The sequence below is a fragment of the Erythrolamprus reginae genome, chromosome 3 (assembly GCF_031021105.1).
Source record: "Erythrolamprus reginae isolate rEryReg1 chromosome 3, rEryReg1.hap1, whole genome shotgun sequence".
In the NCBI taxonomy this organism is placed as follows: domain Eukaryota; kingdom Metazoa; phylum Chordata; class Lepidosauria; order Squamata; family Dipsadidae; genus Erythrolamprus; species Erythrolamprus reginae.
In genome coordinates this window covers 170,422,651-170,494,739 of record NC_091952.1, presented here as the reverse complement: position 1 = coordinate 170,494,739, position 72,089 = coordinate 170,422,651, and the positions used below count along the sequence as shown (strand labels likewise).

At 39.1% G+C, this 72,089-nt stretch overlaps 2 protein-coding genes and 1 long non-coding RNA gene across 3 annotated transcripts; all 3 read right to left on the bottom strand.

Moving 5' to 3' along the window:
- Nucleotides 1-23,294: 23,294 nt before the first annotated feature.
- LOC139164701 (uncharacterized) lies at nucleotides 23,295-28,629 on the bottom strand. The gene is made up of 2 exons (XR_011558683.1): nucleotides 28,512-28,629; nucleotides 23,295-24,528 (listed from the first exon to the last, which is right to left on the bottom strand). It is a non-coding gene; the product is annotated as an uncharacterized lncRNA (long non-coding RNA).
- An 11,524-nt stretch (nucleotides 28,630-40,153) lies between these two features.
- On the bottom strand, nucleotides 40,154-51,548 carry LOC139164694 (leukocyte elastase inhibitor-like). Its single transcript, XM_070747138.1, has 7 exons — nucleotides 51,273-51,548; nucleotides 48,990-49,167; nucleotides 46,520-46,657; nucleotides 45,864-45,981; nucleotides 45,231-45,373; nucleotides 43,762-43,929; nucleotides 40,154-41,220 (listed from the first exon to the last, which is right to left on the bottom strand). The coding sequence occupies exons 1-7, from the start codon at nucleotides 51,377-51,379 to the stop codon at nucleotides 40,816-40,818; spliced, it is 1,257 nt and encodes a 418-aa protein (XP_070603239.1). The 5' UTR covers nucleotides 51,380-51,548; the 3' UTR covers nucleotides 40,154-40,815.
- Nucleotides 51,549-58,178: 6,630 nt separating this feature from the next.
- LOC139164695 (leukocyte elastase inhibitor-like) lies at nucleotides 58,179-67,154 on the bottom strand. Its single transcript, XM_070747139.1, has 7 exons — nucleotides 66,945-67,154; nucleotides 65,049-65,162; nucleotides 64,152-64,286; nucleotides 63,928-64,045; nucleotides 63,196-63,338; nucleotides 61,594-61,761; nucleotides 58,179-58,876 (listed from the first exon to the last, which is right to left on the bottom strand). The coding sequence occupies exons 1-7, from the start codon at nucleotides 67,116-67,118 to the stop codon at nucleotides 58,472-58,474; spliced, it is 1,257 nt and encodes a 418-aa protein (XP_070603240.1). The 5' UTR covers nucleotides 67,119-67,154; the 3' UTR covers nucleotides 58,179-58,471.
- Nucleotides 67,155-72,089: the final 4,935 nt, after the last annotated feature.

Here is a 72,089-nt window from a genome sequence, read left to right as displayed (position 1 = left end):
TGACTCATGTCATTTTGACTCCACAGATTTTTTTACTATCTGGGAGACATTATGCCCATTTCGAAATGGCAATTGGGTCACCCAAGAACAATAATTCATTCAAAAGGATGTTGCTTTTCTTTGAGGATATTACTCTCTTTTCCAACTTTATTTTAAAAAGTGGCCATAGATTATTTTTAAGCACTTTGGCAGTATTGGCATAATATTAAATAGTCTCCTATTTCATGGTTTCTGACATAGCACCTTGACCAATAATTGCATTAAGTGCTCAAGGATGGATAAAACAAAATAAAATTAGGAACTGGTTTATACAGAACTTTGTGCTGTATTCAGTGCTGAGCACCCCCCATTTGTGTGCAAGAGTACCAGGGATGAAATTCAACAGGTTCTAATAGGTTCTGGGGAACCGGTAGTGGAAATTTGAGTAGTTTAGAGAACCAGCAAACACTACCTCTGGCTGACCCCAGAGTGCGGTGGGAATGGAAATTTTGCAGTATCCTTCCCCCAGGAGTGGGGAAAGAATGGGGATTTTGTAATACCCTTCCTCTGGAATGTGGAGGGAATGGGAATTTTGCAATATCCTTCCCCTGCCATGTTCACCAAGCCATGCCCTATCAAACACTGAACCTGTCAACAGTGGTGTCCCTCAAGGCAACATACTAAGACCAACACTATTCATTATTTACATCAAGAACCTTTGTGATCATATTAGAAGCAACTGTGTTCTCTTTGTTGACAATGTTAAACTATTCAACACCACCGACAATACTTCCACCTTTCAAAAAGACCTAGAACCTATATCAGGTATCACAATGGTCTGATAACTGGCAACTTCAAATCTCAACCAGCAAATGCTCTATCTTACACATTGGCAAAAAAAAATCAGAACATAAAATGAAAGCTTGGAGGACTTGACGTTGAGATGACACTTACTCTGTCAAAGACCTTGGAATACTCATATTTAATGACCTAAGTGCCAGAGCCCATTGTAACAACATTGCCAAAAAGGCACTAAAAATTGTTAATCTAATCTTGCATAGCTTCTTCTCTGGCAATATTATATTGCTAACCAGAGCATACAAAACATTTGCTAGACCAATTCTCGAATACAGCTCACCTGGATATCGGATATTAATACAATTGTGAGAGTCCAGAAATATTTTACAAAAAGAGTCCTTCACTCCTCTATTCACAACAGAATACCTTATTCCACCAGACTTAAAATTTTGGGCTTAGATAACTTAGAGCTCCATCGTCTTCGATCTGACCTAAATGTAGTTCATAACTGCAACAATACACGAGCACACAGTCTGCATTGGTTGCCGATCAGTTTCCGGTCACAATTCAAAGTGTTGGTTATGACCTATAAAGCCCTTCATGGCACTGGACCAGATTATCTCAGGGACCGCCTTCTGCTGCACGAATCCCAGCGACCAGCTAGGTCCCACAGAGTGGTCCTTCTCCGGGTCCCGTCAACTAAACAATGTTGTCTGGCGGGACCCAGGGGAAGAGCCTTCTCTGTGGCGGCCCCGGCCCTTTGGAACCAACTCCCCCCAGAGATTAGAATTGCCCCCACCCTCCTTGCCTTTCGTAAGCTTCTTAAAACCCACCTCTGCCATCAGGCATGGAGGAACTGAGATATTCTTTCCCCCTAGGCCTTACAATTTACGCATGGTATGTTTGTATGTATGTTTGGTTTTATAATAAGGGTTTTTTTAGTTGTTTAGTATTGGATTGTTACATGCTGTTTTTTGTCACTGTTGTTAGCCGCCCCGCGTCTGCGGAGAGGGGCGGCATACAAATCCAATAAATAGATAGATAGATAGATAGATAGATAGATAGATAGATAGATAGATAGATAGATAGATAGATAGATAGATTCAAACTCAATGTAAACCGCTCGAAACTCGACTGCAGAAAAATACAACTTCAGCAACAGAGTCATCAGTGCCTCAAATGCACTACCTGACTCTGTGGTTTCTTCCCCAAACCCCAAAAACATTAACCTTAGATTGTCTACAATCAACCTCACCCCATTCCTAAGAGGTCTGTAAGAAGCGTGCATAAGCGCACCATTTTGCCTACTGTCCCTGTCTTACTGTCCTATTCTCCAAATTTATCTGTAACTACTTTGCTTTTGTTTATGTTCATACCAATACCTGCTATCTTGTACATGTTTTGACAAATAAATAAATAAATAAATAAATAAATAAATAAATAAATAAAATTAAAGTGGTAGGGAAAATTTTTGAATTTTACTCCTTAAAATTACTACCTTTCTGCCTTTTCCCACAAGAAAGATATCAAGGGCGTAGTACATTTAAAGAGCCTTCTCTGTGGCAGCCCCGGCTCTCTGGAATCAACTATCCTATCAGGTATTCATCTGGCCAGTCTCCTTAGTCTGTTCAGCTTCAGCACATTATTTTTTCCCCTGGTTAGGGCTGAAAAAGCCTTTTTCAGAGGGAGTAGGAATGAAAGCAAGCCTGCAAAGACTTGGGGCAGGAAAAACTGCTTTGGAGGGAGTAGGAATTTTTTAAAAATGCAGCAAGCCAGGAAGATTATTAGCACCGTGTTAGGGCTGAAAAGCACCACTTTTTCAGAGGGAGGAATAATAATAATAATAATAATAATAATAATAATAATAATAATAATAATAATAACTATTATTATTATTATTATTATTTATTAGATTTGTATGCCGCCCCTCTCTGAAGATTGGGGGGGCTCACAACAATAATAAAAAACAATGTTATAGTGAAACAAATCTAATATTTAAAAAGAAGCATATAAAACCCTATCATATTTAAAACCAAACAACACATACATACCAAACATAAAATATAAAGAGCCTGGGGGAAGGTGTCTCAACTCCCCCATGCCTGGCGATATAGGTGGGTCTTGAGTAGTTTACGAAAGACAAGGAGGGTGGGGGCAGTTGATGCCAGAGGACCGGGGCCGCCACAGAGAAGGCTCTTCCCCTTGGGCCCGCCAAATGACATTGTTTAGTCGATGGGACCTGGAGAAGGCCAACTCTGCGGGACCTTATCAGTCGCTGGGATTTGTGTGGTAGCAGGTGGTTCCGGAGGTACTCTGTTCCAATGCCATGTAGGGACTAGAATAGGGGTGAAAACAGGCTTGCAAAGACTTGGGACTAGAAAAAAACTTTGGAGGGGCTAGGAAGCCAGCAAGATCATTAGTACCTCATTAGGACTGGGGGAAAACGCTGGTGAGAAAGCTACATTCCAAATATAAGATGCACCCAAATTTTCAGCCGCCTTCAGGGAGAAAAAAGGTGGTTCTTATACTCTGAAAAGTACGGTAGGTGCTAACTCCTGGTGATGACATAGATTCCTCTTGATCTTTTCTGCTTTTACCTGTCCTGGAGACAATCTACAGCAGTTCAAGAGGCAATTCAGTGAAATCCTTGATCCCCTTCACCTGCCTTTTTCCATTTCTTTTCCTTCCGTATTTCCTCAACCTTGCCAACTAGAAGGTTCTTCTACTGGATCATCCACTGGCAGGTCAAATCCAAAATATGTGAGTTTCTACTTGCTAATCATTCCTCCAAGGAACTCTCTGTCAGTGTTTATTGTCTCCAAGACTGGTTACTTGGTACAGCACATTGTATTCTGAATAACCCCCTTAAATCATAATTTAAAGTCATCTGTCTTCTTTCTCGACTCCAGTTTTCCATAGTCACAGTTGAAAGAAAATGTTATACAGCAGCTACAGTGGAAACACTTCCTCACTTCTAGGAACTGACAGTTTCTAACATAATAACAGACAGACAGCAGCTAAGAATAGCAACCAGATCAGAGATTTACTTACAAATAATGATTTAATCTCTGATTCTCAACTTGCATGACAGAATATTTTGTATCTATTTCATGTTAGCCCATGTTTTGACTGGAGACATCCCAGTTCAAGAAATTTAGTGATTTAGATGAAGGCAAAATAGCAAGGAATATGCTCTCCTCAACTTTTGGATTAAATATTTTAGGAAAGAAAATGGGTTGATTAGGATAAATATTGCTGCAAGTCATTCTAATTTTTTTTATATTGGCCAAGCTTGGCTAAATGCTATAACCTTCATTGTGTATTATTGTGCATTGGACAAAACAAACAAACAAACAAACAAATAAATAAATAAATAAATGTTGTTAGATTAAGTTTAACACCTCAAAAGACTTTCTGTTTGTAGACCTGTTGTAAACCTGTTGCATTCAAGAGAGGAAGTATCTGGAACTGAGGATCTCAGTTCCATCTCAGACATTAACACCCTTGAAAATGTCCAAAGATACTTTACCAGAAGAGCCCTTCACTCCTCCACTCGAAATAGAATACCCTACGAGACTAGACTTTCAATCCTGGGCCTAGAAAACGTAGAACTAAGACACCTTAAACAAGATATAAGTATTGCCCACAAGATTATAAGCTGCAACGTCCTGCCTGTTGGCGACTACTTCAGCTTCAACCACAACAACACAAGAGCACACAACAGATTTAAACTTAATATTAACCGCTCCAAACCTGACTGTAAAAAATATGACTTCAGTAACTGAGTTGTCGAAGTGTGGAACTCTTTCTCTCTCTCCATCCCTCTTTCTTTCTTCCTCTCTTTTTTGCTCTCTTTCTCTCTCCCTCCTTCCCTCCCTCTATGTCTTTCTCTCTCCCTTGCTCTCTCTCTGCCTCTCTTGCTATCTCTGTTTCATTCTCTCTCTTTCTCTCTCTTTCTGTCTCTCTTGCTATCTCTTTGTCTCTCTCTCTCTCTTGCTATCTCTTTCTCTCTCTCTTGCTATCTCTTTCTTTTTTTCTCTCTCTCTTTCTATGTCTCTCCTCTCTCTCTCTGTCTCCCTCCCTCTTTCCTTTCTATCTCTCCCTCCCTCTTTCCTTTCTATCTCTCCCTCCCTCTTTCCTCCCTCCCTCTTTCCTTTCTATCTTTCTCTCCGTCCCTCAGCGGCGGCAAAGAAGAAGGAAGGCAGGCTGCAGAGGGCACCGAGGACAAGAGCGCTCGCTCGCTCCCTCCCTCGCCCTCTGACTTCCCTCCCTCGCTGCTGAAGGAACGAGCGCGGGCACACTGCAAGAAGTTTTTTTTTGCTTTTTTTTCCTTCCCCCGCCTCACGGGAGAGAGTGAGAGAGAGAAAGAGCAGCGCCCTGTCGGTTCCGAGCGTAGCCAGGGAAAGCGGCCTCGAGCCGAGTGCGAACTGCGGGATGCGGCAAAGGACTCCTTGTCAACCAAAAAAGGGTGGGGGTGGCAAAGGCAAAGCCTGGGAGGCGGGGAAGGGAAGAGTGGGAGACCCCCAGACAGAACGGCTGAGGGGAAGGAAAGACGGAAGGAGGGAGGGATTGAGAAGCGAAGCCAGGGAGGGCTGAGAGAAAAGGGGAGTGGCGCGTGAGAGAGAGGGGCGGGGCGGGCATTCCCGAAACGGATGGAGAAAGCCCTCTCTCGCAGCGAAAGCGCTCCCAGCCAGGGGGCTGGGAGCGCTTTCGTCCCGAGGAGCTGAAGCTGCAGCCGCAGCCGCCGCAAGAGAAGTTGCGCCCCAAGGCAGGGGGCGGAGGCGGAGGAGAGGGGGCAAATCGGGCGGGGAGCTTCGCGGCACACCTGCCTGTGTCTCGCAGCACACTAGTGTGCCGCGGCACAACGGTTGGGAAACGCTGCTATAGAGGGATATAGCATTGCTTCCAGCTGTACGGATTCAGCTCCAGTGATCTTAGAAGCCGATGTCTTAGAAGAACTTGAACGATTAAAGATAAATAAGGCAATGGGTCCAGATGGCATCCACCCCAGAGTTCTTAAAGAACTCAGATCTGTCATTGCTACCCCCCTGACTGATTTGTTTAACCAATCCCTGTTGACAGGAGATGTTCCTGAGGATTGGAGAATGGCCAGAGTTGTGCCTATCCACAAGAAGGGCAGTAGAGAAGAAGCTGCTAACTACAGGCCAGTTAGCTTGACATCAGTTGTAGTTAAAATGATGGAGACTCTACTCAAAAAGAGGATAAATCAGCACCTAAAAAACAATAACTTATTGGACCCAAATCAGCATGGCTTTACTGAAGGCAAATCATGTCAGACTAATCTCATTGATTTCTTTGACTATGTCACAAAGGTGTTGGATCAAGGTGGTGCCGTGGATATTGCCTATCTGGACTTCAGCAAAGCCTTTGATACAGTTCCACATAAAGAGCTGATAGATAAATTAGTGAAGATTGGACTTAATCCCTGGATAGTTCAGTGGTTTTCAAGCTGGCTGAAGTATAGACATCAGAGAGTTATTGTTAATGGCGAGTATTCTGAGCAGAGACAGGTTACAAGCGATGTGTCACAAGGGTCTGTTCTGAGTCCTATTCTTTTTAATATGTTTGTGAGTGACATAGGGGAAGATCTGGTAGGGAAGGTTTGCCTATTTGCCGATGACTCTAAAGTGTGCAATAGGGTTGATATTCCTGGAGGGGTCTGTAATATGGTAAATGATTTAGCTTTACTAGATAAATGGTCAAAGCAATGGAAACTGCAGTTTAATGTTTCCAAATGTAAAATAATGCACTTGGGGAAAAGGAATCCTCAATCTGAGTATTGCATTGGCAGTTCTGTGTTAGCAAAAACTTCAGAAGAGAAGGATTTAGGGGTAGTGATTTCCGACAGTCTCAAAATGGGTGAGCAGTGTGGTCGGGCGGTAGGAAAAGCAAGTAGGATGCTTGGCTGCATAGCTAGAGGTATAACAAGCAGGAAGAGGGAGATTGTGATTCCCTTATATAGAGCGCTGGTGAGACCACATTTGGAGTACTGTGTTCAGTTCTGGAGACCTCACCTACAAAAAGATATTGACAAAATTGAACGGGTCCAAAGACGGGCTACAAGAATGGTGGAAGGTCTTAAGTATAAAATGTATCAGGAAAGACTTAATGAACTCAATCTATATAGTCTGGAAGACAGAAGGAAAAGGGGGGACATGATCGAAACATTTAAATATGTTAAAGGGTTAAATAGGGTTCAGGAGGGAAGTGTTTTTAATAGGAAAGTGAACACAAGAACAAGGGGACACAATCTGAAGTTAGTTGGGGGAAAGATCAAAGGCAACATGAGAAAATATTATTTTACTGAAAGAGTAGTAGATCCTTGGAACAAACTTCCAGCAGACGTGGTTGGTAAATCCACAGTAACTGAATTTAAACATGCCTGGGATAAACATATATCCACCCTAAGATAAAATACAGAAAATAGTATAAGGGCAGACTAGATGGACCATGAGGTCTTTTTCTGCCGTCAGACTTCTATGTTTCTATGTTTCTATATGGTAAATTGCCCTATTGGCCCTCAGAGATAAATAGGTAGGTTTGGGGTTGTGGTTAGGGTACTCGGACTCACAAATATTCACCGTCACTGGCATTGAACACCAGAGAAAAGTAGACACAAGGACATCCAACTGAACCAGATGTGATGTTGCCAACGGTTCGCTACTGATTTGGACAGTCCAAACTGGGAGGAACCCACCGCTGACTCAGCACCATCTTAGAATTGCTTGGGATGTAGAAAAAGGTACCTGCACCTAAGCAGATAGAAGAGAGGGAAAGACTACTTCAGCTTCAACCAAAACAACACAAGCGCACACAACAGATTCAAGTTTAATATTAACTGCTCCAAACTTGACGGTAAAAAATATGACTTTAGTAATCGGGTTGTCGAAGCGTGGAACTCTATAGTATCATCCCCGAACCCACAACATTTTACCCTTAGACTATCCACGGTTGACCTCTCCAGATTCCTAAGAGGTCAGTAAGGGGCATACTTAAGCGCACTAGAGTGCCTTCCGTCCCCTGTCCTATAGTCTCTCCTCTAGCTCATATTTCTTCTCTACTATATCCTCTATAACCTTCATTGTGTATTATTGTGTATTGGACAAAATAAATAAATAAATAAATAAAATTCTAGACCCAGCAGTTGATACAAACACATACATACACACAGACAGAGGGGGAGGAGGGAGAGAGAGAGAGCTTGCAACATAACTGATTTTGACTGGAAGTTGACCTAAAGCTGCACTGGTGAGCCTTGCTTAGCCAGTGAGCTTAACCCCCGTGTTCTGTTCGATAAAACTCCCTAATGTTATGTTCCCGGGTCTATTTGACCCGGACTGCAAATTGATCATTTTAGGTACTTATATTTGGTCTTTTTGAAAGCTTTTTTCACTTGGAAACAACTTTGAACATTTCTGCACACATTGAAATGAAAATTGAAATGAAAAAAAGTAATGCTTATAGGTTTATTTTGCTGATAAAGTGCGCCGCCCCATTTTTGTGATTTTTTTTTCAATTTATGGATAGTTGTGCTTACAAAATGCGTTCTATTTTACTAAACCTGGTGTGGGATTGGTAGCTTGAACATTTCTGAACATGATGATATGAAAATTGAACTGGAAAAATTGATGCATATTTGTTTATTTTGCACATAAAAGGCTCCCCCTCCCACTTTTAATTTTTTCAGCATCAATTTTTTCAGTTCAATTTTGATATCCTTATGTTCAGAAATGTTCAAACTTGTTTCCCAGTGAGAAAAGTTTCAAAAAGACCAAATTCAAGTACCTAAAATAATTTTTTTTTGTTTCGGGTCCAATAGACCCGAACACTACAAGTGTTATGAAAAACAAATGTTATGTTCCTGGGTCTATGTGACCTGGACCGCAAATTGTTCATTTTAGGTGCTTATATTTGGTCTGTTTGAAAGCCTTTTTCCCTTGGAAACATGTTTGAACATTTCTGCACACAATGATATGCAAATTGAACTGAAAAATATTATGCATATTGGTTTAGTTTGCTGATAAAATGCGCTCCCCCCATTTTTGTGAATTTTTTTTCAATTTATGGATAGCTTTGCTTGCAAAATGCGTTCTATTTTACCAAACCTGGTGTGGGATTGGTAGCTTGAACATTTTTGAACAGAATGATATGAAAATTGAACTGGAAAAAATGATGCATATTTGTTTATTTTGCACATAAATGTCTCCCCCCGTGTTCAATTATTTCCATTTTTATAAAATGTATGCTGTTAATTTCAAATTTACATACTTGTTTTTAGTAAAATGGATTTCATTCATAAAAGTAGTTGTCTGACTATCATGTGCTTGCTTTTCAAAAGGATATTCCAAATATTTCTATCCAAATATATATAAAAAGTGAAAATAATGGCACACAGCAAGGGCAAGGGTGTGTGTGGCCCTTTTGTGGCCAAAATAAACAAATAAGAATCATTTTTTCCAGTTCATTTCTATTTTTCTTATGATCAGGAATGTTCAGTTTAGTATATCAAAACTTTTGGGGGAAAATTCCTTAGAGATTTGTAGCCTAAAAAAATATAAATTGACACGAAATTCAGAAAAAATGAGGGGAGGGGCTTTTTGATCAAAATAAAAATATAAGCCTCAATTTTTTCAGATCAATTTTCATATCATTACGTTCAGAAATGTTCAAACATGTTTCCCAGTGAAAAAGGTTTTCAAAAAGACCAAATTTAAGTGCCTAAAAAAATTCTTTTTGGTCTGGGTCGTATACGACCCAAAACAGACTCAACGTGATTTCTTTCTTTGCCCAGAAAAGAATTAGCCCCCACCTCCCACAAATATTTTTATGATGATCAGCAATGTTAAATTGAGTAAATGAATACCTAAGATATTAAAAATATTTTGGATTTGGAGCCTAAACAAAATTTAAAGTGAAAATGGTTGCAAGCAGCCGGAGTGTGTGTGTGTGGAGGCCTTATTTCTGATTTTTAAAAACCAATAAGCATCATTTCTTTCAGTTCATTTATATTTTTCTTATGTTCAGAAATGTTCAAACTACCAATCCCACACCAACTTTAGTAAAAGTGAACACATTTTGCAAGCTAAACTATCTATAAATTGAAAAAAAGTTCACAAATAAAAGGGGGGTCTGTCTTTTATAATCAACATAAACCAATATGCATAGTTTTTTTCAGTTCAATTTTCATATCATTGTGTGCAGAAATGTTCAGACTACTTTCCAAGTGAAAAAAGTTTTCAAATTGACCAAACATAAGCACTTCAAATGAAGAATGTTCGGTCCGGGTCAGGGTGACCCAGGAACAGTACAAGTGTGACTATTTTTTTTCTGCAAGAAAGAAACCCCCCACCCCAAAAAAAATTCTCATAGAGAGAACCCCTGAAATGATGAAAAGTCATGAAATTTCAAGTTTCAGATATGCAGGGAAAATGTTTTACAGGGTCTCAAACTTTGATTTTGGGTCTCACAGGTCCGAATAGAACAGCAGGGTTAAACCAACTTTTCTGGAAAGAGGCCGAAAGGAGACGTCCTTCCACGGCCAGCGCTCTACAAGCAGTTTGCAACTTGGAGGCCGGAGCAGAATTGCTCCCAGCCGTTTCCCTACAAGCTTCCTCCCTTCCGCTTCCTCGGCAATATCCTCCCAGGCCGGGTCGGGGAAGGGAGAAAGTCCGCGACGGGGCGAGGCGCAAATGTGCTGCTTAAGCCCATGTTTGAGGGAACAGCGGTCGGGTTTCGCCATCCCTTTAAAAGGAAACCTCTAGGGCAGAGGCCTTCAAACTTGTCAACTTTAAGATTTATGGACTTCAACTCCCAGAATTCTCCAGCCAGCTATGCTGGCTGGAGAATTCTGGGAGTTGAAGTCCACAAGTCTTAAAGTTGACAGGTTTGAGGACCCCTGCAACAGGGTGTGGCGTGGCCTCACAGGCGATAGTTCTCAAAAGGTTCTCAAAAGATTCTCAAAAGTGTTCTGTCTGGGGTGTGTCCCTTTTATTGATCACAGTAGCAATAAAGGCTCTCTTGGCAGGCTTTGGTTCAACTAAGATGAACTAAACTAAGAGGAATCCTGGATGGAGACCAAATTGCAAGGCTAGACTGAAATGAGAGAAAAGCTTCCTGGAAGAAGGTGGGGTTGAAGTATTTGTATACTAAGCCAAATACTTTCCATCCAGATCTTAGACTTTACTGAGTTATATTTTTTATTACATATTTGTTTATCAATAATTCATCACTGTCCTAGTGCTATCAGTCACCTCAGCAAATATCCTTTTTTGTGGTATTTTTGTGATATTTCTCTATCACCATTCATTATATTAAAGGATCTCCTTCCACTGCACTCTTTCCTCCAGTTTCAAAAAAGAGAAAAAAACGTTCTCTGTGTTCTTTACTGATTTCCAAAATTCTGAAATAGAAAGGTTGATGTTTTTTCCCATTTGCTAAATTCTGTCGGGGAAGGAAATATTTAAAAGCGATTCAGCCAGTAGAAGAGGATAACAAAGTAGGGGTCCTGTTGACTTTGCTTCCTTGAAGTTCCCCAATCACACTATCCTGAAACAGTTCAGCGAGGAGAATTGTAAGTTCAACTACACCAGGGATGGGTAATTATGGCCCTTTTATGACCTATGGGCTTCAAATCCCAGACTTCCTGAGCTTCATGACCTGAGTTGTAATCTGTAAGTCATAAAGAGGCCATAGTTGCCCACTCCTGAACTACACCATCAAGCCACATTGCTGTGACATAGTCAAATTCTGCATCAATAAATTGGCTGGGTAAACCTCTAAAGCAGTGTTTCCCAACCTTTTTTGAGCCACGGCACATTATTCACATTTTCAAAATCCTGGGGAACATTGGGGGGGGGGGGCGCAAAAAAGTTTGGACAAAAAAAATCTCTCTTTCTCCCTTTCGCTCTATTTCTCTCTCCCTCCCTCTTTCTCTCCCTCCCTCTTTCTCTCTCTCTCCATCCCTTTCTTTCTCCCTTCCTTCCTCTCTCTTTTGCTCTTTCTCTCTCCCTCCTTCCCCCCTCTTGCTGTCTTTCTTTCTTTCTTTCTTTCCTTTCTTTCTCTCATTCTGTCTCTCTTGCTATCTCTTTCTTTCTCTCTTCCTTCCTCTCTCTTTTGCTCTTTCTCTCTCCCTCCTTCCCCCCTCTTGCTGTCTCTTTCTTTCTTTCTTTCTCTCTCTCTCTCATTCTGTCTCTCTTGCTATCTCTTTCTTTCTCTCTTCCTTCCTTCCTCTCTCTTTGGCTCTCTTTCTCTCTCCCTCCTTCCCCCCTCTTGCTGTCTCTTTCTTTCTTTCTCTTTCTCTCTCTCTCTCATTCTGTCTCTCTTGCTATCTCTTTCTCTCTCTTCCTTTCTTTCTCTCTCTTGTTCTCTCTCTTCCTTCTCTGCGGAGGCCAGCAAAGCTTTTCCAGGTAGACTGGGTGGGGGATAGGGCGCGCGTGCGCACGCACCCCCGACATTCCAAAGAACCTTCTCCGACCTCCGCTGTGAGAAGGTTTTCTCCGAGCGCTCGCCAGAGGAGCTGAAGAAAGGGGCAGATCGAGCGGGAGGGCAGGCGGGCGGGCGTCAGCGGCGAGAAGCCTGGGGCACGAGGGGAATGGAGGCACTGGGGGGTGGGGGCAGCCGCGGCGCCGGCCTCCGCACTTTCATCGCTCCCCACCCCAAACTCCAACGCCCAGCTCCTTGCGCGGCACTGGAAAAGGGTGCTGCATTGCCGGCTTCTACCTGGTGCTGCCAGGGAATCTCCAGTTGGGCAGGGCTCTCCTTAAGCTCTCCTTTTTCCCTAGGAGCTTGGCGGCACACCTGGCTGTGTCTCGCGGCACACTAGTGTGCCGCGGCACACCGGTTGGGAAACGCTGATCTAGGATACTATTGTTAGATTATGATAATCATGTAACTCTTCCTTGACTCTTTTAACAATTGCTATTCTTGAAAGCATGGCCCGTTCTCATGATTTTCATAGTCTACAGAGGCCATGTGAGAATCAGGTGTGCTCTTGTGCAACTTCTGACCTCTCCCGTAGTTGCGAGAGAGGCATGCCATCCTGTGTATCTGGCAATTACATAAGAATGGGAACTGCTTTTGTGAGGTTTTTCAGAGGCTGCAGTGACCGCAGAAAAGCATTCTATGAAACTGCTTCAAGAAACGAAGGCCTCGTGATTCAGAGCAGCCTTGGGAGTCAAGTGCCAAAGCCCACTGCAACAATATAGCCAAGAAGGCTTCAAGAGTTGTAAACCTAATCCTATGTAGCTTCTGCTCTGGCAATCTCACACTACTTACCAGAGCTTACAAAACTTTTGCCAGACCCATCCTGGAATACAGCTCATCTGTTTGGAACCCATATCGCATCTCAGACATTAACACCCTTGAAAATGTCCAAAGATACTTCACCAGAAGAGCCCTTCACTCCTCCACTCAAAATAGAATACCCTACGAGACTAGACTTTCAATCCTGGGCCTAGAAAGTTTAGAACTAAGACGCCTTAAACAAGATCTAAGTATTGCCCACAAGATCATATGCTGCAACGTCCTTCCTTTCGGCGACTACTTCAGCTTCAACCACAACAACACAAGAGCACACAACAGATTTAAACTTAATATTAGCCTCTCCAAACTTGACTGTGAAAAATATGACTTCAGTAACCGAGTTGTCGAAGCGTGGAACTCCGGACTCCATAGTGTCATCCCCAAACCCCCAACACTTTACCCTTAGATTATCTACGGTTGACCTATCCAGATTCCCAAGAGGTCAGTAAGGGGTGAGTACAAGTGCACTAGAGTGCCTTCCGTCCCCTGTCCTATTGCTCTCCTATATCTCCTATACCTTTCTTCTATTCCTATATCTCTTCTTCTATTCTTTCATTGATATGTTCTATCACTATACCTTCTTTTCTATTATTTCTTAGATATATTTTATTATGAGTATCTCCTCTATAACCTTCATCATGTATTTTACTATGTGTTTAATAGATATATACCCACTAAAACCCTCATTGTGCATTGGACAAAATAAATAAATAAATAAATAAATAAATAAATAAAATAAAGTGTTAATAGAAAGAAAAAATGCTTGACGTTAAATAGCATGTAGCAAATCCTCTGGAGCAGTGGGCCATGAGACAATTGAGCCTTTCCCCAAAGTTTGTAAGCCTTGAAAAATGGCCCAAGCCGGTGTTTTTCAAAGGCGCTGGTGGTGTTAGAACTAAAATCAAGGCCTGAACTTATACTTCAGGACCAGCCTTTGCACTGTAACCAAATGTCAGTCTTCAAGGTGTTGCAGGTGGTGGGAAGACAGAAAATAGTTTCACTTTTGTTTAGGGAGAAGAGTCAAAGTTAAATATTTTCCAAATTTTTGAACATGCCAAGTTTTGCCACCACTGCCCTAACCCTACTGAATGCAGCAATGCTAATTTCTCCTACCCTCAAAATATCGCTACAGAGCACTGCACATCAAGACAACTACACACAAGAACAGTTCCCCCCAACCAATGCGATCACTCTGCTAAAGAAATAATTCCCTCAATACTGTCAAACTATTTACTAAGTCTGCACTACTATTACTACTGTTTTCCCCCCTCATTCTATCACCCATTTCCTCCCACTCATGACTATATGGCTGTAATTTGTTGCTTGTATCCTTAAGATTTTTATTAATATTGATTGTTTTCTCATTGCTTATTTGACCCCAATGACAATCATTGTGTTGTACTTCATGATTCTTGACAAATGTATATTTTTCTTTTATGTTCACTGAGGGGATATGCACCAAAGACAAATTCCTTGTGTGTCCAACCACACTTAGAAACATAGAAACATAGAAGACTGATGGCAGAAAAAGACCTCATGGTCCATCTAGTCTGCCCTTATACTATTTCCTGTATTTTATCTTACAATGGATATATGTTTATCGCAGCCATGTTTAAATTCAGTTACTGTGGATTTACCAACCTTCCCTACCAAACCTTCCCCAATGTCACTCACAAACATATTAAAAATAATAGGACCCAGAACAGACCCTTGTGGCACACCGCTTGTAACCTGTCTCTGCTCAGAATACTCGCCATTAACAATAACTCTCTGATGTCTATGCTTCAGCCAGCTTGAAATCCACTGAAGTATCCAGGGATTAAGTCCAATCTTCACTAATTTATCTATCAGCTCTTTATGTGGAACTGTATCAAAGGCTTTGCTGAAGTCCAGATAGGTAATATCCACTACACCACCTTGATCCAACACCTTTGTGACATAGTCAAAGAAATCAATGAGATTAGTCTGACATGATTTGCCTTCAGTAAAGCCATGCTGATTTGGGTCCAATAAGTTATTGTTTTTTAGGTGCTGATTTATCCTCTTTTTGAGGATAACTTGGCCAAGAAAGAATTCTCTTCTCTTTTCTTTTCTTTTCTTTTCTTTTCTTTTCTTTTCTTCCCTTCCCTTCCCTTCCATTCCATTCCATTCTGTGTAAATAGTTACAGACTACAACATTAACCACAAATCCTTCATTTCTCCCCCACCATTAAAAAAAACCTCTTCAGAAAACAATTGTGTCAGCACAAAATTGAATAAAGGTGAAAGAAAATTATTGTTTTGGGGAAAGAAATAAGTATTTCAAAGTGTTAAGTAACAATGTAAATAAAAGCAAATAAAGCCTATAATATAAGCTATTAATATATGTAAACACTAAGAGGCAGTGTGGTGCAATTGTTCAGACACTGAAATAGAGTCAGGAAAACCCAGTTCCTGTGTATTGTATTGTCATCTCACTGTGTGATTGCTTGCCAGTCATTCTCTCTGGGGCCACTCTACATCAGAAAGTTATTTGTATGTTTATTTGTTCATTTAGTTAATTTATTGGCCACTCAGGGCAGCTGACTATATTGTGGAGAACTTTGACCTTGTCCTCTGCAGGGATGGTTCATTTCTGAGGATTCACTTTCTGTTTATTCATTCTGCCAGCAACTTTCCACTGGCTTTACTGGTAGAAATTTAGAGTAAGCTAGGTCAGTGTTTCCCAACCTTGGCATCTTGAAGAGATCTGGACTTCAACTCCCAGAATTCCCCAGCCAGCATTTGCTGGCTGGGGAATTCTAGGACTTGAAGTCCAGATCTCTTCAAGTTGCCAAGGTTGGGAAACACTGAGCTAGGTGATAACCCAGCACTGCCCAGGTATTTATAGATGTCAAAGCTTTTGTCTGACAGGGGCGGATTCCCAATTCCACTGCTAACAGTGCGCTGCACACACAGCTTTACTTCTGCTGCGGGCACACGCACATGTCCCATTCTGCACATTCACAAGAAGTAAAATCTTTGAGAAAAATTATGGATTGTGCAGAGATGAGTAGATTGACTTTGAAACTTAAAGATAAACAAGACTCTGATTATTATAAAATTTGGGGGAAGTTCTATGATTGGATAGAAAATTAAGAGTTACATTATGTATGTATTAGTAATTGCTTAATTTTGGAAAAATAGAAACAGTGAATTTGATTCAAGCTTTGCAAGCCAGATGGCAAAGATGAGAAATGATGGTAGCACTATATAATGATATAACACAAAATTTACTTATTGTTTAGATTTAAACATATAGAACTTTATTTTACGATGTAGGTTACATATTATGAATAGTTTCTATTACTAAAGATACATATATATAGAGAGAATTTTTAATCAATTATATGATATAAGATTAAATTTAGATAAAAGAGATTTATGCATCTAATTATTTCCAAGTGCTTAAACTTTAATGTGATAAAAGACTTATCTTACTTCTTTGTAATAGTGTGCAATAAAATATAACAGATTAAAAACTGAGTGAGGGAGAAAAAAATAAAAGAAAGATGCCTAGAATTTGAATGTTTTAATTTTGTATTATTTTTGGATACTGGAAAACATCACTATTAGTCTTTTAAATGTGTCAGTATTATTTGGCTAGAGTTGTGTAAAATAAAAATATAATTGAAATACACCCCCCCCCCAAAAAAAGAGATTTATTATTCTTTACATTGTTGTAACCTTTAGTAGTAAGATGGTGAGGGGAAAATTTTAACGTAGAATTTTAAGAACTGCTAATAATGGGTTTTTTTAAAATAAATTTTTATTGATTTTTAAAAGTTTACATAAAACAAACATATAACAGTGCACAGTGCATGTGCCCATCACCTAACAACAACACACACCCCATCACCCCCACCACCCATACAAGAGGATTCAAAAAAATTTAATTGTTTATCTATTATTCCTTGGCTCTATCTTGATCAAGTATTATTAAAAGAGTGATTGCAATTTATTTTTCATATTTACATCACAGATTCTACTTAACATATAATCTTTTACCTTGTTTCATCGCACCATCAGCTTCTCCAATTTATTCTTATCAAAATTATTTAATCTTATTTCCATAATTTCAAAATGTATGTGATCCACCATATACCAGTACCAATTTTGTAGTGTCCATTTTGTAGAATCTTTCCAACCTAATACCATCACGGCTTGAGCACTTTCCAATGCTGCGGTTTTAATTTCCTTAAATTCTCCTAGTTCTCTATATTTGATTAAAATTGCTATTTCTTTTGTAATAATCCAATTAATGTTTAACATTTTATTAATTTCATTCTGGACTACATTCCAGAATTTCTGCACACTCCCAAATCATATGCATAAAAATCCCTTTTTTCTGGCATCCGTGCCAACATATGCCCTTCTCTTTCCCCTGGAAGTGTGCAATTTGTACAGGTGTATAGTACCATTTATGTAAGATTTTTCTTCTCATCTCTCTAACTCTCGTATTTTTAATCTTGTATATATTTTCTATTATTTCTTTCATTTCTCTTTCATCTATTTGTAAATCATCCTGCCAACATCTTGTTAAACTTTTTGTTACTTCTTCTTCCATTTGTAATAGCATTCTATATATACTACCGGCTTGTGCTTTACTTTCATTTGTCTTTTCACTTATTATTTTTTCTACACTATTTTCTTCCCGTAAGAAGGCTTCTTTATTCTCACTTTTGTTTAAGTATGTACATATTGCATTGATCTGCAACCATTTCTGTTTGCCAATCCACCATTCCAATCTAGTTCTACTAACTCTTCCATCTTTCTCATATAATTGCTCAATTCTCGTTATTCCTTTACTATTTAATATTTTAATAATTCTACTTAGATTAACGTCATCCCCTATATTCAATACATGTAACGTTGATAGCCTGGATACCTTTATTCCACTTGTCCTCTGCCATTTAAGCCATATTTCTAAACATGCTTTAAAAGGATCACTTAAGGTACTGGTTTCAATTCTACTCCAATTTTTAAATAATAGTTCTTTATTATTTATATTATTAATTTCTTTTTCTATTCGTACCCATTTCTTTTCCCCCCATAACTGTAGCTCCATTAACCTTTCCATTTGAAATGCATTTCTATATAATACTAGACATGGGCTGCCCCCCCCCCTCTTTCTCTTGTGCATTCTGCCAATGTTTCCTTATTCTGGGTTTTTTATCTCCTTCAATCCAAAAATTTAGTCTGTTATCCCATTCTCTTAATTTTGCCTCAGGAAAACTACCAGGTAGAACCTGAAACAAATACATTATTTTTGGTATTATCATCATCTTAAGGGCCCTAATCTTAGCCATTCTTCCTAACTTTTTACCCTTCCAATTTTTAATCTGCTTCTGGATTTTTTTCCATATTAGGTTATAATTGGCCGTTGCTATTTTTATTGGATTCTTGAATAACCAAATTCCCAAGTATTTCATTTTTTTACAACCTAGTTTCAGTCCTGAAGTTTTTTGAATCTCGATTTGCTCTTTAGGGCCTGTATTTAAACATATTATCTCTGATTTGTCTATATTAACCTTCAGTCCAGATTGATCTTTAAATTCCTGAAGTAGTATCATTATTCTTTTCATCATTTCAATTGGGGTTTCAGACATCACTATAGCATCATCTGCAAATAAGTTTAATTTCAATTCCAATTCCCCTATTTGATAGCCTCTCCATTCCTTATCATTTCTAATTTTGTTTGCTAGGGTCTCAATTGCTAATGCAAATAACATTGGGGATAGTGGGCAACCCTGCTTAGTTCCATTTTGAATTTTAACTATTTCTGTTCTATTGCCATTTACTCTAATTTGAGCCACATTATCCTTATATATTGTTTCTATAACTCTACAAAATATGTTTCCCATATTTAAATCTTTACATAATTGAAATAGGTAGTCATGGTTAACTTTGTCAAAAGCCTTATAGACATCTAATTTTAAAATGCATAATTTTCTTTTGGTACTGGTAGCATGGTGTAAAACATTGACCACGTTTCTTATTGGTTCATAAATTTTCCTTCCTTTCACAAATCCATATTGATCTTCTCCAATTATTTTTGGTAATATATTCTCCACCCTATTTGCCAATATTTTCATAAATATCTTATAATCTTGATTTAATAGGCTGATGGGGCGATAAGAACTCGGATCCATTAAATCACGATCTGGTTTTGGGACCGTTATAATTTCTGACATTTTCCACGTCTTTGGAGTTTCAAAAGTCTCCAATACATTATTGAACAATTTCTCCATATGCGGTAATAATTCATTCATATACACTTTATAATATTCAGCAGTAAAACCATCTGGACCAGGAGCTTTGGCCGGTTTCAATCCCTTAATAACTCTAGATATCTCCTCACTTGTAATTTTTGCATTTAACATTTGGGCATCTTCTTCTTCTAATTTCTTTTTAACCTCTGAGGTTTGCGAAACAACATACTCTTTTTTATATAATTCCCCATAGAATTCTCTCATTATTTTTTCCATTTCTACATTACTACGTTTTATTACACCATCCTTATCTTTTAAAGCAGAGATGTAAGATTTCTCTTTTCTTTTTTTCAAATAATGTACCATTTGCTTCATTGATTTGTGACTCCACCCTCTAATTCTATGTTTCATAATCATATTCATTTTATTCCATCTTTCTTCATCAAGTAATTGCAATTTCTTTTTCTTAAATGATAATAATAAATTCCATTCTCTATTTCTTGTAATTTTTAAAGTTTCTTGGATTAAATCTATTTCTTTTAATAAATTATTCCTCTTAACATCCCAGGATTTCCTAATAAAAGCTTCAGTACTAATGCAGTTGCCCCTCATTACTGCTTTATGTGTATCCCAAACTATTGTTTGTTTAACCTCACCTGTTGCATTAATACAAAAGAATCCATTAAGTTCCCTTTGTAATTTAATTCTACTCTCCTCATTTGCTGAGACAATGGGGTTATACCTTCAAATTCTTTGTTTACTACAAACCTCTATCTCTATCACAGCTAACAGAGGAGCATGGTCTGATAGCCAAATAGTTTTTACTTCCGCTTTCTTAAACTTTACCTTATCTGTTTTATTAATTAACATATAGTCTATACAGCTAAATTTATTATGTCTTGCAGAATAGAAGGTATCTCTATTAGCTACGTTTTCATGAAGATCCATCATAATGAGTTTATTTAGATGTAATTTTTTCTTTTCCCCCTTCCCTGCTGTTAATTCCAGATTAAAGTCTCCTGCTAAAATCACAATACCTTCCGCAAATTCATCTAGTTTCCGTTTTACATTTATTATAAATTGTTTTGCATTTACATTGGGAGCATAAATTACCGCTAAGGTTACTAGCTTGTTACTTATTTTCCCCTTAATAAATAGCATTCTGCCATCTTTGTCCCTTTTAATATTACTTAACTGAAAATGAACTCTTCGGTGCAACAAGATGGCAACTCCTTTTGCCTTATTCATTGCTCTCGACTCGTAAACTTCCTGCCATTCTGCATTTGTGACTAATCTGTCTGTTTTTTCCTTTCCCTTATGAGCTTCATATAAAAATAAAACATCTGCTTTACTGTCCTTTGCCAGCTTCATGATTCTATAACGTTTTTTCTGTGATGAGAGACCATTTACATTCAGCGATAATAATCCTATATCACCCATTTACATAATTTAAATACATTTCCCCTTCCAACAAAACAGAGCCTACCGGAAAAATATTTTTTTCATTACAATGAATCCCCACCCTGATGCCCCTATCCTGGCCTCCCCCCCCAGGGGGAGGCAACGAAAAAAACTTCCGTTACTAAGAGGCACTCCTGGATCTGCGTTCCTCAGAAAGCCCCCCCTTCTTCCCCATTTTACAACATAATAAAAGATTCCCCCCTCCTTCCCTCCTCTCCCCCTGTTAACTAACGAGAACAACCAAACAAGAAATACAGAAAAAAGAATAATTGGTTGAAAAACTTGATACCATATTAGCAAGTCAACTCAGTTCAGTTTATTATTTTTTCTTCTGTCGAGTGACCCTTGGCTCGTCTTTCTTTTCTGCCTGGAGTGAGGCCAGTTCTCTTTGAAGTGCTGCAATCTTTTCTCCCTTACTTTGCCCTGCATCACGGAACGGTTGGAGAAACAATTCTTCTTCTGCTGCGTCTGGTCGATCCACCGATGATTGACTCTGGGTTGCTCCCTCCGGATTTAACCCCAATTGAAAAAGCAGCTTTCTTCCCTCTTCTAACGATCTCGCCTGGAAAACCTTGGAATCTTTAAACACAATTATTGTAGCAGGATAGCGCCACGAAAATCTGATCCCATTTTCATAAAGTTGGGAGGATACTTCTCTCATCTGGCTTCTCATCTTGAGGGTTTCAGGAGACAAATCTTTTAAAATGCGTATTGGAGAAGCTTTGTAACGTAAGTTTAAAATCTGTTTCAACTCTTTAAATATTTCTGCAGCTCTCCTCTCTGAAACAAATCTTACAACAATATCCTTTGAGTCCCCACGCTTGCGGGATCCAAAAGCCCAATGCGCTCTTTCGAATTCTTGCAACTCACATTTAACTAAGAACTGCTAATAATGTATAAAATTAACAGAAAATTTTATACGGGAAGAGAGATAAGACCCTCCATGGAGCGAGTGATGAGAAAAGAAAAGTTTGTATATAATTGATTTTAAGCATTGTTGTTGTGTTTATAACCATATATTGTTTTATATCATGGTGGAGAAAAATAAAAAAAAATTATACCGTACAAGAAGCAAAATCTTGCGAGGGGACGCACATGCGTGTGAGATTTTGGCTATTTTTTTTTTTTTGCTTTCACGGATGCACAGAAGCAAAAACTTAGGTAAAATCTCATGTGTGGGTGTGTCCCCTTGTGAGATTTTGCTGGGACATGCGCATGTGCCCGCAGCAGAAACAAAGCTGCAAGTGCAACTTAATTTTCGATATTGGTAGGCCATCCTTATCCATACTGGTAGCAACCTGATACTGGTCTTATTGTGCCCTACTATCTTCACAGGCCTACTATGTGAAGGAGGCCTAGGCCTTAAAGGCCCACTGTCTGAGGGAGCACACTCAATCGAAGGCCTCTGAACTGGCCTAATCCAACTCCTTTTATAGGCCTACTGTTGTGCTTGCCTAATCAGGCTCTCTTCTTCCTCCCATGACATTGTGAATAATTGCCCTCTAGATGCCTTACTCACTCTCCCTAAAGGTTTCCAGAGGTATCTTGGAACACACAGATACACACTCACACATACCCCAGGCGTGTCTTAACCGCACATTGTTTGTCTCAGGAAGTAAGTCATCTGTGTACCAAGTTTGGTTGAAATTGCTTCCGGTGTTCCGGAGTTATGCTAGAATACACATACATACTGTATTTCCCTGAAAATAAGCCCTCCTCGAAAATATTTAAAGGCATGCACAAGTAGTCCACGCCATTTCCTCTGGCCAGGATTAAAGAGACAGAGCTGGAAATCAGGCAAGACAGCAAAAGGAGACCTCCGCGAAAATGAGTCCAAGTGCTTATTTCGGGGTTCAGAAAAATACAAGACAGGGTCTTATTTTGGGGAAACACAGATACTGTACATCCATCCATCCATCCATCCATCCATCCATCCATCCATCCATCCTTTATTAGATAGAGATAGATAGATAGATAGTTAGATAGATAGAAAGAAAGATAGAAAGATAGAAAGATAGAAAGATAGAAAGATAGAAAGATAGAAAGATAGAAAGATAGAAGATGGAGTAATACAACCATGCTACTTCATTTATTTTTAATTAAATTTCAGTCTTGGGTTTGTATGCCATTCAATCTACTATGACCAGAGAGGCCCACAAATCTAATAACCAAACAACAAAAGTAATGTTCCCAACCAAAATTATTTTTAATAATACTGATGTCAAACATTGCATGATACAATAGGCATGGGTGCCCTTTTATCACAGGTTCATTTAGCCACACTGTTTGCCTAGGAATCATGGGGAAAAGGAAGCAGTAAATCATTTTGACAGGATGTTGATATCTTCCTTGTAAATAATGCTACATATGTTAATCACTATGAACTTGATCTTCATGCTAAGTACAGAGGGGAGATATTAATCTACAGTTACTATGCAATTGAGATTCCTTATAACTACTGTGTTTTCCCTAAAATAAGTCCCTGTCTTATGTGGGGGGGGGGGGTTTGAACCCTGAAATAAGCACTTGGCCTTATTGCCATGCACTCAAAAGCCTGATTGGGCCTATTATCAGGGGATGTCTTATTTACAGGCAAACAGGTTACATATGATTTTTAAGTAAATGAGGAATTGCTTGTGGTACTTTAATCTGCTACTTTATGAAAGAGTTCAATCAGCTATCTAATTAATATTGACAAACTCTTGGTCAGGCCGGAGGTTTGGAGGTGCTTGGAGGTTTTGGCCTGTCACATCATGCTATATTCTTTTGGAATGTTTCTTGCTGTGGGAACTTAGGGGGTGGGGGTTGGCTGCATGTCATGACACATTCCTTTTTAGGTTCCCAAGGTCACCTTTTTTTACACAGTGGGAACGGAAGCTACTGGGTGTTGCATGATTACGCTGACAGAAAATGAATGGTTCATGTCATGCGCTTGAGGGAGGAGATACAAGGAAATGAACTCTAACCCAGGTGGAGATATGTTAGATTCAGGTTTCTCCAATTGTGTTGAACATGGCTCTGTTAATAAATTGGAACTTTGAAGAAATTGAAGCCTTGGAATATGATTTATTTCTCAAATGCTTTTTGGAATGCTGACAATAACCTGAATCTCATCTAAATGCTGATCCAGGTACCCCCACCGTGGGGAGCTGTCCAGGGTCCTGAGCCCATCACCATCCTGACACCGGGTGGTGTAAAACTCAGGAAAATTGAGAGGGAAGTGGCAAGCACACTGAAATCCTACCCCTTCAACAATCCAAAAGTGAATCTGCCCAGAAACCTGAAAGAGGAGAAGCCCAGCTGGCCTTGGAGTTCTTCCCTCTGCTGGAGCAGGCCTTGCCAGGGACAATTGGAGGGGTGAGTTCTCCCCCGAGACAAGCAGAGGTGCCTTCCATGGGTACGAAAGTGTCCTCAGTCCCAGGGTGGAGGAAATCAGAGGCAACATATGCTGGATGCCCTGAAGATGAGAGAGCTTTGCTTCCATATCGCAGCCACTGTTATGTAGACTATCAGCAGGACAACTAGGTGGAGCTGCTGTCATTTGCAGAAGTAGCATTCAACAACGCCATCCACAGCAGCATGGGGCTAATCCCTTTCCAGATCACCAATGGCCAAGTGTTCATTCCCATGCTGGAGCTATCTACAGAGGCCCCCACTTCAATGTCCCTGACTGAGTAGATGGAGAAGCTGAGAAAAGGATGGGAGGAACCAAGAAAGAACTAGTTGAAGCAGCAAAAGCCTATAAAAAACAAGCAAAAAAAGCACCAATCAGTCCAGCCCCCTTTATGCAATCTGCTTTTTATGAAATAGTATAATCAGCTATCTTGACAAACTCTGCTCTATACATAGACATTTAATTCAAATTGCTCAATAAGCATGCATTGTCTGAATCATGTGCCACTTGCAAATGGAACATTTTGCATTGATGAGAATACTGATTATTTAAGTATCATTTTTCCAACTATTCTCATACATATGACTGCAAATAAGATATTTAATCAATTAATCTGTTGTTTGATAGATCTTTCTGTGTTTTCGTGTGCATGCTTTTGAGAAGTGTTAGCTCCTGACAACCTCCTGGATTAATGCATGTAGTTTTCTTGGAAACATTTCAGAAATCTTTGCCTCTTTAGTAAAACTGACCCAAGGTCATCCAGCTGGCTTTACATCTAACGTACAACTAGAATTTGGTCTCCCAGTTTCTAGTTTGATGCCTTAACCACTACATCCAACTCTCTCATAAGTAGATAAATCCGAATATAAGTCCTTCCTCAGGATGTGGCAGCCAAAAAAGAAAGGGTAAATGTTGTTAAGATTTTAGAGGAATTAGATCAGGGATATCAAACTGGATTTCATTGAGGGTCGGATCAGCATTGTAGGTCTCCACAGGCCAGTGGGTGTTGGAAATGGATGGATGCCTCCTGCACCACCATGCCAGCCAAAATGGTGTACAGGGCACAGGGGTTTCAGCTGCCCAGACCGAAAATGGGATGGGGGAGGCCAGCCTTTGAATTCACATATTAACCTTGGGCCTGACGGGGTGCATGCCTCCCCCATCCCATTTTCGGTCTGGGCAGCTGAAGCCTCTGTGCCCCATTTTGGCCAGCAAAGTCTCTTAAATTGGGGTTTTTAAAATTACTTTTTATATTAGATTTGTTATATTTGTCTTTTTTACTGCTGTTAGCCGCCCCGAGTCTGCAGAGAGGGGTGGCATACAAATCTAATTAATAAATAATAAATAAATAAAATAAAGTGCTTCAGGAAGCTGGCCAGGTTGAAAATAGGGCATGTGGGAGTTGCGCACAACCCTTCTCCCCTGTTTTGGCTGCCAGAGGCACCACAAGCTAGTCCTTTGCTATCTCCCGGCTGGCTCCCCTAGGCCAAATTTAAGTACCCTGTGAGCTGGATCTGGCTCAAAGGCCTTACGTTTGTCACCCCTAAATCAGATGGATCAGTGGGTTATGCCATGCTGTGATGGAGAGAGAAGGGAAGCAATAACCACCAGCCTTTTTATCCAACTTGCCATATTCATTACTAAAATATTGAATTGAATGTACATTTCACTGAAATGGATATCTATTGCATCCTATTAATCCAATATTTTTTGTTTTATCCTACAGGTCATAATTGACTTCCAACTGGTCACTTAACGAAGTTACCTCCCCAGAGCTACTTAAGATGTCGTTTCAGAGTTAAGCTAGTCAGCAACTGACATACCTTTATGATTATTTGCAGCATCCCATGGTCTCATAACCAAAACTTGCAATTGGTTTATTTATTTATTTATTTGTCAGTTTCCGGCTTTCAGTCCCCAGCAAAAAATGCCCATTGGGGAAAATTTCCTTAGCAAGCACATGTTTTAAGTAATAACTATCATAGCACCAAATCTGGCCACATGCTATCTTGACTTATGCAAAAACTTAAAGAGTATAATTCTTGGCTCAAGTTTTCGGTGATTTTTTTTCTAGTTTCCAGCTTTTACTTCCCACTTTGAGCAAAAACTGTCCATTGGGGGAAATGAATTTTCTTACCCAATGCATATTCACTTAATGACTATCATTGTAACTATCATACCATAGAATCTGGTCATATGATATCATGACTTAAGACTCTAATTCTGGGCTTGATTGCAGTCAAGGACTACCTGAAAATACAATCTGGGTATAATGAATTTCAGTGATATGGGAGCTGAGTAATATAAAGCAGCGGTCCCCAACTTTCGACTACATAGATTGGTGGGGGGTGGGGGAGGGGAATGGTGTGTGCACTCAATCTAATCCCATGCATATACAAATGAAGCTTTCCACGCTTCTATGCTGCTTGTGTGAGCCAGTTCCCAACGGACAATGGATCAGTATGGGGCTGTGGAGCAGTGCTTGGGGAACCCTGATGTAAAGGGTCTATTACCATACCAGCTGTTAAATAAATCTGAAAGCAACATAATCAAATGCTTTTTATTTCAGTTCTGATTACCTGAAAGACTGCAGCAAAATGAGAATTATATAAGGTACAGTACGTATCATTTCTAGATATTTGAGATTCAAATAAAAGAATAGACTCAAACTGCTTGATTAAATGATAATCACAAAAATATATGTGTGTGCTCATTCTATCACTGTGTACATTTGCTATGATAAACCAAGCAGCGGCATCTACAACTAGCCATGACATCGCCCAAATAACAAAACATGATGTCACAGTGGAAGTTGAGCTGATTGTACTTGCATCATCACATGGAAATGTACACAGGACAAATACATAGTTACATCTGTGTTGTAATACCTTGATTCATGCTTAGCAACCATTCCCCCGCAGCCCACATTCCTATATAAACAAAGCAATTTGGCAGGATTATATCTCCCAGTCGCAACACTTGTACTAAAAACTTATTTTCTTGACTTGATTAAAAATAATTCCGGAAAGAAGTGAAATACAGTATTATGGAGTATTACAAAGTAACTATCTCTATCCTAATTACAGAGAAGATAGTAAGTGTGATAGTGATAGTGAAAGCTCAGTAAAACATGGCTTAAAGAAATGTGTTGAGGAATTAAGGGTAAAAACCATCGTACCAATATATTCTGGATGCACCCATTATGGAGAAGAATATCTACCCATGAACATGGTGCTGTTTTTAGATCGGTCTTTAACAATAAAGATGAAGGGATGGTCAATTTTGAATTCAGTTGCAAGAACTACACTCTTGATTCCCATTATTACACCAGTGGCAGCCGGTACCTCAGTGCCTTCTTCACTGATTTCTGCAAATGATTTGTGAACCACTTCAGATAAGACTAAATCATTGTTAGTTGATCTTCTAGAGAAGTCTGCCTTGCCCTAATCAAATGCATCTGTCATTCTCCTGCTTCTCAGAACAGGCTTCAGGTCATATTTTTCTTCCAATTTAAATTTGGGAAAGGAGAGTTCAGCAGCTGCCTCAGTGCCTTCTTCACTTATTTCTATGAATGATTTGTGAACGACTTCAGATATGACTGAACCATTGTTAGTTGACGTTTCAGAGAGGTCTGCCCTGCCCTCATTGTTAGTTAACATTCCAGAGAAGTCAGCCTTGCCCTCCTCAAATGCATCTGTTATTACCATGGTTCTCAGAACAGGTTTCAGGTCATATTTTTCTTCCAATTTAAATTTGGGAAAGGAGAGTTCAGCAGCTCCCTCAGTGCCTTCTTCACTGATTTCTATGAATGATTTGTGAACAACTTCAGATATGACCGAACCATTGTTAGTTGACGTTTCAGAGAGGTCTGCCCTGCCCTCATTGTTAGTTAACATTCCAGAGAAGTCAGCCTTGCCCTCCTCAAATGCATCTGTTATTCCCATGGTTCTCAGAACAGGTTTCAGGTCATATTTTTCTCCCAATTTAAATTTGGGAAAGGAGAGTTCAATTTCTCTTGGGATCACCTTCTCTGGATTGACCCAGCCCACAAATTTCTCATATGTAATTTCTCTCTTCAGCTAAAATAAGATGAAAAGCATTAAAGGAGAAAGAAATTCCTGGTTATATGACAATATGACTTATCCTGATATTCACACAAGTATGATGCAGGTGTTCACAGTGACAGAAAACTCATGAAAGTCATAAAAATAATGTCGATCTTAGATTCCAGAGAAAAAAATAGGATTATAAATTTTCTTTTATTTAAAGTAAATCAATTTCTAACTCAATACATTATTTAACAAACGTGAAATATAAATCAGATCCACCTGGCAGAGTCACTAATTCAGTGGTGTCAAACTCAAGGCTCAGTTGCTGGATACTCCCTGTAGGGAGCATATTTGTCTTGCAAATAGCAAAGGTGCAGCCCATTGTGCCCCTGTAAAGCTAAACAAAAAAGGGGGGTGTACGTGGCCCCCTCTGCCCCATTTTTAGCCTGCATAGCATCTTGCAACACTCTGCTGGCCAAAATAGAACTCAGGGGGCCATCTATTCAGTCCTCACATGCCTCATTTTGGCCAGCAGGCTATTGCAGGAGGCATCCATCTCATTCCCCTCTCCCCACTTCCTTGATTATGCCCTGGATTGAGGCCAAAAGGCAAAAGAAAGCAGTATGCTCCCTCCCATATTTGCGTATACCAGGTGATTTGACAGGAAAAATCATTTAATCCCTCCCCTGGTTCAGCTGATATAGGGACTTGTGACCTAGAGGTTAAAGCAACTGCCTAACAGGCAAACAGCCCAAGTTCAAATCCCAGAAGGGTATGGTTAGCCGGTGAGCTAAATAGCTTGAAATAGATCTATACTAGTCTCTATTTCTTTATCAGTATGTATATATTGCATCAGAGAAAACTCACATGCTAATAAGAAATATTTCTATAATTTGTTCATGTTTGTATGAAATGTTATACAGGTTTTCATTCTCGAAAAAACCCAATAATTTATAATTATGATAAAAAGCTTTAAAAAAATCCTAAAAAGAAAAAGTTTAAAACGAGGCCTAATCTTGTATAGTGGTTAAAAGCACTGGATATGAATTACTGTACTATAAACCAAAGATTAACTCCTAGATAATGAGATGACCAAAAAATCCCACCCACGTTTTGGGCCCAGAAAAAATATGTGATCTGAATATTACATGCAATCAATAAAACAAGGATTATACATAGAACACAATTGGACCTCTGAAAAGTATAAGCATGCATATGTATTCAGTACTTGGTTTGGGCCCCTTTTGCAGCAATTACTGCCTCAAAGCGGCATGGCATGGAAGCTATCAACCTGTGACACTGCTGGGGTTAATGGAAGACCAGGATGCTTCAATAGTGGCCTTCAGTTCTTCTGCATTGTTCGGTCTCATGTTTCTCAAGTCTTTCTCTTGGCAATGCCCCATAGATTCTCTAAGGTGAGTTTGCTGGCCAATCAAGCACAGTAATCCCATGGTCATTGAAGCAGGTTTTGGTGCTTTTGTGGGCTGGAAAATGAATCAGCATCCCCATAAAGCTTGTCTGTGGAAGAAAACATGAAGTGCTCCAAAATCTCCTAGTAGATGGCTGTGTTGACCCTGGACCTAATGACCAACACCATCAGATGACATGGCTCCCCAAATCAACTTACTGTGGAAAGTTCACACTGGACTTCAAGCATCTCCGAGACCACCTTCTGCTGCACAGTGAGGTCCCACAGAGTTGATCTCCTTAGGGTCCTATCAACCAAACAATGTCATCTGGTGAGACCTAGGAGAAGAGCCTTCTCTGTGGGGGCCCCAGCCCTCTGGAATCAGTTCCCCCCCTGGAGATTCATACTGCCCCCACCCTCCTCGTCTTCTGAAAGAGTTTAAAAACTCATCTTTGCTGCCAGGCCTGGGGTTCGTCAGATCTCCCCCCCTGACCAATGAAGGCATTGAGGATGATAGTTGAATGAATGGTTTTGATAGATTTTTAACTAGAATTTTAAAGATTGTTTTTAATGTACTATTAATTGGATTGTTATTACTGTTTCCTATTTTTTTCTGTACATGCTGTGAGCCGCCCCAAGTCCTCGGAGAGGGGCGGCATACAAATCCAATTAAATCTTAAATCTTAATCTTAAATCTTGCAGTGTGTGCCTCTCCAGTCTTCCTCCACACTCTGAGTCTTTGGTTTCCAAATGAGATGCAAAAAAGAGGACTTTGGACCACTGAGCAATAGACTAGGTCTGTTTCTCTTTAGCCCAGGTAAGATGCTTCTGGTGATATTTGTTGTTCAGGAGCAGCTTGATAAGAGGAATACAACATTTGAAGCCAGGTACAGGATCTGTCTGTGTGTGGTAGCTCTTGATGCAAGGACTCCAGCCTCAATTCACTTTTTGTGAAAGTCCCTAACACTTTTGAGTGGCCTTTTCCTGACAATCCTCTCCAGGCTGGGGTCATTCTTGCTGCTAGTGCCCCTTTTTCTTCTACACTTTTCCCTTCCACATATCTTTCTATTAAGGTGCTTTGATACAGCACTTTGTGAACATCCAACTTTGTTTGCAATTACCTTTTGAGGCTTTCCTCCTTGTGGAAGGTGTCAATGATGGTTTTCTGCACAACTCTCAGGTTAGCAATCTTTCCCATGATTGTGATTCCTATTGAACCAGACTGAGAGACTGTTTAAAGACTCAGGAACCCTTTGCAGGTGTTATGGCTTAAGGACTTAAATTTATTTCTAAAGAGTACAGGGAGACCTCCACTAATGATCACAATTGAACCCATCCATAAAGAGTAGTAGATGGTTGGAACAAACTTCCAGCAGACGTGGTTGGTAAATCCACAGTAACTGAATGTAATTAGCTGGTTAGGGTGGGACACTTTGAGCCTGGAATATTGCACCTTTTCTACTTTTCTGAAATTGTGGATTTGGGGTTTTCATGAGCTATACCCCATAATCAGGCAGGGGTTCCTCTTCACCGGCACTACCAGAACACTCCTAGCGACTGTTGTGAGTGTTCCCTGTCAGCCTTTGGAATTGTCAGATTCAGAACACGGTTGATGGAGAAACTGTTAATTACCCTGATTTAAGAGATGTGAAAGAAGCTAGTGATGATGAAAATGAAATAAGACAGCCATCCGATGAAAGTATGCAGAGTAAGGCTTCTTCAGATAACGGGGGTATAGAAGGGAGTCCTTGGCTAAGTGCAAAATTCAGAAGGGCAGAGAAAAGGAAAGACAAACTTGGGGGGAAGAGGTTTTAATATGTTATTTCAGAGTGTGTAAATTAATTAATTACATCACATTCGGAAATGACCGGAAGAGATGGATGCTTTTCTTCAAAGTGTTAGAAACAAAATGGGAGCGTATGCTGTTTCTCCGGAGAAGTGAGTTTTATATTGCATGATAAACTGTTTTTTAATAGTGTGAACCTGACCCAGAGATAAGAAGATGTTTGAAGTACACAGCCTGTTATTTTAGAAAGAATTATAACTCCATAGTTTAGTTTGTGAGATTGGAATGTATTTTGCATGCCGGAGCTGTAAATGACGAAATCTGTAAATGTGGAAGGAAAAAATAAAATAAATGTGGTTTTGAAAATTACAAGCCTGTAAAGCTTGTATTCTTGGAGCAGCCAGCCAGATCCCACAAGGGAAAAAAGACTGCAGCCAGACTGCTTTGGCGTGGCTCGGCTCAGCTCAGCTCTCCTTTCCCCCCCTGCTTCTGCTGCTGCATGCTCCTTGTTTTTTCCTCGTTTCTCCTTCCTGGCCTCAGGAGGTGGTCACGTGAGGCAGGAGAGAGGGAAGATTGTCCAAGGCCAAGAAGGAGGAAAAAGGAAAAAAGCAAGGAGCGCAGACGGAGCAGTATCATTAGGGAAAAAAGGAGACCCCTGCCGAGACCAGTAATCCAGGAAGTGACAGCCGCCAGTCAGCTGGAGCTGGGCATGCAGCTTCATTTCTGCTGGTGGAACTGTATTCTACCCTGTCCTGCCTGCTGCCCACCCCTGGCATCTCCATTTCCACTAACAGATCACTGATCCCACCCGTACTGGCTGCAACCCGCTACTGCCCATAATCATCACAATTATTATTATTGTTTTATTATTATTTATTAGATTTGTGTGCCGTCCCTCTCCGTAGACTCGGGGTGGCTCACAACAATAATAAAACAATGTATAACAAATCTAATAATTAAAAGTCACTAAAAACCCCTTATTAAAAAGCAAAACATACACACAAACATACCATGCATAAACTGTATAGGCCTGGGGGAGATGTCTCAATTCCCCCATGCCTGGTGGCAGAGGTGGGTTTTAAGGAGTTTATGAAAGACAAGGAGGGTGGGGGCAATTCTAATCTCCAGGGGGAGCTGGTTACAGAGGGTCAGGGCCGCCACAGAGAAGGCTCTTCCCCTGGGTCCCACCAGATGACATTGTTTCATCGACAGGACAACTCTGTGGGACCTAACCAGTTGCTGGGATTCGTGCGGCAGAAGGCGGTCTTGGAGATATTCTGGCCCGATGCTATGAAGGGCTTTATAGGTCATAACCAACACTTTGAATTGTGACCAGAAACTGATTGGCAACCAATGCAGACTACGGAGTGTTGGTGTGACATGAGCATACCTAGGGAAACTCATGACTGCTCTCGCAGCTGCATTTTGCACGATCTGAGGTTTCCGAACATTCTTCAAAGGTAGTGTTCTGTCTGGGTCACTCCGGAAGCTATAACCAACCCAAAAAGAGAAGCCAGACACACCAGTAAAATTCAAATACAGTTTTATAATGTTCAAGGAAAACGAAGCTAACAGAAAATGTCCTTACAAAGCAGGAAAACTCTGGAACTCCAAATATATACATGAAGGTAATTGTCCATGCATCAATATAGGATTCTTGCTGCCAAGACGAGGCTGTAGATAACAGACATACACCTCCCACGGTTCTTCAAGACTGCTGGGCCACAAGCCAGGAACAGAGACGCCGAGAAACAATGCAGGTTACAGGAACTCCAAACTGATAACACTCCACATGGCTTCAAGAGCTTGCCTGCCTTATAAACCCTTCCCTGCTAATGAGGACCACACCCAAGCCCTGGTGTTCCTTATTCAATGCTGATAATATTTCCTCAATTGCTCCTTCCTTTGATCTTAACGTCTCTGTCGCATGTCAATGACAGCTTGTGCCTCGTCACCTAATGACTCCAAGATACTGGCAGGGGAGAGCCCCTCCCCAGGGCTCCCATGCTGTTCTTCCTCATCACATTCCTGACTGGACCCTCCCCCGTCCGACTGCTCAGCCCCCTCCTCTTTGCTGTCAGCCTCCTCCGGGCATGGAGCCAGCAGAGACGCAGCTGGCCTTTGATCTGCCTCAGGCTGAACCACAACAGGTAGCCCCATGTAAAGAGCATTACAGTAGTCGAACCTCAAGGTGATGAGGGCATGAATGACCGTGAGCAGTGACTCCCAGTCCAAATAGGGCTGCAACTGGTGTACCAGGTGAACCTGGGCAAACGCCCCCCTCGCCACAGCTGAAATATGGTTTTCTAATGTTAGTTGTGGATCGAGGAGGACGCCCAAGTTGCGAACCCTCTCTGAGGGGGTCAATAATTCCCCCCTGGGTGATGGACGGACAGATGGAATTGTCCTTGGGAAGCAAAATCCACAGCCACTCCATCTTATCAGGGTTGTGTTTGAGTCTGTTGACACCCATCCAGACCCCAACAGACTCCAGGCACCGGCACATCACTTCCACTGCTTCGCTGACTGGACATGGGGTGGAGATGTATAGCTGGGTATCATCAGCGTACTGATGATACATCACCCCATGCCCTTGGATGATCTCACCCAGCATTTTCATGTAGATATTAAATAGCAGGGGCGAGAGGACCGACCCTGAGGCACCCCGCAAGGGAGCAACCTAGAGGTCAACTTTTGACCCCCTACTAACACCGACTGTGACCGACCGGAGAGGTAGGAGGAGAACCACTGAAGGACAGTGCCTCCCACTCCCAATCTCTCCAGCCGGCGCAGAAGGATACCATGATCGATGGTATCGAAAGCTGAGAGGTCGAGAAGCACCAGGAGAGAGGATAAACCCCTGTCAGGGGCCCGCCAGAGACAATTATGACAAATCATGGCTTGAACTATCTCGCTTTGCATGTAATGAGTCTCTTTCATATATTAGTTTCACCTTTTATAAGGTGAAATAAATGAATGTTTGCATGATATTCTAATTTTTTGAGTTTCACCTATAAGGAACATCTAGCTTAAAATATTTGCTCACTTACTGTCTAAACACATTTTATTTTAATCACAAATCTTGAAAACTCTTTGAATTTCCTAGCTATGCTTCCCTGCGTTTGGTTCTTATTTATATTTCATCTTTTAAACATGTATTATTGTTTGCATGTTAAGAATAATAAACATTTTTAAAAAATATATAACCTATGTATGGGTGTAAAATGGCTGTCAATCATATAAAATTGCTAAAAGCGGGAGGGAAAATATTAAGTATATTTGCTGCTTTGAGTTATATGCAGTATAAAAAGAAGGGGGAGTCTACAATAGAGAAAGTCCTCAACTTACAACCTCAATTACGTCCAGAATTTCCAGGTTGTTAAGCAAATTGCTACAGTTAAGTGAATCATGTGATTTTTAATAGCAAAAGCACTTAGACTTACAGCATATACCGCTTCATGCACTATCTAAGTATTTTGCAAAGTCAGCATATTGCCCCCAACAATCTGTTTCCTCATTTTCCAATATAAGGAATCTACTTATTCTGCAGTTTCACTACTTGACAACAACTTCTTTTTAAATTACTATTAATAAAATGTGCCCTGCTATATTGTGATTTTTTTAAGAGCATTTCTGCAAATTTTCCAAGTCATCTCATTCCTTTTACATGGGACAGAATGCCTGTTGCTGTGTAGAAGAGAGAAAACATTTGTGGGATGATGAATATAGCAATGATCTGTCTGGCCGGATCAATTATCAGGAATAAAGACCCACTCACACTCCGATTTGAAAGCAATCATAGGCAAAGTCTATTTATCCAGCAAAATTCTGCACTACAAAGGTTAACACAAAGGAATGTGATGTTGGCTGCATTTCTCTCATTAGCAATCGAGTCTGCAATGCCAGCCAGAATAGAGTCATAAGTCTCTTATACTGATGTCTCTGCTTTAACTAATTACTCACACAGTCCAGGGCTATTTTACAGCTCAAGCCAAAAGCAGGGATCAAAATCCAGGGGGATAGGAAAAGCTCTCAGCTCCCAGGCACTGACCTCCATTGCTGAACATTGTTTTCCATGCACCCTTTTCCATCACCTTATCTTTATATACTGCCAAGGAGTGGCCAAATGTCCCATAGATCTAATCAATGCCAAGAACCCTTTCTAGACAGATAGTCATGCCTGGATCTCATCCTCCTTATTCTTGCATCTATCTATCTATCTATCTATCTATCTATCTATCTATCTATCTATCTATCTATCTATCTATCTATCTATTTATTTATTTAATCCAATACATAATGAGGGTTTTAGTGGGTATATATATCTATATACACATAGTAAAATACATGATGAAGGTTGCAGAGGAGATACTCATAGTAAAATATAACTAAGAAAGAATAGAAAAGAAGATATAGTAATAGAACATATCAATGAAAGAATAGAAGAAGAGATATAGGAATAGAAGAAAGGTATAGGAGAGCAATAGGACAGGGGACGAAAGGCACTCTAGTGCACTTGTACTCGCCTCTTACTGACCTCTTAGGAATCTGGATAGGTCAACTGTAGATAATCTAAGGGTAAAGTGTTGGGGGTTTGGGGATGACACTATGGAGTCCGGTAATGAGTTCCACGCTTCGACAACTCGGTTACTGAAGTCATATATTTAACAGTCAAGTTTGGAGCAGTTAATATTAAGTTTAAATCTGTTGTGTGCTCTTGTGTTGTTGTGGTTGAAGCTGAATTAGTCACCGACAGGCAGGACGTTGCAGCAAATGATCTTTTGGGCAATACTTAGATCTTGTTTAAGGCGTCTTAGTTCTAAACTTTCTAGGCCCAGGATTGAAAGTCTAGTCTCGTAGGATATTCTATTTCGAGTGGAAGAGTGAAGGGCTCTTCTGGTGAAGTATCTTTGGACATTTTCAAGGGTGTTAATGTCTGAGATGCGATATGGATTCCAAACAGATGAGTTGTATTCGAGGATGTGTCTGGCAAAAGTTTTGTAAGCTCTGGTAAGTAGTATGAGATTGCCAGGGCAGAAGCTAGGTAGGATTAGGTTTACAACTCTTGAAGCCTTCTTGGCTATGTTGTTGCAGTGGGCTTTGGCACTTAAATCTTTTGTTATTAGTATACCAAGGTCTTTAACCAAGTGGGGATTATCTGTGATAATTTGATTATTCAGTTCGTATTTGGAGTTCAGATTCTTCTTCCCAATGTGTAGGACAGAGCATTTGCTAGTTGAGATTTGGAGTTGCCATGTGTTAGACCACTCAGAAACAGCGTCAAGGTCTTTATGGAGAGTAGTTGTGTTATCGGTGGTGTTGAAGAGTTTTACATTGTCGGCGAAGAGGACACAGTTGCTTGTGATGTAATCGCAAAGGTCATTGATGTAGAGCAGTGTTTTTCAACCAGTGTGCCGTGGCACACTAGTGTGCCGCGAGACATGGTCAGGTGTGCCGCGAAGCTCAGAGAGAGAAAGAAAGGGAGAGAGAGAGAAAGCAAGAGAGAGAGAGAAAGAAAGCAAGAGAGAAAGAGAACAACAGAGAGAGAAAGAAAGCAAGAGAGAGAGAAAGAGAACAAGAAAAAGAAAGCAAGAGAGAGAGCAAGAGAGAGCAAGAAAGCAAGAGAGAGAGAGAAACAGAGGGAAGGAAGGAGAGAGAGAGAAAGACATAGAGGGAGGTAGGGAGGGAGAGAGAGAGCAAAAAAGAGAGGAAGGAAGGAAGGAAGAGAAAGAAAGAGGGAAAGAGGGAGGGAGAGAGAAATAATGCGAAAGGGAGGAAGAGAGATAATTTTTTTTGTCCAAACTTTTTTTAGCGGGCCCCCCCCCACGCTCAATGTGCCCCAGGGTTTCGTAAATGTAAAAAAGGTGCCGCGGCTCAAAAAAGGTTGAAAGTCACTGATGTAGAGAATGAAGAGCGTTGGTCTCAGTACACTACCTTGGGGAACACTGCTTATAACTGGGACAGGGGTGGATATAGTGCTTCCTATTTTGACCACTTGTTGTCTGTTTGACAGGAATGCTGTAATCCAGCTATGGAGGGATCCTGAGATGCCATAGGGGATCCTAATAATCAAAGTCCCCATTGTCTTCTGACTCAGACAATATCCTAACTAGGGATTCTACAGGGATTCTGGTGGTTCCTCATTCCCTAACTCTTCCTCACTCTCACTCTTAAACTCAGATGGCAAGAACACCGGCTTGTGATGCCAGTACTCCTCCATCTCCTGGTCCTTCAAATCTGTGGCCAGACGAGCCAGACATGGACCACTCACAACAGGCAGCAGATAATGTAACCAGCAAAAGTCGTAGTCCATCTCTCCCAGTGCTAATAACTTACTGTGTGACATTACTTTTACATTGCTACTTCTTCTACCAGATGTTATTCTCTCAAAGGGTTGTGTAGTGCTCATTGATTTCTCTTTGGCTTTATTACAAAATTCATTCATTCAAAATTTCTAATAGGGTTATTTTGAAGTTTGTGCACTTAGAAAATTTGATAGATGGGTTCAGTAGAAAATGCCATGTTGTATTGGAGAGAGAGGGGAAGCAACACCCGCCATCCTTTTATCCAACTTGTCATATTCATTACTAAAATAATGAACTTAATTTAATGGGCATTTGGCTTAAATGGATATCCATTCCCTCCTATTAATCAATAAATATTTTTTTACCCCATAGGTCATTATTGACTTCCAACTGGTTTCTTAACGAAGTTACAGCAGTCTTACCCGGAGCTATTTATGATGTGGTTTCAGAGCTAAGCTACCCAGGCATACATCTTGTGGTTATGTGATTGTATTTTGAGCACTTGGCAACGGATTCACCTTTAAGGCAATTTGCAGCATTCGTGGTCCTATGATCACAATTTGCAACTTTTTTTTTTTGCCAGTTTCCAGCTTTCACTTCCAGCTTCCAAAAATGGCCATTGGGGAAAATGAATTTCTTAACAACTGCATGTTCATTTAATGGCCATCATTATAACTATCATACCATAGAATCTGATCACATGATAATTTGACTTAAGGCTCGGTTGCAGTCAAGGACTATCTGAAATACAATTTGTGTACAACTGATGGATTTCATTGATATGAGAGCTGAGCATATAAAGGAGCGGTCCCAGTGAAGGGCTACCAAAATTTTTACTACCACGCTGTGACCGTGGCTTATGCAGGACACCCTGCATTTTCTTTCAACATCTTTCAGTGCAAATTGGGGTGCAGCTCCAGTTTCACTACCCCACTTCATTCTTCCCTGTCCGGGCAGCAGCCCACACTGGAGCGGCCCCAACTTTTGCTTACATGGTTTGACGGTGATGGGGGAAGGGAAGGGTTTGTGCACTCAATCTAATTCATGGGGGGGTTCTATTTTTTTTACTACCACTCTGTGGATGTGGTTTATTTTGTGGGTGTGGCTTCATGGTCCTGTGACTGGGCAGGAGTGGTTTGGTGGTCATGTGACTGGGTGGGAATGGCTTTGTGGTCATGTGACTGGGCGTAGGGGTTGCTGGTGGTCATGTGTCTGGATGATCATGTGACTGGCTGGGTGTGACCAACTTGCCATCACTCACATTAGGGGTTAGAGTTAGTGTGCCTGGCCTCTCTTCACCTCAAAAGCCTCAATGAGATACAATTTCCCTGACTATTTACTACTACTGAACATCCAAAATATATTATTTAATCCTATGTATATATACCATGTATATATACACAAAAAGATACATGATTATATATACTGTATGTGTATGTACACACAAACACACGCACGCACACACACACACATCTTCTAACATTACACTTTCACCTCACTTACTGCATTTGGAAAAACAGAAGAAAAGAAAAGAAAGAAAGCTGAAAACGAGATGGCAACCATATACACAATGCTGGAAGCTTGGTTTCTGCACATGCTCAGAAGAAGAAAAAAAAGTCTACGGAGAGGGGCGGCATACAAATCTAATAAAATAAAATAAAATAAATAAAATAAATAAAATAAATAAAATAAATAAAATAAAATAAAATAAAATAAAATAAAATAAAATAAAATAAAATAAAATAAAATAAAATAAAATAAAATAAAATAAAATAAAATAAAATAAAATAAAATAAAATAAAATAAAATAAAATAAAATAAAATAAAATAAAATAAAATAAATAAATAAAATAAAATAAAATAAATAAAATAAAATAAAATAAAATAAAATAAAATAAAATAAATAAAATAAAATAAAATAAAATAAAATAAAATAAAATAAAATAAAATAAAATAAAATAAAATAAAATAAAATAAAATAAAATAAAATAAAATAAAATAAAATAAAATAAAATAAAATAAAATAAAACATTTTTAAAAAGAAAGCCAAAAACAAGATGGTGACCACATGCACACTGCCAGAAACCTGGCTTCTGCACATGCTCAGAAGAAAAACAATGCAAAAAAATAAAATTTCAAAAAGAAGATGGTAGTCCCCATGGTCTGGCACTGATCTATGGGGTCTGGTGACATCATCATGACGTCACCAGTGGGTCGCTACCAGTTCTGTAGAACTGGTCCAAAATGGGAGGAACCAACCCCTGATTTAATCCCGTGCATGTGTAAATGAAGCTTTGCATGTTCGTCAGACACTTGTGTCATCCAGTTCCCCATTCTATGAGGCTGCAGACCAGGGCTTGGGGATCCCTGATGTGAAAGGGTCTATCACCATATCCGCTATTAAATAAATCTGAAAACAACATATTCAAATGCTCTTTTATTTCAGTTTTGATTACATGAAGGATTGCAGCAAATAAGTATTATATAAGGTACATATCATTTGTAGATATTTGAGTTACGTAGAATCAAACTGCTGGATTAAATGATGATCACAAATATCTCTCTCTATATATATATGTGCTCATTCTAGCAATGTGCACATTTGCTATGATAAGCGAAGCAGCAGCATCTTCAACTCGCCATGACATCAACCAAATAACAAAACATGATGTCACAATGGAAGCTGAGCTGATTGTTCTTTTATCATAACATGGAAATGTGCACAGGACAAATACATAGTTGCATCTGTGTTGTAATACCTTGATTCATGCTTAGCAACCATTCCCCCACAGCCCATATTCCTATAGAAAGAGAACAATTTGGCAGGATTATATCTACCAGTCAGAACACTTGTACTAAAAACTTATTTTCTGGACCAGATTAAAAATAATTGTGGAAAGAAAGAAGTGAAATACAGTATTATGGAGTATTATAAAGTAACTATCTCTATCCTAATTACAGAGAAGATGGTAAGTGTGATAGTGACAGTTATAATGAAAGCTCAGTACAACTTGGTTTAATGAAGAAATATGTTGAGGAATTAAGGGTCAAAGCCACTGTACCAACATATTCTGGATGCACCCATTATGGAGAAGCATATTTACCCATGAACAAGATGCGGTTTGTAGATCGGTCTTTAATAACAAAGATGAATGGATGGTCACTTTTGAATTTAATTGCAAGAGCTGCAGTCTTGACTACCGTTATTACACCAGTGGCAGCAGCTGCCTCAGTGCCTTCTTCATCGACTTCCACAAATGATTGGTGAACAATTTCAGATATGACTAAATCATTGTTAGTTGACATTCCAGAGAAGTCTGCCTTGCCCTCGTCAAATGCATCTGTCATTCCCATGCTTCTCAGAATAGGCTTCAGGTCATATTTTTCTTCCAGTTTAAATTTGGGGAGGGAGAGGTCAACTTTTCTTAGGAACATGTTCTTTGGATTGATCCAGTCCATGAGTTTCTCATGTGTAATTTCTCTCTCCAGCTAAAATAAGATGAAAAGCAATGAAAGAGAAATTAATAATAATAATAATAATAATAATAATAATAATAATATATTAGATTTGTATGCTGCCCCTCTCCAAGGACTTGGAGAAGCTCACAACAAGCCGTACATATACAAATCCAATATTAAAAACAATTTTAAAAAACCCTTATAAAAAACAATCATACAATCCAGACAAACTATACATAAATTGAAAAAGCTAGGGGTGTGTCAAATTCCTGGTTACACGACACTATGATGTATCCTGATATTAACACAAATATGATGCAGGTGTTCATAGTGAAATAAAACTCCTGAAAGTCACAATAATAATGTAGATCTTAGATCCAAGAGAAAAAATAGGATTATAAATTGAGGTAATGTGTTCAAAGCAAATCAATTTCTTACTCAATAGATTATTTAACAAACATGTGGAATACAAAGCAGATCCCCCCTGGCAGAGTCACTAGTTCAGGGCTGTCAAACTCAAGGCTTAGGGGCCGGATGCGCACTGCAGGGTGCTTAAATCTGGCCCACGAAACCATCCTGCAAATAGCAAAGGAGCAGCCCATGATGCCTCTGTAAAGCCAAAGCAAAAAAAGGGGGGGGATGCATGGGGCCTCCTCTGCCCCATTTTTAGCCTGGACAGCATCTTGCAACACTCTGCTGGCCAAAATAGGGCTCAGAGGGCCATGTGTGCAGCCCCCACGTGCCCCATTTTGGCCAGCAGGCTGCTGCAGGATGCATCCATCCAGTCTCCCCCCTACCACTACCTTGATACTACCCTACTCTTTATCTATATAAGTGTGTGCGCGTGTATTTTCTGTCCAAATATGTTACATAAATAAATTGCTCAAAAAAAGGGGGGGGGGACACTCAAAGAACATATCCTAGGTCTGAATGAATGAAATATTCTCATTGAATACATTTTTCTGCATAAACTTGAATGTGCTGACAACATGTGAAATTTATTGTCAATCAGTGTTGCTTCCTAAGTGGACAGTTTCATTTCCCTTTATTTTTTGAGCAATATATATAATAGTAGTATAATAATACTACTATTATTATAATATAATAATAAGTATTAAACTTTCTGGAGAATGGGATGGCTGTTGCCTCTCCATTTATAAATATACCTGGAACTCCCATTTTTAGGACAATTTTATACACACACACACACACACACACACACACACACATATATGAAGGTCTTGGCATATTCGGGTTTCTTCTCGTGTAGGATTGAGATATTTCTGGCGATATTTCGATGAGGTCCCACTCGTCATCTTCAGGCTGGTGCTTCTGTCCTTGTAGGACGAACACAGAACAGAGACAGAAGCACCAGCCTGAATATGACGAGTGGAACCTCGTCAAAACGTCGCCAGAAATATCTCAATCCTACACAGGAAGAAACCCGAATATGCCAAGACCTTCATACCTGTACCTGTGAAAATCTACAAAAACATATATACACATGTACGTATGTATGTATGTATGTATGTATGTATAAAATTGTTCTAAAAATGCGAGTTCCAGGTATATTTATAAATGAAGAAGCAACAGCCATCCCAATCTGTGGAACGTTTAACATTTATTTAAAACTACTAATTTTTTTTAACAATTATTTAAAACTACCAAAATTACATAGCTTTTGTTACTTCGTCAGAGTATTAAAATCCCCATTGAAGACATAGTTGATCTTATATAATGCTGCTGAATTTGTCTGCCTGTAAGGCAGTAGCTTTAACCTCTAGACCACAGGTTCTCCTCCTCTCAGTTTGTACCAGGGAAGAGTTATATGCTTTTTTCCTGTATTATAAGGCTACTGCCTTATAAGCAAACTCCTCAGGTTCAAATCCCGGTAAGGGTAGTGGCTAGCTGATGAGAGCAAAATAGCTTGGAATTGATCAATACTAGTCTCCCTTCCTTTTCATTATCAGAAAAAATATGTTACACATGTAGAATATAGTTTGTCGGCTATAAAAATTTAACTGCCTTGAATTAATTAATTAATTAATTAATTTGTCTGTCTGTCTATCTATCTATCTATCTAATCTATCTATCTAATCTATCTATCTATCTATCTATCTATCTATCTATCTAATCTATCTATCTATCTATCTATCTATCTATCTATCTATCTATCTAATCTAATCTAATCTAGCTATCTATCTATCTATCTATCTATCTATCTATCTATCTATCTATCTATCTAATCTATCTATCTATCTATCTATCTATCTATCTATCTATCTATCTATCTATCTATCTATCTATCTATCTATCTATCTATCTCGGGGAATATGCCCCCTGGAGGGGCAGGGTGAGTTGACAGAAAAAATACAACTCAATTGAATAGTAGTAACTGTAATTAAGTCTGCAGAGAGGGGCGGCATACAAATCTAATAAATAATAATAATAAAATAATAATAATTGCAGAAAGCCAAGCTTCAGTACTAAAAAGGGCAGCATACAGCTTGTATCAGAGATGTTTTCAGACTGACAAGGGCTTAAATCATGTTTCGTGAAAGAAAAACTCACCTTTTCCAATCCAGTAGAGTTATCTTCAATCTGATCAGGGAGCAGAATGGTCATGCTCATCTTTTTATCAGTATATGGAATCTCAAGAACTGAAGTCCGATAGTCCGGTATGTAGGCCACATTGTATTTTGTACTAATGAACATCATCTGCACTGGTTTACTTTCATTCTACAAAATGTATGTTAGAAGAAATCTTTCAAAAAATGGATATGAATAATTCTATTATGTATTTAGTCTTAGGGTTTTTAAATCTTTTCTGCTTAAATCTTTCATCTTTTGCTTTGAGTTTTTAGATCAAACTGAGAGTTTATATGAGTGTTTATCATGTCTCAGCAATCCACCAGATTCTTCAATCTTTATACATAGCAATCTTTTACTTTTCACAGAATTTGAATAATTTTAGAATATTAGGGATTAGATTTAAAGATTATGAGTTTTAGAAAATTGAATTATTAATTCTGTGAGCAAAAGAATGCAATGTAACACTGGTCAGTTGTTTTTTAATCAGCAATTTTCTCAAATGAACAGATACCAGTATTTATAACATCAAAAGAGCCGAGTTGGCGCAGCAGGTAGAGTGCAGAATTGCAGGCTACTAAAGCTGACTGAAGATCTGTAGGTCAGCACTTCAAATCTCATCACCGGCTCAAGATTGACTCAGCCTTCCATCCTTCCGAGGTGGGTAAAATGAAGACCTGGATTGTGGGGACAATATGCTGGCTCTGTTAAAAAGTGCTATTGCTAACATGTTGTAAGTCGCCCTGAGTCTAAGGAGAAGGGCAGCATAAAAATCAAATAAATAAAATAAAATAAAATAAAATAAAATAAAATAAAATAAAATAAAATAAAATAAAATAAAATAAAATAAAATAAAATAAAATAAAATAAAATAAAATAAAATAAAATAAAATAAAATAAAATAAAATAAAATAAAATAAAATAAAATAAAATAAAATAAAATAAAATAAAATAAAATAAAATAAAATAAAATAAAATAAAATAAAATAAAATAAAATAAAATAAAATAAAATAAAATAAAATAAAATAAAATAAAATAATAAAGTAAAGTAAAGTAAAGTAAAGTAAAATAAAATTTAAAAAACAAACAAACAAATAATAAAACTAGCCTTCTTTGTAGAAAGCAACATAGAAAAATATTATGCTGTTTCTTCTCCATCGAATACTTTCAGGTATATAAAAGAACACTATACTGTACTCAGCAAATATATTCACTCACCACTCCGTAGTTATCGTGGTTAATCACATAGAATTAGCGGGAGTGATGATGAACTAGAAATCCCTACACAAAAAGTTTCAATGACTGAAAAGTCTGAAGGACTGAAGGTGACTGATCTTCATGATTCGTCTATTTCCATGAAGATCCATAAAATGTAATTCCACACTTGCTTCAGAATAACACAGTTTAAAATATTCAGAATGTCTCCTTTAATGAGTTAATAAATGAATACCTTGTTAATCCAGAATGGCTGTTCCTGTGTGTTATTTTTGTCGAACTGATCTGCCCAGTTTCCCTTGAAATAGATAGCATTCACCGAAACCAGTTTTGTAAGCGGATCAATTATTCCAGGGGCAAGCAGATCCTGAATTTTTCCTTTGAAAGTTTTTTTTAAAAAAAACTGCTTTAATTGATAAAGATACATGTTAACATTCTCCCTCCCTCTCTCTCCCTCTCTCCCTCTCGCTCATCATTTTAATTAAATTATTAGATCTCTCTCTTCAGTGACCACCTAGAGAGTTCCTCTGGTGAGGATGCAATATAACTTTTGCTTCCTCAGGGTCAGTCCAAACTCCATCCATCCACCCCCCCTTAACATTTATATAGTTACCCATCTTATATTATTACTTACTATGGTCACCACACACATACAAGTTAAACAATAGGCAAGTTAAATAATGGAAGTATGCTCAGACATATCGATCAATAAAACCAATCATTTATTCATGACCAGAATTTCACCTGAGGTTTCATGGGCTTCTATATAGCAAGTAATGAATAACTATGGAGGGTTTGCCTGCCTTGCACACACACAATATTGCATGTCTTAATGCAGCTACTGATTAACTGTTATTATCATTCTCACCTGATGTTTTTTCTTTCACCCAATCATTTATATGTCTTCTTGAATCTTCTGAAGCTTGTTTGAAGTTAAGTTTCTCCAGACCTGCATGGTAGAATCTCTGAATGGATTCTATAAACGACTAAAGAAACAATGGCATTTCAATTACAGAAGCAAGTATAAAGAACATGAATTGATTTTGGCTCATTTTTCTACAAATTAACTATCTGGAAACATTATTTATTTATTTATTTATTTATTTATTTATTTATTTATTATTACACTGAATATTACCTAAAGCCAGCCAGTGATATTAGATAGTTAATACAGCCTAGAAAAAGTATATCAGATATTTGGAACTGGTATGGAATTAACCTAAGATAACATAGTTTATTCAAAAACATACCCAGAAAATATGGATCATGTGGTTCTATTTATGGTTTTATTTAAAAGTTCTGTATTTAGGAATATCCTGTTGGGTGTTCCTGTAACATTCTCAGTAAAAGCAGCTAGACTTTTTAATTTCTCCTTTCGATAATTCAGTGAATCAAGTAAAATTATAGGAATATTTAGCACTTTAGTGGAGCCAAACTGCAATTGCAGTGAGCTAGGCAAACATTAGAACAAACAGAGCATTTATGGTTGTTTCCAGCCAGTCCTCCAACTTGTATGTAACTTACTGCACGAAAATCATATGATGTTTCTCCAAAGAGCCGGTTGACTAGACAGAGGCTATAATTGGCATCTGGTTTGTTGAGATCAGAAATAAGTTTCTCAAATCTTTGGTGAACCGTTTCATCTTTGGATACAGATAGCACCTATAATATGATATATGGTTAATTAAATTAAGTTTGACATCAATTCAAAATGGATAATAACAATAACAGACCTTGGAAAACTTCACACATTTCATATAATCTCTACAAACGTCTGCCAGAACCAACATTCTGTGTCCATCTCTCCCTGAGGTGGGTTCCTCCCGGTTCAGACCAGTTATATAAAGCCAGTAGTAACTTGGCCACCTGCGTTGCTGGAACTGGTACAAACCCAGACCAGCCACATCCCCAAGCTGGTTCTGTTGGTAGTGCCTATGGCGTTTAATTTTTAGCTTCTACACATGCAAAGCACCACTGAAGAAAACCAGAGCCCAGACCTGAGTTCCTCGTTCCTCAAGTTCGGAGTTACTTTTATTTAAAAGAAAATGAGATCAATGTTAGGACTTAAACTGGAGGTGACATGTTTTTCCTACCACATCATATCATTAATTTGTCCTGATTTGGGAGTAATTGTGGTGAAGGGTATCTTTAGGATCCAGCAAAATGATTTTTCAAACCCTGGGACTTCAGGTTAAGGATTTTTGTCTGAAATAATACCATTTTCTAAACTGTGGTGGTGCAGTAGTTAGACTGCAGTATTGAAGGCGAACTCACTGCTCAGTTCAGGAGTTCAATTCTGAACGGCTCAAAGTTGACTCAGCCTTCCATCCTTCTGAGGTTATTTATTATTATTATTATTTATTTATTCAATTTTTATGCCGCCCTTCTCCTTAGACTCAGGGCGGCTTACAACAAGTTAGCAATAGCACTTTTTAACAGAGCCAGCATATTGCCCCCACAATTCGGGTCCTCATTTTTCCCACCTTGGAAGGATGGAAGGCTGAGTCAACCTTGAGCCGGTGATGAGATTTGAACTGCTGACCTTCGGATCTACAGTCAGCTTCAGTGGCCTGCAGTACAGCACTCTACCTTCTGCGCCATCCCGGTTGGTAAAATGAAGACCCAGATTTTTTGGGGGAGAAGGGGGAGAATTTGCTGAGTCTGTAAGCTCCTTAGAGCAGTGATTTTCAACCTTTTTTGAGCCACAGCACATTTTTTACATTTACAAAATCCTGGGGCACACCACCAACCAAAATGACACAAAAGGATACTCTAACACAGTACATATTATACATAATAATATAGTTTCTAAATGTATTTATACTCAGTGTGAAACCTGGGCCTGTTTCGATGAACACAAAAGGGATATTCTGGCAGGAATGGTAGTTTGGGAACCCATGTTTAATTTCCCCATGGCACACCTGACCATGTCTCATGGCACACTATTATGCCCCGGCACACTGGTTGAAAAACACTGCCTTAGAGAGAGCTGTAAAGCACTATGAAATAATATATAAGTCTCAATGCTATTGCTATTACTATTTCCATAGTTAGCAATTGCCATAATGGCTTCAAAAAAGTCAAACACAGAAGGCTGAATCCCTATCAGACTTCCTATGCATGCTGTTTAGATTCCAAGCAAATAGGAGCTGCTCCCATTCACATGCAAACAGAATCCCAAATCTGGATAAGAATTGGGAGCAGAGTTAAAAAATCTTGATAACAATGTCACCTCTTGTGCTTATTGAATTTTTCAAAAGCTAATCAGACAATTGGCATCTTAGGAGGTTGCCAGGTTGAGGTGACAGGCATATTTGGAACTTTTTTTGGAGCAGATGATTGATTAGTTGAGCATAATTATGTGATTGCAAAATGGGCATCGTGTAAACTTCATAAATAAATAAAATACAGTGGTACCTCATCTTACGAACGCCTCTTCTAACAAACTTTTCAAGATACGAACCCGGTGTTTAAGATTTTTTTGCCTCTTCTTCCAAACTATTTTCACCTTACGAACCCAAGCAGCTGCTGCTGGGATGAAGGGGTTTCTTTTTTCCCCCTTTTTTGAAGAAAGAAAAGGGAGGGGCTGCTTGGAGTAGGAAACATTTTGCAGAGAACAACGTGCTTGCAAAGGAACTGAAAGGGTGTCTTTTGAAGAAAGAAAAGGGAGGGGCGCCCCCCTTGCCTTTCTTCCTTCCCACTCACCCTTTAGCCTAGCCTTGCTTCTTCCACCCGCCCCCTTTAGCTGCTCCTCCCTGCCCTCTGTTCGCCTCCCTTCTAAAGTTTGGGATTTTCCTGAAGGATTTGCACGCATTATTTGCTTTTACATTGATTCCTATGGGAAACATTGTTTCATCTTACGAACTTTTCACCTTACGAACCTCCCCCTGGAACCAATTAAGTTTGTATGATGAGGTACCACTGTAGATGTTCCCATTTTTCAGCTCACAGCCAACCCTTTTTCTCCTCTTTGATAAATTGTAACTTGATATACCTTTAACATCTGTTTTTCGGTGTTATGTCTGGCACCCAATGAGACCATTAGCAGTGCAGAATATATACTCAAAGGAGAAAAAAACAAGTTGTTGCCATGATCTTTTTCACTAAACTTCCTGAAGAGTTTGACAGCAAAAATGGAGCTTGCTTCAGAAAGGTTGGCCATGTGTTCAAAGCTAGGGGAAAAAATATAGTATGATAAACCATAGATTAACACCAAATAATGAGATGACCAAAAAATCCCACCCATGTTCCACTTGATTGTTATACTTGAACAATGATTCTACTTGCTTTAAGGAATGTGATTTAGAGCAGGGATTTTCAACCTTTTTTGAGCTGCGGCACATTTTTTATTTAAAATCCTGGAGCACATCACCAACCAAAATGACACAAAATGACACTCTAAGACACTCTCCTCTATTTTCCATCCCTGTCTCCTCCCCCCTTGTGTGTGTGTGTGTGTGTGTGTGTACACACTCTTGAACCATTTCCAAAAACAGTTGAAGGCTGGGGGGGGGGGTTGTCTCTTATTCTTTGGTTGCTTTTTATCATATGTTTAAATCAAGAGTCACTTCTCTCTCTTTTGTTTCTCTCTCTTTCCTCTCATTCTCTGCCTCAATCATTTTCTCATTTCTCTTTTTTTCTCCCCTTTTTGCTTTCATTTTTCTCTCTCTCTCCCTTCCTCTCCTTCTCTCTCTCTCTTGCTTTCTTTCTCTCCCGCTTTCTTTCTCTCTCTCTCTTTCTCTTGCTTTCTTTCTCACTCTTTCTTTCTCTCTCTTCCTCTCTCTTGCTTTCTCTCTCATTCTTTCTTTCTCTCTTTTTGTCTCTCTTGCTTTCTCTCTCTTGCTTTCTCTCTCTTGCTTTCTCTCTCTTTCTCTCTTTTGCTTTCTTTCTCTTTCTCTCTTTCTCTCTCTCTCTTGCTTTCTCTCTCTCACACTCCCTTTCTCTCTCTCTCTCTTGCTTACTTTCTCTCTTTCTCTCTTGCTTTCTTTATCTCTCTCTCTTGCATTCTTTCTCTCTCTTTCTCTCCCCCTCTCTCTTTTTCTCTCTCTCTCTGTGTCTAGATCTCTCTTTCTCTCTCTTGCTTTCTGTCTATCTTTCTCTCTCACTCTCTTGCTATCTCTCTCTTTCTCCATCTCTCTTTCTCTCTCATACACCACACTGGCAACAGCAGCATCAGGCAGTAGCCACGGTCAGACAATGCAGCTCCATCCTGTGAACTCAGATAAGTCCATGTTTCGTAACAACGCTGCTACAAATAGGCTGACTCAATATTAAGCAAACAGATATTTATGGTAAAAGAAGAAACAAACAGAAAGAGTATTAAAAACAATTCAGTAAAGAGAAGCTAAGGGTGTCTTTTAAGAAATAGGTTCTAGAAAAGTGCATAATCTCAATCTAGAATAATGAACCATTTAGGAGAATCTGAACTTATAGATGCAATTTATGACTTTGAGTTAGTTAACAAATACTACGAACAATAAGACTTTAATTTTGTCTCCCAATATGTCCAATGTAGCTTCCACTAAATTTTTTATAATTGGGTGTTTTCATTGGGGCAAAGGCACCAGTCACTCTATTACCAGGACATCTAAGTATTTGCACAACAATGTCCCAACTAAGGGAGCCAGAACAAATTGTCAATCAGCCCTAAGATAAAGCTATGTCAATCTCACCTGTTGCATCTACAGGAATTAGAACAAGATAAATATACAATGGATCTCATATCAGATATCAATACAATCGAGAGAGTCCCAAAATATTTCACAAGAAAATTCCTGCACTCCTCTGCTCACAACAGATTACTTTATTCCATCAAACTTGTAATTTTGGGCTAGAACTTCATCACCTTCGATCTGACCTGAATATGGTTCATAAAATCATTTACCACAATGTCCTACCTGTCAATGATTTCTTCAGCTTCAACCGCAACAATGCACAAGCACACTATCGATTCAAACTTAATGTAAACCACTCCAAACTCGACTGCAGAAAATGCAACTTCAACAACAGATTAATCAATGCTAGGAATGCACTACCTGACTCTGTGGTTTCTTCCCCAAACCCCAAAAACTTTAACCTTAGACTATCCACAGTTGACCTCACCCCATTCCTAAGAGGTCTGCAAGGGGCATGCATAAACGCATCATTATACCTACCATCCCTGTCCTACTGTCCTATTGCCTAATTTACCTGCACCTGCTTTGCTAATGTTCATGTTTATACCAATACCTACTACCTTGTAAATGCTGGACAAAGAAAAAATAAACAATGGTTGTACCTTGCAGAAGTAGTGTCCTGAGCTGGTGGGGCAGTTACTGTAAACGTCTGGCTGGAGGGAAACATTGTCAAAGCTGCAATAAATCCTGGAAGAAGCAAAAGGAACATTTTGGGGGTACTGTCTTCCTTGGTTTGACTCAACAGCCTCCAGGCACTCCACCTCTCTATGGATGATGGAGATAATTAATAGAGAAGCAGGAAGGGGCTGGGAAGGCAGGAGAGTAATCTGGAGGTGGAGACTCCATTACTATCTCTTTAAGTTTCCTGGGTGTGGCCCTTCAAACAGTCAGAATCTCCCTTGGAGCTCTATAAACAGAAGTATACCATTGCAACATAATTTCTAGCTATCTTAATAGCTCTCCTAGCTATTCTATAGTTTGCAGAAAAGCCAACAGCTACTAATAATAATTTGATACACAAGTATAAATTTTGACTAATCTTGAAAAGTTAAGCCTGATAAATCCTGGATGGAGACTGGGAAATTGCAGGGATAGACTGAGATAAGAGAAAATCATCCTAGTTAGAAGACGGGATTGAAGCATTTGTACATTACATCAAGGAAGCTAAAGGGATCTTGTATTCCAGAAGTTAGACTCTACTAGGGTACACTGTTTTGTCATTTTTATTCCACCTTTATTATTTTTTATAAATAACTGAAGGTACTAAATGTTCTTTATGCTTCTTCCTTCTCTACTTTATCCAATCATTCATTCATTCATTCATTCATTCATTCATTCATTCATTCATTCATTCATTCATTTATTTATTTATTTATTTATTTATTTATTTAGATTTGTATGCCGCCCCTCTCCGCAGACTCATATTATTGTTGTGTTCCAAAGGTACTTTTTCAAAGGCAACTGGGCTTTGTTTTTCCTTGAAGACGATTCACTTCTCATCCAAGAAAATTATTCACTTTTGTAACTGAACTGAAGAAGTTTATTGGATGACAAGCAAAACACCTTTAAAGAAAAACAAAGTCTGGTGTGCCTTTTGAAAAAGCACCTTTGGGACAATCATGACCTGGATGACTGAGAATCTACACAGACGTTCTTAGTATGATTGTAGGAGATGAGTAGACTGACCTGTAGGGTGTGGTCAAACACATAATCAGTTAAAGCAGTGATGGCGAACCTATAGCATGGGTGCCACAGGTGGCACGTGGAGCCATATCTGCTGGCATGTGAGCCGATGCCCCAGCTCAACTCCAACAGGCATGTGTGTGCTGGCCAGCTGATTTTTGGCTCTCACAGAGGCCCTGGGAGGGCGTTTTTGGCTTCCAGAGAGCCTCTGGGGGGATGGCATTTTTACCCTCCCCCCATTGCAGGGAAGCCCTTGGTCCCTGGGGAGGGTGAAACACAAGCCTAGTGGGCCCACCAGAAGTTGGGAAACAGGTCATTTCCAGCCTCCAGAGGGCCTCCGGAGGGTAGGGAACCTGTTTCCGCCTTCCCTGGGCATTGAATTATGAGTGTGGGCACCCATGCTTGCACGATAGCGGGCATGCATGCTCTTTTGACACCCAAGGGAAAAAAGGTTCGCCATCACTGGTATAGAGCCATTGAACAGTTGCAAGGGACCCAAGTTTACTTCACTATTAAATTCACTGACCCTTACTTAGCTTGGTCATTGCAGAGCCTTGAGGGACCCACGTCCAGCCCCTCCTGAATTCCATTGACCCTTTTCTAGTGCCAATTTACATTCTTGCATATAGATGAGAAGAATAATCTCTTAGTCAGTGAAGGGCTACCAATATTTTTACTACCACACTGTGGGGGTGGCTTATGCAGGGCGCCCTGCATTTTCTTTTAACATCTTTCAGTGAAAATTGGGTGCTCTGGGGTGGAGCTCCATTTTTGCTACTCCACTGCGTTCCTTCCCGTCCTGTTCCTGGTTATTTGTGCCTAACATCGAACTTGTTAAAGTTCATTTTCGTATTCATATTCAGGTGATGTCTTTACATCATAGCGAATTTGCAAGTAATGAAAGTCAATATCCTGGATGGTTTGAATACATTCTCTTATCAGTCTGTTACCTATCTTTCTAAGAATTAGAAACATTTATCAAGGAAATTCCTAGTGATTGAAAACATGAATCACAATTCCCCTCTGCCCTTCCCGGTTGCATCACACACAAAGTTTTCAGGTTCAGTGCAGCTAAAAATAATTCTAGAATAAAATTATTTATCACAATTGATTGAAAACAACAACTTTAAAGAAGCAATTACTGGGGCTAATTTGGTCTTCCTGTGTTTAAAAAATGACTGATATATTGTCAAAAATAAGGAACAGTATTCTGAGAAATAGAACAAAACAGGAAATTGATAGCCATGCACTGTGTATGCAAACTTTATTTATATCCAGTATTTTTGGCAAAATTACTCTCTTCCTTTATTTTTTTGCTTGGTTACACAACCTGTGGGGAAAAAATAATTCCTTTTGTTGGGTTGAAATGTAGCACATGATAACAAAGTCGGAAAAATATTTACTGGAAAGACAGCATATACAATGTCTTTTCTTCTTAGTAGTAGTAAATAATATTTGATATAAATTATGTAAATAATATCCAAATTTAAGGACCACCTGGCTTAAAATGTGTGCTCACTTGCTGTCTAAACACATTTTATTTTAATCCTGAAACTTGAATATTTTTCTAGCTATACTTCTCTGGGTTTACATTTCATCTTTTAAAAATGTATTATCATTTGCATGTCAAGAATAGTTAACTTACAAAAAATGTATAACCTATGCATCACGTTGAAATGGCTGTCAATCATACCAAATTGCTAAAAGAAGGAGGGAGAAAAATAAGGAATGTTTGCTGTTTGGAATTATATATAAAAACTAGGGGAAATCAGCAATACAAGATGCCATCATATAGGTAGTCCCTGATTTACAACCTCAATTAGATTCAGAATTTCCATTGTTAAGCAAGGCAGTTAAGTGAGCTGCATTTGATTTTACATCCTCTTTTATTATTGTTGTTGTTGTTGTTGTTGTTATTATTATTATTATTATTATTATTATTATTATTATTAATTAGATTTGTATACCGCCCCTCTCCGTAGACTCGGGGTGGCTCACAACAGTGATAAAAACAATACATGGTAACAAATCTAATAATTAAAATCTAAAATAACAATTTTACATTAAAAAGTCTTAAAAAAAACCTCAATAGGTAAAATACATACACACAGTCATATCATGCACAAAACTACATAGGCAAGGGGGGGATGTCTCAGTTCCCCCAAGCCTGACGACAGAGGTGGGTTTTAAGGAGTTTACGAAAGGCAAGGAGGGTGGGGGCAGTCCTAATCTCTGGGGGGAGTTGATTCCAGAGGGCCGGGGCCACCACAGAGTAGACTCTTCCCCTGGGTCCCGCCAGGCGACATTGCTTAGTTGACGGGACCTGGAGAAGATCCACTCTGTGGGACCTAACTGGTCGCTGGGATTCATGCAGCAGAAGGTGGTCTCGCAGATATCCCGGTCCGGTGCCATGAAGGGCTTTATAGGTCATAACCAACACTTTTCAATCTTTTCCTAGATTGTTAAGTGAATTGTTGCAGTTCTTCATTGAATCGTATGATTGTTAGTAGCAATAGTACTGCAGGCCACTAAAGCTGACTGTAGATCTGCAGGTCAGCGGTTCAAATCTCATCACCGGCTCAAGGTTGACTCAGCCTTGCATCCTTCCGAGGTGGGTAAAATGAGGACCTGGATTGTGGGGGCAATATGCTGGCTCTGTTAAAAAGTGCTATTGCTAACATGTTGTAAGCCACCCTGAGTCTAACGAGAAGGGCGGCATTAAAAAATCGAATAAATAAATAGCAACAGCACTTAAACTTGTATACAGCTTCATAGTGCTTTGCAGCACTTTCTAAATGGTTTATAGCATGGGTATCAAATTCATGGCCCATGGGCCAGATGCATTCACACACTAGCCACGTCCACCCCCAATTTAGCCAAGTTTGGAAAATAAATCACAAGGCGTCATGTGACAACAACATGACACTGCGAGTTTGACACCCCTGGTTCACAGAGTCAACATATTGCTACCAACAATCTGGGTGCTCATTTTACCACCATCGGAAGGATGGAAGGCTTGAGCCACTTAGATTTCGAAATTTTGGCAGTGGGTAGAGTTAGCTTACAATATTGCATTCTGATCATTATACCACCATGGCTCCTGTTTAGAGAATCTGGCTTCCTCCCTTGATTCGATTTGTCGGAGGGTTGGGAGGGTTGTAGCTGGGAAGGTTACAAATGATGATAACATGAATTCTGGATGCTGCAACTCCCATAAATCCATGTCAGTTGCCAAATGCCTGGATTTTGGTCATGGGGATGGTGAAAGCGGTCAGAAATGTGAAGACAGCTTTTAATGCAAGCTAGGTTTTTTCACTATTGTTGTAACTTTGAACCATCATTAAATGAACGTCTGTAAGTTGATGTTTGCATGCCCAAACCAGGCACCTTCTTCTTTGCCTTCTAATTTAAAAAACAAATTGAATTGAAATGAAAGAAAGAATAACTGAGCACAGTACAGAAACCAATAAGGCTTTGGCATTGAAGCCTGTAAGAAAGAAACACTAACACAAGTATTAAAAGATGCCATAACTGTAATTTATTTGTAAAAGGTATGCCTTGAACTAAGATGCCTTAAACAAGATCTAAGTACTGTATTGCCCACAAGATCATATGCTGCAACGTCCTGCCTGTCGGCGACTACTTCAGCTTCAACCACAACAACACAAGAGCACACAACAGATTTAAACTTAATATTAACCGCTCCAAACTTGACTGTTAAATATATGACTTCAGTAACTTCAGTAAATATATGATTTGTCGAAGCGTGGAACTCATTACCACACTCCATAGTGTCATCCCCAAACCCCCAACATTTTACCCTTAGATTATCTACGGTTGACCTATCCAGATTCCTAAGAGGTCAGTAAGGGGCGAGTACAAGTGCACTAGAGTGCCTGCCGTCCCCTGTCCTATTGCTCTCCTATATCTCCTATACCTTCTTCTATTCCTAAATCTCTTCTTCTGTTCTTTCATTGATATGTTCTATTACTATACCTTCTTTTCTATTATTTCTTAGACATATTTTACCATGAGTATCTCCTCTATAACCTTCATCATGTATTTTACTATGTGTATATAAAACCCTCATTGTGTATTGGACAAAATAAATGAATGAATGAATGAATGAATGAATGAATGAATGAATGAATGAATGAATGAATAAATAAATAAATAAATAAAAATAAGTGCCGGTTCACTGTAAGATGCAAATTAATGTACAGCATAGCTATGGTTATAACTGAATGACTTGGATGCAAAATCAACAAACAACACAAAAAGCCAAACAATGCTCCCTACCCCAAATAATATACCAAGTTTATTAATTATACTTATATGCCACCAATGTTACTCTGCAAAACAACTCTTCAAGGTATCTTTCAGATTGGACATAAGATCTCAATGCTAAGGTTATGTGCAAGATGGTGTCCCAATAGTTTTTCCCTCTCTGCAGTATATAAAAATTATAGATATTATTGTTGCAATTCTTCCTCAGATCCTTGCTATTCTGACGTTTCAGATCATATCATACTTCACCCCTGCCTCACAAAATGATTCTTTTTGTTATGATTGCCATTCTTTTCTCATTAAAAATGCTTGTTGATTATTTCCTATGAGTATCTCCTCTATAACCTTCATCATGTATTTTTTCTTTTCTCATTAAAAATGCTTGTTGATGATTTCCTCTGCAATGAGACAATATCTGCTGGTTATGGGAAATGGTTTTTTGCTGTAATGGTATACTGTACGTTGATGTTGTGAAAGCTTTCTTTCCTAATTGTTTTTGAGTTGCTTTTTAGATGTGTACATTCAAGTTTCAAAACTTTGTCTAACATATGGGGACTTTGTATTCCAAGAGTTTGTATTCAATAAACCTAAAAAGAGAAAGAAAGCCGTGGTGCCCCCTACCACAATCTTTTCAGAGAGTATATGTAGATCACTTGAGCCCAAAATTTCTGGGGCTGAATGAAAAGTTTTGCTAAGTGAGCTTTGCCCCATTTTACAATCATTCTTGCCACAATTGTTAAGTGAATCACTGCAGTTGTTAAGTTAGTCATGTGGTTGTTAAGTGAATCTGGCTTCACCATTGCTTGTTAGAAGGTCACAAAAGGAGATCACATGACTCTAGGACACTGCACCCATCATATGACCATGGAGAATCACTAGTGTTGTTGTAACTTTGAATGGTTACTAAATGAACTGTAGTAAGTGTACTGTATGTATTGTATGTACTGTATGTACTGTTTTTTATTATTGTTGTGAGCCGCCCCGAGTTTGCGGAGAGAGGCGGCATATAAATCCAATAAACCTAAACCTAAACCTAAGTGAAGGACTCCTTGTATTTAGTTGACAGGTTGCAACTGTTGTTTGGATATCAAAGATAATTCTTTTTTCTCTGCTGGATTGTGTAAAGTTAATTTTATTATTTTTCTCATCATACAGGGGTACCCCTACCTACAAACACCTCTAATTACAAACTTTTCTAGATAAGAAACGGGTGTTCAAGATTTTTTTTGCCTCTTTTCAAGAACCATTTTCCACTTACAAACCTGAGCCTCTGAAACTGTAACCGGAAAAGGCAGGGAGAAGCCTCCGTGGGGCCTCTCTAGGAATTTCTTGGGAGGAAACAGGGCCTCCACCCTCCCTGTGGTTTTCTCAATCACACATATGATTTGCTTTTACATTGATTCCTATGGGAAAAATTGCTTCTTCTTACAAACTTTTCTACTTAAAAACCTGGTCACTGAATGAATTAAGTTTGTAAGTAGAGGTACCACTGTATTTCCATATATCTCTACAAAAAAAAAACCCACTAGAGGAAGTAATTGCATCAAATTAGATCTTTTATTTAGCTCACATTAAAAAATCTGCTTTCAAAATGATTTAATAAAAACAAACCATTGCTTGTGATTTCTTATGTTTCCTTAGCAGGAGCAGTAAATATGACTTTACTTCTTTCTGAAACATCAGTAAAAACCATATGCTACAGTTTCTAAAGATACCGTAAAGCAAAAAGAACCCACCATATTTAGACATAGTTGACAAATTATAGCTTGGGTTTTGTTCGTTGCTTCTGCTGTAACTTGCTTTCTATTGGCTAACCTTGGGTTGAAATCTTTCAGGGGGAGCAAAACCTTCCCCAAAAGAGGATGTTTTTAGTTTTGTTGTGCCGGATGAAAAAAAGGAATGGGTGATCAGCTGCAAATAAAATGGCACCTTGGTCACTTCGGCCGTCTATGATACCAGCAGTTGAAGCAGCTGCTTCTGTTCCTTCTTCATTGACGTCAACAAAGCACTTATGAAAAATCTGGGATACACTCAGGTTGCTGTTTGCAGACATCCCGGTGAAATCAGCCATCTCGGCGTTGAAGGCATCTGTTATTCCCATGTTGATCAGCAATGATTTCAGTTCATTGTGGATAGTTAATTGCATCTTAGGCAGATGAACATTTGCTTCAACTTCTTCCATTTCTTTTGGGCTTGTCCACTTGGAGAAGGCCTCATAGGTTAATTTGTTTTCCAACTAGAATAATTGTGAGAAATATACATAAAGAAAACCAGATAGTCATCATTTTGAAAAGGCCTCACTTCATAGTTGTATGCTAAATAGTGAAAGCTTTCTGTTTATTTGTTTACAGATCCCTTAAGCCAGGGCTGTCAAACTCCCGGCCCACAGGCCAAATGTATCACATGCTGGCCACACCCATGCCTGGTTTAACAAAGATGGGAAAAGTCCCGATATGTCCACATGACGCTGCCATGAAAACATGAATTTGACATCCCTGCCTTAAGCTATACAGAATAAATCCTGTTAGCCTTTAGTGTAAATGCTTTTCAAATGTTATCAGCAAAGTCACTGTGTCAGCAAAAAAAAAAGTGGGCTTAAAAATGAAACTTGATTTATAAATACCCAGCATACCTATAAATCAAATGAGCAAAACTAATGAAGGTTACAGACCATTGAATTTAAGTCGTACCTTCAATATATAGTTCAAGAATAGCACGTTGACTAGTTTACTAGTTTTCCAAGATTATTTGAGGGAACAAACGGTCATTAAATAAAACAAGAGATTTTCAGAATATTATAAATATTAATAAATGGTATTTCAATTGTAGACTTTTAAACATAGAAACATAGAAACATAGAAGTCTGACGGCAGAAAAAGACCTCATGGTCCATCTAGTCTGCCCTTATACTATTTCCTGTATTTTATCTTAGGATGGATATGTATGTTTATCCCAGGCATGTTTAAATTCAGTTACTGTGGATTTACCTACCACGTCTGCTGGGAGTTTGTTCCAAGGATCTACTACTCTTTCAGTAAAATAATATTTTCTCATGTTGCTTTTGATCTTTCCCCCAACTAACTTCAGATTGTGTCTCCTTGTTCTTGTGTTCACTTTCCTAAAATTAAGGATATAACTACAATACCTCATCCAAACCTCTGCTTTTTCTTCAAGAAATTATGTGTGATTAAAAAAACCCCAAAGACTTATTATGCATTAAAATGTTACTTTATAGGAGGTGAGCTGGAATCTGTTCTTAAGTTGTCCCAGTCCAGCGCAGTTTGTTTCAAATAAGGCAGAATCTATTTCTAAACTATAGGGTTGCAACAATGCTAAAATTCTTTGGTTCAAATGGAGGAAGATTTTTGTCTCTTGCAAAGTGTGAGATTAAGACATCTAGTTATTCTGAGGTTTCACTACTAGGAAATAATTCATTTTTTATTACTATTAATAAAGTGTGCCCTGCTGTATCGTGAATTTTTAGGGCATAATGCAAATGTTCCAAGTCATCTCAGTGAATACCATCTCATTCTTTTACATGGGATAAAAGGCCTGCTACTGCCTACAAGAGAGAAGACTTTTGTGGGATGGTGAATAGGGCAGCAGATAATGTACCCAGCAAAAGTGATAATCCATCTCTCACAGTGCTAATACCTTACCATGTCTCATTACTTTTACTGGTTCTTCTACTACATTTTATTCTGTATAGTACTTATTTCCCTTTGGCTGTATTACAGAATTAATTCATTCCCTATTTCTAATAGGGTTTTTTGAAGTCTGTGCACTTAGATGTTTTGCAGCATATGTATGTATGGGTTATTAGTCAAAGAATCAAATGAGGAGGGTGGAAATTAATAACAAATGCTTTTCCCAAAGAAATAGGTATTTGCCATCCATATAGCAGCAGACCAGTGTTAGCAGGACCCATGCTGTTTGTTTGTTGATTTATTATCTTGTAACAAGTATCTCACTTATAAAAGCTCTACAGTGTAAACTGTCACCCAGATTACTTAGAACAGTGATTTTCAACCTTTTTTGAGCCACGGCACACTTTTTACATTTACAAAATCCTGGGGCACACCACCAAACAAACTGACACAAAATGACACTCTAACACAGTACATATTATGCATATAGTTAATAATATCTATACACACCATCAGGATAGACATAACCAGCTGAGGCTGAGGCGTCATCTAGTGGTGGCAACATTTACCTCCAGTCCTGACCAGGATTATTTATTAATCAGATTTGTATGCCGCCCCTCTCCGTAGACTTGGGGTGATTAGAAATCGGGACCATGGGGAGGAGTAACAGCTTCAACTACTCACCACCGAATTGGCTTTCTCAGTGCCATCTTGTTTTTCACTTCTGCGCATGCGCAGAAGCTGGGTTTTTGACACTGTCCATATGTGTGTGTGCCCATGTGGAATGGGAGAAGCGAACCAACAGCGAGGTAAGTTTCAACCCATCCCCGGATTGTAGTCTCTTTATCCTATTCTGTGATACCACATGGATTCTGAAACTAATTTTATGATATTTATTGAAAGCCTGTATGTAGCATCCATACAGATTTATTCCATTTAGATAGGAGAAATACTGTTTCTCAGTAAAGCATACTCAAAAATGCTCAAAAGACAGAATACATTCTTTTTCCACTAAAGATCGTGGACTTTTGATGGATTAGATTTTTTTTCTTTTCTTTTCTCTTTTTGGGAATAAATGATGTCATATGTACGATAACCAAGTCATAATAGTTTCTTCATCCAAATAATTAAGGGTCATTTTTTGTTTAAATACACATCTAATATCTGACCGAACAGTGTCATAAATTTTAAATAATTAAGTGGTTTCTGATACAGAACAAGCCAAGAGGAAGCATTAAAGATAACACAGTAAACATCTGGGATAAAAATATCAAAACATATTTCCCCTTTAATGTAAGCAGTTTACCATTTCCAAGCCAGTGCTGTCATCATTGATGTCATCAGGAAGCAGTATAAACATGCTGAAATCATTACCGATGTACTGGAGTTCAAGAATCTGGACCTGTAATTCATCTATATACTTCCAGTTAAATTTGTCGTGCTGGTACATCATCTTTATTGGCTTACTTGTGCTCTGAAAAGAGGTAGAGATATTTTGTTATGAATGGGATTTCCATGCTGACCTCCAACATTTTTACAGATTTCAGAGTGAATGCGGCCAAAACCTTTAGCAATAGGAATAGCACTTAGACATATATACTGCTTCATAGTGGTTTTCAGAGCTCTCTCAGTGGTTTACAGAGTCAGCATATTATCCGCAACAATTTGGATCCTCATTTCAGTGACTTAAGAATGATGAAACGGCGAGTCAACCTTGAGCCGGTCAGGACTGAACTCCTGGCAGTAGAATGCAGAGTTAGTCTGCAATACAGTGTTCCCTCGATTTCTGCGGGGGATGCGTTCCGAGACCGCCCGCGAAAGTCGAATTTCCACGAAGTAGAGATGCGGAAGTAAATACAACATTTTTGGCTATGGAAAGTATCACAAGCCATCCCTTAACACTTTAAACCCCTAAATTACCATTTCCCATTCCCTTAACAACCATTTACTCACCATTATTACTAGTACTCACCATTGAATAAGACACTTAGTGATCCTGATATTTATAAGCATAATTATTTATTAACAATAATTATTTTTTTGTTATTTATTTGCTAAAGTTATTAGTTTGGCGATGACATATGACATCATCGGGTGGGGAAAACTGTGGTATAGGAAAAAAACCGTGAAGTATTTTTTAATTAATATTTTTTGAAAAACCGTGGTATAGGCTATTCGCGAAGTTCGAACCCGCGAAAATCGAGGGAACACTGTACTGCATACTAATCACTATGTCAGTGTTCCAAATAGCAGCTGAACTTAAATGAGAGACTGAGGCACAGCATTCCTCAAAATTCCAATTTGTTAGCAGAGCCATGTTGGTACCTCTGTGAGAAACCCAAATCTAAAACTACAAGTTTAAAGTTTATTCCTTTGTAAGTTCATCATGTTGACCACTGCCTTCTGCCAATGTGTCTGCTATTCCCATCAGCTTCAGGGCAGGTACTGAACAAAGAATGACCTTTAACATCTAGAAGGAATGTATTATGGCTGCATCGCTACATTCCTCGTGCAACTACCCCTCCCAAGTTCCCACAACAAGTTACATTCTAAGCATAGGTGTGTGGCAGGTCAAAGTCTCCAAGTTCACAATGGCTTCGGCCTGACACACACTATGCCATATACACACTATGCCTCATAGTGTTCTTTGGCAAAATTTGGAATATTGCCTAAATATATCTCACCTACCTTCGGACGTACACTCCTTGACATGTCTCGCAATGCCTCCTGAGGCTTTTAAGGTGATGGGTAGCAATAGAGCACAGAACATTCAGTTGGAGAAAATAGAGTCTTTGGAGAGGGGCGGCATACAAATCCAATAAACTATAACTATAACTATTGAGTATGGACGGTGATCTTCGAAACCTTATTTTGTCTCATACAAAATTGCATTACCCTAATGATTTACCTTGTTCAACCTGAAAGGTTGTTCTGTGGTGTCCTCTTTCTTAAAGGTCTTCAACCAGTTGCCTTTGAAGTACAATACATTCACCATGATCAGCTGGGTGAGGGGATTTATGGAGCCCTCATTCAATAGGTTGAGGATTTTACCTTATCACAGAAGGAATGAGAAAAGGAATGTTTCTGCATCTTTATTCACATGACAAAACCTAATGGTGGAAACATAAGCTAAAATAATAACTTAAGAAATCCAATTTTATCTTTTAAGTGTGGCTGTGCTTATCTGCATGATATTTTCAAGACCTTATTTCTTCACATACAGATTTTCTTTCATTGTTCCAGTTGAAGCGCTTATTGCTGACTAAAATCCTGCTTTAAAACAACTTCACTTCGTTTTCTTATGTGCCACTTTTACACTTAAAACTAGTAGCTCATTTGAGTGTCATCCAGGATGGAAACAAATTAGTATTATCAAAATCCTTCCTCACAATCTTTATTTTCAAAAAAGCATTTTGTATATTCCCTCTGTCCAATTCCCCAAGGAAATTGTAGCCTAATGCAGCTCTTAATACCATTTCCACTTTACGGTTGCTCCTTGCTTCTTCACATTGTAAACACATTATATTCAATAGAAATCTATCAAATGATAATGTTTACATGTTGTAAAATGCAGGAAAAAAATTATAAAGGAAGCCAACTTCTTTATAAATGCCTGGCTAATTGTTTGGATTTTTTTTACCTGCTGTCTGCTGTTCAACCCATGCATTGATCTCCTTTCTTGCATCGTCTTTAGTTTCTTGAAAGTTTACTGTTTGTGGCTCAACTTTATAATATTTCTTCATTGATTCTGAGAATTCCTTATAGGTAAAATGTAGTTTAATAGAACATAGCAATATGATTAGCCCCAAAGTCCAAACTTTAACAATACATAATTATGAATACATTCTCACTACTAAAACTCACCCTTTGAAAAGACACCGATTTATCGCCGTATAATTGATTGACGCTACTTAGCAAAACATTTTTTGTGGGTTTGTTGATTTCTTGATTTAAGGCTTGGAATCTTGAATGGATGTTACTTTGTATTTTAGGGAAAGGCTAAAAGAAAGGAAAAAACAAAGGAATTTATTAACAAGAGTGGGGAGGCATTCTATTGAAGGGTATTAATATACTGCATGCTACTATACATTTATTTCTAAATCTTTGTGACTTGATCTTTTAATTGTATGGTTTCCAGTTGGAGCAATTAATGATTGTTCTTGTAATGTAACAGTTTGTCTTTAAAAATATTGGGAAAGATATGCAAATTGTAACTGGATATAGTGTAATTTCAACTAGCAATGATTTCTAATTTAAGCAATTTGAAAAACAAACAGAGATCTTATGGTTTCTCTGTTACATTACAATAGACTATATTCTTTCTAGGTAGAAACCAGCAGTGACCCAGGCCTGCCATGCCCACAAGACAGTTCTCTTGGCATTGCCAATCTTGTTTTTTTACTTCTGCACATGCACAGAAGCTTTGTTTTATTACTGCATCTGCGCATAGCATGCAATGCATATGCACCTGCGCATCGCGTCCCTGAATGAACAAGCTGTAAAGAAATCCAGAACCCACCTGTTTCTAGGGATAGCTTTGCTTCTGTGTTTTTGTTTTCAGCTTTTTTTTAATCAAATGGATTTAATTTTAAGAAGTCAGTGCAAATGGTATAAACAATATCTCATGCTTTTCAATTATTATAAAGACAGCATTTAATGAAAATAAGGCAAACTGGAATTGGTTGTGAGATATTTTTAGCCTAGCTTCAAATTAACACATTCAATCCCAAATTATGTTGGGAATTATTGTTAAGGAATCACCTTTGTAAGCGAGATGCATGGATTATTCAAAAGCTCTTCCATTTTGGAATACACTCGCGGGTGCCTCGGAGGATAGGTGGTCTCAGTTCCTCCAGATTTATTGAAATGAAACACCTATAATGAAATACATTATGAATACATAACACCATACAAACCACTTTAGAAAATGTCCAGAGATCTTGTGTAGCTTCTTCTATGGCAATATTAAACTACTAACCAGAGCATACAAAACATTTGCCAGACCAATCCTTGAATACAGATCACCCGTACGGAGCCTGCACTGTATATTGGACGATAATACAATTGAGAGAGTCCAGAAATATTTCACAAGAAGAGTAGTCCATACCTCTGCTCACAACAGAATACCTTATTCCACCAGACTTGAAATTTGGGGCTTAGAAAACCTAGAGCTATGTCACTTTCAATCTGATCTAAATGTAGTTCATAAAACCATCTACCACAATGTCTTGCCTGTCAATGAATACTTCAGCTTCAACCTCAACAACACACATGCACAAAATAGATTCAAACTCAATATAAACCGCTCAAAACTCGACTGCAGAAAAGACGACTTCAGCAACAGAGTGGTCAATTTTTATTTATTAATTGGACTTTTATGCCGCCCCTTTCCAAGGACTGCAATGCCTGGAATGTACTACCTAACTCTTCTTCCCCCCTTACATTATCTACAGTCGACCTCACCCCATTCCTAAGAGGTCTGTAAGGGGCGTGCATAAGTGTGCCATCATGCCTACCACCACTGTCCTTCTGTCCTATTGTCCAAATTCACCTATACCTACTTTGTTTTTGTTTATACTATACCTATTATCTTGTACACATTTTGTCAAATAAACAAACAAACAAACAAATAAATAAATATTTTATTATTCTGTTAATCAACCATATTCATTGAATTTTAAAGTAAATCCAAACAATGGTTTCAATTTGTGGACCCATTCCAATATTTTTCCACTTTTATTTTTTCTGGTCAAAATTTTTAAATGCCTAGCACCTGTTGGTGTCAGCAAAAGAACCACATCTCTGAAAACATTCTATGGCATTATTCACACATTCATTATACAAAAAGTGTTTTAAACTTGGGGTTCTTTTTCTAATTATGCTACACTATTGTGTTGTGTTGCTACAGTGAAACCTCAGAAGTCAGGAAGCGAAACAAGTAATGATTCCATCAGCAATGATGATATTATAGGATATGAATGGATGTAAAGTTCATGAAAAAATAAATATATATATTTTTAAAAATGAGATCACAAGCCACTCATTCAAATCAAATCAAACCAAGTTTATTATCACAGTCAAAGACTAGAGACCAGAACAAATCAAAACTCTCAAGGAATATCCGATTTAAAATTCTAAAATAAAATAATAGATAACAGATAAAATCTATATTAATTAATTTGACTTGATTTGACATGATTCACTCATTCAAAGATGAGGCAATGCTCATTATTGCTTTTGAAGTGGCATTCACTATTTTGAGATGGTAATTCCAGGTCTACATATACAGAACACCAGTTAAGAGTATGTTAAATTTTCTTGTTTGGAAACTCCATTTAGAGCATCTTGTGATTGTTTGGAAAATGATAGTCTCACTCAAAAACTTAGTCCTTCTTAGTTCTTCGTGTTTGTAGCAACTTTATACAATGCAAATACAATGAATAATGAGAAATCTCTATACACTTGTCTTCCCAAATCTGGTGGTTTTCAGATGTATTGGGTCTATATACTTAGACTTAACAATCAATATGCTGATTGGAAATGATGGTTATGGGAATCCAAACGCAATCTGTAGACCATCACTTTGGGAGATAGCAGAATACAAGAAAAAACAGTCTTCTTTTCAAACCTTTCAGTTATGATTAAGTCAAAACTTACCTTTGCTATCTGCTGTGCAGTGTGATCTTTAGCTCCAAGGTAGAGAGTGGCCATAACTGATGAAATACTCCACGGTGAAAACAATACATTTGTGTTGGTTTGAGTCTTGCATAAATGTTTGAAAAAATCAACAGCAAAACTAGTGTTTGCTTCACTTAATGTTTCCATCGCCATTTAAACCTAGTTTTTTATAAACAAGAAAAATGCATTCAGGTCTATATATGAGCTCCCTGGAGACCACACAAGTCCTGTGAGGAAACACTGGAAACTTCTGATAAATAGGCATGACAACAAAGTTTCTGGAAAGTATCTATTTACTCCACAAATTTATCTCTATAGCTGCATGGGGGCATTGATTAAACTCTGCCACTGAAGACGTATTCTTTATATTAATTTATTATTTATTTATTTTATTTATTTATTATTTAGATTTGTATGCCGCCCCTCTCTGCAGACTCGGGGCGGCTCACAACAAAGTGAAAACAATTTACAACAAATCTAAATTACTATTTAAAAATATTTAAAAGACCCCATTTTCTAAACACACATACATACAAACATACCATTCATAAATTGTATATGCCCGGGGGAGATGTCTCAGTTCCCCCATGCCTGATGACAAAGGTGGGTCTTAAGGAGCTTACGAAAGGCAAGGAGGGTAGGGGCAGTTCTAATCTCCGGGGGGGAGTTGGTTCCAGAGGGTCGGGGCCGCCACAGAGAAGGCTCTTCCCCTGGGGCCCGCCAACCGACATTGTTTAGTTGACGGGACCCGGAGAAGGCCCACTCTGTGGGACCTAATCGGTCGCTGGGATTCGTGCTGGAGAAGCCTCTAACGTACAAATGGGTGATAACTAGGCAGTATTTAGATGATACTTGCAAAGCAGCCCAAACCTTTGCAGCCTTGGGAAGCAAGAGTTTTCCCCCCTGCTTTCTCCATCTTCTACATCAGTAAGGATAGGAAATGTGTGGACTGGTCAACAATCCCTCCTGTCTTTCAATGAATTAGAATTATTTTCAAATTGCAGGTTAGTAAAATCAAAAGGAAAAAGAATCATCCAGGCTGAATGAGCTTTGGGGAAAGCTTGTAAGTTTAATGATTGTGGAAATATAAGCTGCTAGGTGGATGGATAGATGGATACAAGACAAACAGAAAAAAGGAACAGAGAAAAGACCATAGAAAGACCTGACACAAGTGAGGTTGAGCTGGCCATGACCACACTGGTCAACCCACCTTACAGAGGTCAAACACAACTCTGATGTGGCCGTCAATGAAATCGAGTTTGACACCCTTGGTCTACGGCCTATTTCCAAAAAATCTGTCTCTGATATTCATACATACATACATACATACATACATACACATACATACAAACATACATACTACAGTGGTACCTCTACTTACGAACTTAATTCGTTCCGTGACCAGGTTCTTAAGTAGAAAAGTTTGTAAGAAGAAGCAATGTTTCCCATAGGAATCAATGTAAAAGCAAATAATGCATGCGATTGGAGAAACCACAGGGAGGGTGGAGGCCCTGTTTCCTCCCAGGAGATTCCTAGAGAGGCCCCATGGAAGCTTTTCTTTGCCTTTTCCAGCCCTGTTTCCTCCCAGGAGATTCCTAGAGAGGCCCCACAGAGGCTTCCCCCTGCCTTTTCCAGTTACAGTTTCGGAGGCTTGGGTTTGTAAGTGGAAAATGGTTCTTGAGAAGAGGCAGAAAAATCTTGAACACCCAGTTCTTATCTAGAAAAGTTCGTAAATAGAGGTACCACTGTATATATAATAGCAAGCCTGAACACACCTAAAAGTGGATCATAAGCTTCCTAACAAACAGGAAGCAGCAGGTGAAGCTAAGCAGAATCACATCAGACAAGGAAGGGGAACGGGACAAGCCTACAAACAAACCTGAGAATAAAAAATTTCTACCTGCAAACAAACACAAACATCTAAAATGCCTGTACACGAACGCACAAAGCTTGGGAAACAAACAGGATGAACTGGAATTATTAATAAACGAGGGCCAATACGATCTAATTGGAATCACAGAAACCTGGTGGGACGAAACACACGCCTGGAACACACAGATAATGGGTTACAACCTCTTCAAGAAGAACAGGTCAAACAAGAAAGGAGGAGGTGTTGCACTATACATCAAAGACCACTACACTGCCACAGAACTACATCCAACCAAAGATGATAACCCCCTAGAAATCATATGGGTCAACATAAAAGAAAAAAAGAGCAACACCACAATTGGAGTATACTACAGACCACCCAATCAAACAGACACAATGGACGACCTCTTCACATGCCAACTAACAGACATATGCAACAAACACAGCACGACAATAATGGGGGACGTCAACTACCCAGACATCAACTGGAAAACTAACTCAGCACCAAGCGGAAAGTCTGCCAAATTTCTTTCCAGTCTAGCTGACAACTTTCTAACCCAAAAAGTTGAAACAGGAACCAGAGGGAATGCTATATTAGACCTAATACTAACAAACAGGGAAGAAACAATAGAGGGAACAGAAGAAGAAGGGAAACTGGGAGAGAGCGACCACGTCATCCTCAAATTCAACATAGTGCAATCACTAGCTACTATACCCAACACCACTACAGTCCCAGACTTCAGAAAAGCAGACTTTAACAAGCTCAGAGCGAACCTTGAACAATGCCCCTGGAACTCTTAGAAGGAAAAACCACTCAGGAAGCCTGGGCGATCCTAAAAAACAGCATCATAGACGCCCAAAACAACGCAATCCCCATGAAAAGGAAAAACAGGAAAACCAAAACTAAACCTGCATGGCTAAACAAAGCCCTCACAGATGACATAAAAGGAAAAAAAGCTAAGTACAAACAATGGAAAGAAGGACTCATAACCAAAGCGGAATATCAGCAAACAGCCAGTTCCTGCAAACAAAAAATAAAAACAGCAAAGGCACAATATGAACAACACCTTGCAGCGGAAGTCAAAGACAACAAAAAAAGATTCTTCCAACACATCAACAATAAGAAGAAAATCAAAGAAACAATTGTCACACTAAAAAACGAAGAGGGTAGAGAAATCACAGACAGCAATGACCAAGCACAGCTACTCAACGCCTACTTTGCATCAGTCTTCACACAAAAGGGAACCTCCCTCCAACCAATCTGCAATTTAACTGCAACAAACTGCCCCAGAACCGAACTCAACATAGACAAAAGCACAGTGAGGGACTACCTGAGGGAACTCAACGAATACAAATCACCAGGGTCAGACGGACTTCACCCCAAAGTCCTAAAAGAATTGGCAGACACCATACCGGAACCACTCCTCCTCATCTACCAAATATCCTGGATCACTGGAGACCTACCGGAAGACTGGAAGCGAGCTGACGTAGTCCCCATACACAAAAAAGGCAAAAAGACTGACCCAGGTAACTACAGACCAATCAGTCTGACCTCTATACCTGGAAAAATACTGGAGAAAATAATCAAAAAACAACTTACCCACTTTCTAGAAACAAACAAGATCATATCCAATAGCCAGCACGGATTCATCAGAAACAAATCATGCCAAACCAATCTCATATCATTTTTCAACACCATAACCAAGTCAGTTGACCAACGCAACTCAGTGGACCTCATATACTTGGACTTCAGTAAGGCTTTCGATAAAGTCGACCACAATCTCCTAATCCACAAACTAGAAAAAAATGGAGTAGATTACTACACATGTAGATGAATAAACAGTTGGCTGACCAACCGCACCCAACGAGTTGTCCTCAACGGCACCAAATCCACATGGAAAAAAGTAGACAGTGGAGTACCACAGGGCTCTGTCCTGGGTCCTGTACTCTTTAACATCTTCATCAACGACCTGGACGAGGGAATAAAAGGGGAACTAATAAAATTTGCAGATGACACCAAGCTGGCGGGGGTAGCCAACACCCTTGAGGACAGGCTCAGAGTACAAGAAGACCTAGACAGACTATCACAGTGGGCCCATACCAACAAAATGAGGTTCAACACCGACAAATGCAGAGTCCTCCACCTCGGCAAAAAGAACCCTAGACATACATACAGCCTGGGAGATACCCCACTCAGCAGTAGTGACTGCGAAAGAGATCTTGGAGTCTTGGTGGACAATCAACTAAACATGAGTCAGCAATGTGCAGCAGCAGCCAAAAAAGCCAACTCAATCCTAAGCTGCATCAACAGAGGAATACGCTCCAAGACCAGGGAAGTACTAATACCACTCTACTATGCCCTGGTCAGACCCCACCTGGAGTACTGCATCCAATTTTGGTCACCTCACTACAAAAAAGACATCGAAACTCTGGAGAAGGTGCAAAAAAGAGCAACCAAAATGATTAGGGGACTCGAAACCAAGACTTACGAAGAGAGATTGAGAGAACTGGGCATGGGCAGCCTAGAAAAAAGAAGGTCTAGAGGGGACATGATACTTGAGGGGTTGCCACGGTGAGGAGGGGGTCTCTTTATTCCCCAGGGCACCAGAGGGCCGGACGAGAAACAATGGTTGGAAGCTGACCAAGGAAAGATTCAACCTGGAAATAAGGAAGAACTTCCTGACGGTCAGAGCGATCAACCAATGGAACTGCCTGCCAGGGGAGGTGGTGAACTCCCCAACTCTGGACACCTTCAAGAGGAGATTGGACTTCCATTTGGCTGGGGTGCTGTAGGGTTTCCTGCTCAGGCAGGGGGTTGGACTCGATGACCTAACGGTCCCTTTCAACTCTATTAATAAAAAAATAATAATAATAAAAATAAAAAAACCTGTACAATTAGCACAGGGGGGCCCCATGATTGTGTGCTCTCTCCACTTCTCTCTATATACCAATGACCACCTCTTTAATGATCCTTCTATTAAACTACTGAAGTTTACAGACACAACAGTGATCAGTCTCATTCGAGACAATGATGAATCCAATTCATATGGGAGGTTGAACAACTAACCTTGTGATGCAACTGGAACAATCGGGAACTGAACAAACTCAAAACTGTAGAAATGGTGGTAGACTTTAGGAGATACCCTCCCATACTTCCACCTCTTACAATACTATACAACACAGTATGAGTAGCAGAGACCATCAACTTTATAGGTTCTACCACAGTGATGGCAAACCTTTTTTCCCTTGGGTGCC

What these genes read in the sequence shown, in the direction of transcription:
- LOC139164694 (XM_070747138.1), bottom strand. Translation starts at nt 51,379, where the DNA reads ATGTTCCTTTTGCTTCTTCCAGGATTTATTGCAGCTTTGACAATGTTT. An exon ending in CAGGACACTACTTCTGCAAG is followed by an intron (nt 49,168 to 51,272) that starts GTACAACCATTG and finishes TTTTTCCCCTAG; the next exon opens with CTTTGAACACATGGCCAACC. An exon ending in GGTGAAAGAAAAAACATCAG is followed by an intron (nt 45,374 to 45,863) that starts GTGAGAATGATA and finishes AAACTTTCAAAG; the next exon opens with GAAAAATTCAGGATCTGCTT.
- LOC139164695 (XM_070747139.1), bottom strand. Translation starts at nt 67,118, where the DNA reads ATGGCGATGGAAACATTAAGTGAAGCAAACACTAGTTTTGCTGTTGAT. An exon ending in CATGCATCTCGCTTACAAAG is followed by an intron (nt 64,287 to 65,048) that starts GTGATTCCTTAA and finishes CCTTTCTTTTAG; the next exon opens with CCTTTCCCTAAAATACAAAG. An exon ending in ACAGCACTGGCTTGGAAATG is followed by an intron (nt 58,877 to 61,593) that starts GTAAACTGCTTA and finishes CAATTATTCTAG; the next exon opens with TTGGAAAACAAATTAACCTA.